This window comes from Colletotrichum acutatum, assembly GCF_030867785.1.
Source record: "Colletotrichum acutatum strain CBS 112980 chromosome Unknown BDZ83scaffold_71, whole genome shotgun sequence".
NCBI classification, from domain to species: domain Eukaryota; kingdom Fungi; phylum Ascomycota; class Sordariomycetes; order Glomerellales; family Glomerellaceae; genus Colletotrichum; species Colletotrichum acutatum.
In genome coordinates, this window is record NW_026849065.1 from 105,099 (window position 1) to 172,396 (window position 67,298).

The 67,298-nt window shown below is 53.9% G+C and overlaps 15 protein-coding genes and 1 non-coding gene across 16 annotated transcripts; 11 read left to right on the top strand and 5 right to left on the bottom strand.

Moving 5' to 3' along the window:
* Positions 1 to 1,331: 1,331 nt before the first annotated feature.
* Positions 1,332 to 2,326, top strand: BDZ83DRAFT_721001 (ras family protein; the record flags this gene model as incomplete). Its single annotated transcript, XM_060512335.1, has 4 exons — positions 1,332 to 1,343; positions 1,478 to 1,592; positions 1,686 to 1,961; positions 2,085 to 2,326. 4 exons carry the CDS (start codon positions 1,332 to 1,334, stop codon positions 2,324 to 2,326), a joined length of 645 nt encoding a protein of 214 aa, XP_060363063.1.
* Positions 2,327 to 3,505: 1,179 nt separating this feature from the next.
* Positions 3,506 to 5,499, bottom strand: BDZ83DRAFT_627477 (uncharacterized protein). Its single transcript, XM_060508635.1, has one exon. It carries the CDS (start codon positions 5,393 to 5,395, stop codon positions 3,917 to 3,919), a length of 1,479 nt encoding a protein of 492 aa, XP_060363064.1. The 5' UTR covers positions 5,396 to 5,499; the 3' UTR covers positions 3,506 to 3,916.
* Positions 5,500 to 8,148: 2,649 nt separating this feature from the next.
* BDZ83DRAFT_653448 (uncharacterized protein) lies at positions 8,149 to 8,682 on the top strand (the record flags this gene model as incomplete). The annotated part of the gene is made up of 1 exon (XM_060510617.1): positions 8,149 to 8,682. The coding sequence occupies one exon, from the start codon at positions 8,149 to 8,151 to the stop codon at positions 8,680 to 8,682; it is 534 nt and encodes a 177-aa protein (XP_060363065.1).
* Positions 8,683 to 11,266: 2,584 nt separating this feature from the next.
* Positions 11,267 to 11,355, top strand: BDZ83DRAFT_t186. The gene has a single exon. It is a non-coding gene; the product is annotated as a tRNA-Asp (tRNA).
* An 843-nt stretch (positions 11,356 to 12,198) lies between these two features.
* BDZ83DRAFT_627480 (uncharacterized protein) lies at positions 12,199 to 15,464 on the bottom strand. Its single transcript, XM_060508636.1, has 6 exons — positions 15,086 to 15,464; positions 14,844 to 14,991; positions 14,698 to 14,793; positions 13,979 to 14,649; positions 12,913 to 13,924; positions 12,199 to 12,863 (listed from the first exon to the last, which is right to left on the bottom strand). Exons 2-6 carry the CDS (start codon positions 14,965 to 14,967, stop codon positions 12,277 to 12,279), a joined length of 2,490 nt encoding a protein of 829 aa, XP_060363066.1. The 5' UTR covers positions 14,968 to 14,991; positions 15,086 to 15,464; the 3' UTR covers positions 12,199 to 12,276.
* Positions 15,465 to 22,030: 6,566 nt separating this feature from the next.
* Positions 22,031 to 23,953, top strand: BDZ83DRAFT_581760 (uncharacterized protein; the record flags this gene model as incomplete). Its single annotated transcript, XM_060505486.1, has 1 exon — positions 22,031 to 23,953. A coding segment is annotated over one exon (1,923 nt), but the record flags the coding sequence as incomplete, so codon positions are not given.
* Positions 23,954 to 24,487: 534 nt separating this feature from the next.
* On the top strand, positions 24,488 to 26,776 carry BDZ83DRAFT_627489 (uncharacterized protein). Its single transcript, XM_060508637.1, has 3 exons — positions 24,488 to 25,758; positions 25,821 to 25,918; positions 26,013 to 26,776. The coding sequence occupies exons 1-3, from the start codon at positions 24,816 to 24,818 to the stop codon at positions 26,367 to 26,369; spliced, it is 1,398 nt and encodes a 465-aa protein (XP_060363068.1). The 5' UTR covers positions 24,488 to 24,815; the 3' UTR covers positions 26,370 to 26,776.
* Positions 26,777 to 29,018: 2,242 nt separating this feature from the next.
* On the bottom strand, positions 29,019 to 30,389 carry BDZ83DRAFT_581794 (Spo7-like protein-domain-containing protein; the record flags this gene model as incomplete). Its single annotated transcript, XM_060505489.1, has 1 exon — positions 29,019 to 30,389. The coding sequence occupies one exon, from the start codon at positions 30,387 to 30,389 to the stop codon at positions 29,019 to 29,021; it is 1,371 nt and encodes a 456-aa protein (XP_060363069.1).
* Positions 30,390 to 32,270: 1,881 nt separating this feature from the next.
* BDZ83DRAFT_721005 (Alpha/Beta hydrolase protein) lies at positions 32,271 to 33,861 on the top strand (the record flags this gene model as incomplete). The annotated part of the gene is made up of 2 exons (XM_060512336.1): positions 32,271 to 32,525; positions 32,587 to 33,861. 2 exons carry the CDS (start codon positions 32,271 to 32,273, stop codon positions 33,859 to 33,861), a joined length of 1,530 nt encoding a protein of 509 aa, XP_060363070.1.
* Positions 33,862 to 35,538: 1,677 nt separating this feature from the next.
* Positions 35,539 to 36,433, top strand: BDZ83DRAFT_627501 (uncharacterized protein). The gene has a single exon (XM_060508638.1). The coding sequence runs from the start codon at positions 35,890 to 35,892 to the stop codon at positions 36,211 to 36,213; it is 324 nt and encodes a 107-aa protein (XP_060363071.1). The 5' UTR covers positions 35,539 to 35,889; the 3' UTR covers positions 36,214 to 36,433.
* A 708-nt stretch (positions 36,434 to 37,141) lies between these two features.
* Positions 37,142 to 37,920, bottom strand: BDZ83DRAFT_653456 (uncharacterized protein; the record flags this gene model as incomplete). The annotated part of the gene is made up of 2 exons (XM_060510618.1): positions 37,142 to 37,292; positions 37,361 to 37,920. 2 exons carry the CDS (start codon positions 37,918 to 37,920, stop codon positions 37,142 to 37,144), a joined length of 711 nt encoding a protein of 236 aa, XP_060363072.1.
* Positions 37,921 to 40,186: 2,266 nt separating this feature from the next.
* BDZ83DRAFT_581756 (uncharacterized protein) lies at positions 40,187 to 45,883 on the bottom strand (the record flags this gene model as incomplete). The annotated part of the gene is made up of 3 exons (XM_060505485.1): positions 40,187 to 40,297; positions 40,355 to 45,285; positions 45,355 to 45,883. The coding sequence occupies 3 exons, from the start codon at positions 45,881 to 45,883 to the stop codon at positions 40,187 to 40,189; spliced, it is 5,571 nt and encodes a 1,856-aa protein (XP_060363073.1).
* A 5,977-nt stretch (positions 45,884 to 51,860) lies between these two features.
* BDZ83DRAFT_627514 (acyl transferase) lies at positions 51,861 to 58,641 on the top strand. Its single transcript, XM_060508639.1, has one exon. The coding sequence runs from the start codon at positions 52,063 to 52,065 to the stop codon at positions 58,372 to 58,374; it is 6,312 nt and encodes a 2,103-aa protein (XP_060363074.1). The 5' UTR covers positions 51,861 to 52,062; the 3' UTR covers positions 58,375 to 58,641.
* Positions 58,642 to 60,138: 1,497 nt separating this feature from the next.
* BDZ83DRAFT_753911 (guanine deaminase) lies at positions 60,139 to 61,731 on the top strand (the record flags this gene model as incomplete). Its single annotated transcript, XM_060514412.1, has 2 exons — positions 60,139 to 60,460; positions 60,578 to 61,731. The coding sequence occupies 2 exons, from the start codon at positions 60,139 to 60,141 to the stop codon at positions 61,729 to 61,731; spliced, it is 1,476 nt and encodes a 491-aa protein (XP_060363075.1).
* A 284-nt stretch (positions 61,732 to 62,015) lies between these two features.
* On the top strand, positions 62,016 to 63,395 carry BDZ83DRAFT_627517 (uncharacterized protein). The gene has a single exon (XM_060508640.1). The coding sequence runs from the start codon at positions 62,290 to 62,292 to the stop codon at positions 63,355 to 63,357; it is 1,068 nt and encodes a 355-aa protein (XP_060363076.1). The 5' UTR covers positions 62,016 to 62,289; the 3' UTR covers positions 63,358 to 63,395.
* A 168-nt stretch (positions 63,396 to 63,563) lies between these two features.
* BDZ83DRAFT_563710 (uncharacterized protein) lies at positions 63,564 to 64,256 on the top strand (the record flags this gene model as incomplete). Its single annotated transcript, XM_060503586.1, has 1 exon — positions 63,564 to 64,256. A coding segment is annotated over one exon (693 nt), but the record flags the coding sequence as incomplete, so codon positions are not given.
* Between the last annotated feature and the right edge of the window lie 3,042 nt (positions 64,257 to 67,298).

The following is a 67,298-nucleotide window of genomic DNA, read 5'->3' on the forward strand; positions in this document are numbered from 1 at the left end:
TAGACCTGGTGGCACGCCCGTGTCGACTTGGCCGGGCACGGCAGACGAGACAAGGCCGGCGGAGGGCAAGATGAGCAAGCAGTCCTGGTGTCCCGTACCTTGCTGTGAGCCTTGAGGTGACCAAAGCAGACGGAACCAGACGTGCTCACTGCTTAGGACTGAGATGGATGGAATGAAATCTTTACAAGCACACCCTGTCCAACCCAAGCCAGGCTTCACCTCGTTCTCTCACTCACCTCTCACCTCTCCCGTCACCTCTAATTCCGTCCTAATGTGTGAAAGAGACTGAGAGATGAGAGAGTGTGTGGCATGCCCCCTCCCCCAGTGTGATGAAAGAACACTTTACTGTCTGCCCTAAAGTTACGTACCGTTTCTGGACGAAGGTGGATGAACGGATACAGCACCTTCCCTGCCCTGCTCGTCTGGCAATGGGAGAATGGAGGTGCGTGTGGAAGGAGTCCAGTAGGGAAGGAAAAAAAAAAAGCAAGGCGCGGGAAAGAGCGAAGGGGAGCTGGGAGGGAGTGGACACCGGAAGGCAGGGACGGCAGGAAAGGCCGATGTAAGGAAAGATACAACGTGTGGAGTGAGTGGGTGTACTGCGATTTCCGCTGTGCAGCAGCTGCAAGAGCAGGTACCCCAGTATGCTTAATCGGTACCTCAGCTTCGTACCTTCCCTTCCTCCTGTCTACCTCAGCACCTACCCTTAGCAGGAGAACAGAGCAGAGAGCAGAGAGCAGAGAGCAGAGAGCAGAGCAGGAGCAGAGAAGGAGCACACACGCATCCGCACCCGCACCTGCCCCAGCACACACAGCACCCAGCAGCAGCGCCAGGAGGCAGGAGCAGAGGTAAAGTGCAGGCAGGTCCTTCCTTCCCTTCTACTGGACCGACCCGTTCCCCCATCTCCACATTTTGCCAAAAAGCCCCCCCTTAGCAACAACGAAACACCACCCCATTCGTGCCCATTCTCTCATTCTCCTTCTCGAAAGACTGTCTGCTGTCAGTCCCGGATTTCTGCCATCGACCTCGTCGTTTCACCTTTAAACTTCGCAATCCGGCCTGTGCCGTACCAGATCCAGATTCCCACCCGTCGTTTCGCTCGCTGCCAAACCACTCCTTTCAACTCAACCTTCACGCTCACGCACCTCGCCAAATCCAACCTCGCTGAGCCCTTTCCGAATCCGTCGAGACGCCAATCGCCCGGCTGCTCCTGACTGTTTCCCGGATCTCGCCCGTGTCTTCACCTCAACAGCAGTTGCTTCAAGCCATCAACATCGCGCGCGAACAAGACCCGTCGAGATTTCAACCATCAATCAACACATCATCACAGCACAATGGCGTCCAAGGTTCGTCGTCTCCCTCGCCTTCGCTCTTGTCCTCGTCCTCGTTCTCGCGTCGTCGCGCGACCTCCCACTCTTCAACCCTTGCCTCGTCCTCTTCGCCTCCATCGACCCGTTACTAATCCGTCATCCTTTCGCAGTTCTTGAGAGAGTACAAGCTGGTCGTCGTCGGTGGCGGTGGTGTCGGTAAATCTTGCTTGACCATTCAATTGATCCAGAGCCACTTCGTCGACGAGTATGACCCAACGATTGAAGGTACGTTGCCTCGATAATAATCAAACTTCCTACTGCCGGTTGATGCGACCGCGAATCAATCGTTCAAACTAACCTGGTTCTCCTCAACTACAGATTCCTACCGCAAGCAGTGCGTTATTGACGAGGAAGTTGCCCTGCTCGATGTTCTCGACACCGCCGGTCAGGAAGAGTACTCCGCCATGCGCGAGCAGTACATGAGAACGGGAGAGGGATTCCTGCTCGTCTACTCCATCACCTCGCGCCAGAGCTTCGAGGAAATCACCACATTCCAGCAGCAGATTCTGAGAGTCAAGGACAAGGACTACTTCCCTATGGTCGTCGTCGGCAACAAGTGCGATTTGGAGGGCGAGAGAGAAGTCACACGACAAGGTACTTTTTTTTCTCTCTCAATTGCTGCGCCGCATCACTGCATGATCGTGCCTCCGACAGATAGGCCTCTTATCTGATGATTGATTTAATCGATTGAGTTGATGACTGATACATGTCTTACAGAGGGAGAGGCTCTTGCCAAGTCATTTGGATGCAAGTTCATTGAGACATCAGCCAAGTCTCGCATCAACGTCGACAAGGCTTTCTATGATATTGTCCGCGAAATCCGTCGATACAACCGAGAGATGCAGGGCTACTCTACCGGCAGCGGTGGCGCCTCTGGCATTAACGGACCCCCGAAGCCCATGGACGTTGAGGGTGGCGAGCAAGAGGCAGGCTGCTGCTCCAAGTGCGTAATAATGTGAGCAGTCCTTTTTCGACTTCGACTTGGAGAGAAAGAGAGAGAACGAGAGTGCGCGCGCAATCGACAGAGAGCGAGAGAGCAAGAGGGAGGGGGGATGGTGGTGAACCAAGCGGCTAGAGAGTCGTGAGATACCTTGAGCCTTGACTGGGCTGGTGGATGCCGCTGGTTGATGCTGAACGCACGGTTTCTTCCCCGTCTGGACTTTTGAACAGGTCCAAGCAGGCCCAGCAGATGTCGTTTGGAGAAAGACATGTTGACGTGGGGAACCAATGATCAAAATCTTGTTTGTGCTGCATCGGACGGGGAGTCGGGTTCTGACTTGCTGCACTTTTTGGAACTTGTTCTTTTCAGGGCAACTTCATGGACATGGTCATCGCACACGATTGTATGTGGCAGGGGACAAGAGAAGAGAGTCCTTTTCACAAGGCTGTCTGGCAGTATCCTCATCGTGTGGTGCGGCAGCAGAGAAGATTGGGCTGCAGACTGGCTGGTCTGCCAGCCAGAGACTGTTGGCCGCAAGACCTTGTGGAGGGTGGATTCGAGATTCTTTACTACACACACTGGGAGGGCTATTTGAGACCAAACATCGGCTTGTCTCTGTCTCTTCTTTATATCGGTACTCCTTTTTTCTTTTCATACTGTAATTTCTTCTTTCTTCTGAGACACCGCAAGGTCTTTCTGAGGTCAGAGTCAGTCGCCAAGTCATACAGATTCCCTTTACGTCAGTTCATCTGAGATGTGATACCTATCCTGCCCTCAATGTGATTTTCAATGGTTGAGCTGTAGCTTTGTGAGGATTTGTCCACTCAGCGTTCGCGTTTTCTCGCACACATGGTTGTCGTTCAAGATGCCACTGCAACGTCTCACGACATGTGATACCTCAGTATGTCGTGGCTGACGATGAAACGAGGTTATCTAGAAACAGGCTAGTCTGCCCACTCCAGAAACCGAGCGACAGTACATAGGTGAGCTAGCATTTGATTATCTGGATTGATGGATCACAAAGAGGAGACAAATCTCTGTCGGTAAGTGTTCCACATTCCGGATTTCCGATGCCAATGGAATAAGAAACTCCCAATATTCTATTTCATTGCTAAAATGTCACAACACTAGGGCACAAGAAACACAACCCGGAGCATATGCAGCTTGCTTATGACGACTCTCAACAAGTCCCCCCCCCCCCCAAAGACTGCAGCCCACCACGGAATACATAGCCTGAGGCTCTGAACCGCCCTGTTGCCCCAAGGGCCATGGCTCCCATCACTTTACCTCACCTTAGACATGCAGATGCGAGTCGCGCAGAAACCTCGCAACCATCCCTCAAGTCTCAACGGTGTGCCTCTACCTTCACTCGGCTATGATTTCACGGCCCGGAGCGAAAACGTCAGAATCCAAACGTTTTCTTTTTCTTCAAATCAAACGAAACACCTGCAACGCACCATGTGTGCTCCACCGTTACCGTAGTATCAACCCAACTGCGTTTCTATCCGAATCCAAAGCCGAACCAGAGAAAGATACCGCCAACCAGAACTCCTCCTCTTTCACTTTACCTAGCTTCTTCCATGAGACATCCGGGGCCATATTCGCCTAATCAGGCGTCCCATTCTATATCCTGCATAGGCGCCTGCAGCCACGGCTCCGAGTAGAGGGAAAACGGATGACACCCACCAATCCACTCTTCGACACCCGGAACGAGCTGCTTCGGGCCGTTCACGCCGACGATGCCCTCACAATTGAGGCACACGTACAACACATCGTCCATGATCCCGTTATTCGACTCCGCGACGCTCCTGGCGAGATGGCCGCCCTGCTTACAAAACAGACACATGTCCGGTCCAAAGTTGGTAATCGCCCACTCGAGCACCATGGACACCTGGATCATGAGCCGCTGCGCGAGCTGGTACCGGTGATGCGAGCACAGCCGCCGGCCGAGCAGCTTCCTGGCGCAGAGGCAGCCCGTCACGGGGTGCAGCGGGTTCGCGAGCTGGCCGTTGGGCATCCTGCCGCCGAACCGCACGTCGGCCTGGCGCGTGTGGGCGCAGCCGCCGCAGGCGTAGTTGCGCATATTGAGGAATTCCATACGTGTGAGGGGTTGCGGGCCCTCGAAGAGGTGTTTCTTGGAGGTCAGGTCGCATCCTTCGCAGACGACGTGCGGTTTCGGCTGCGCGGCGGCGTGTTCCAGGTTTTCGCAGTGCGCGCCGTCGGGGACGAGGGTGTTGCAGACGTTTCCTGGTGCTGCGGGCTTGATTTCCTCGCAGGGCTGGTTGTCTGGTTGGGCGCCGTTTAGGAGGGAGGCGTCGGGGATGTCGTGGAAGACGTCGTTGGCCGGGCGTTTCCATCGGGCGAGGGCGACTCGGAGTTGAGGGTCGTAGGGGGCCGGGTTCCATGTTGGCGGTCCCGGCGGCTCGCGGGGCGTTTCGGCCGCGTCTTGGTCTGTGAGCTCGAGGATGGCGACGGCGGGGGGACCGATGCGGGCGGCGGGAGGGGTTTCGGCTACTTCGGGGGGGTTGAAGTTGCGGAGCTCGATGGGTACGAAGCGGCTGTCTCGGGCTAGTTGGGCCATGAAGTCGCAGATGCCGCGGGTGAGTTCAGATTGTTCGCGTTCCGGGTCGACTTCTAGCTGCGGGTGAATGAGGACCGGCTGTGCCTCTGCCATTTGGACTAGGTTCTCGGGGTTTATATCGTACCCGTTGCCCATCATGTACTGGATATCGCCCTGGTTTTGAGCCTGGCCCTCGAACAGAGGCGGTTGAGCGTTTCGGCTTGGACCAGCTTGGTTATTACTCGCGTTATAACCGCTCATCCAGTCGGAGAAGCCCCCGCCTGTCTGATTCGCCACGGCGGCCGCGTTGTTGTCGCCGTACATCATATCGTTGTGCTGGTTGCGGATGTGGTCCTGGTTGCCGTTGGGGTAGGCCGGGTCGTGGTACGCCACTGGGCCGGGCGGTGCGGCGAAACCTTGCTGTCCGTCTGCCGCCATGGGCCGTGGCTGTGGGGCCATGCCGCCGCCGCCGCCGGGCCCGTTACCGACGACATCTCCGAACTGACGTGGGTCCTGCTGCGCCGCCATGGGAGGATTTCCACCTATGATGGGAGACGCCGGAGAATCAGCCGGGCCGGCACCAACACCAGCAGCGGCGGCGGCAGCGGCAACGGCAGCTACAGCAGCAGCAGGATCCGTCATGACCGCGTACCTTGGTCTATTTGGCCCGAGGAGATTGTTCTCCAAACATAACGTCCGATCATCGTGAATACCCTTGGGACCGTACCCAAGTGCCATGTAATACTCTGGCTGCTCCGCGCCATCCGTCCCGTTGCGTCTAACCAACTCCTTGTTCATCACCCACGAATCGCAGTCCGCCTCCGCCCTGTCGTTGACGCACCTATCGCACGGCCGCTTCCGATCACATTTATACCCGTTCTCCCGACACCGCCGGCACCCGTTGAACTTCATCCCCTTGCCGTTGGCCGTGCATTTTGTCCACCCAGACCACCCGATCCTCTTCCGATCGATCCAAGGCAGCTGCCGCGACGGGTGCCGGCTCCCATTCCCGGGCGTCTCGCACACTAGGCCCCACGAAGTACACCGCACGCACGCAAAGTCTTCCTCGTCGGTGAGGGACCGGCACATGGCCTGGTTCGTCGCGCAATTGGTGCACCGGTGCCTACCATCTCGGATCTTGGTCCCTTTGTCGTAGACAATCTTGTCCCCATCCCCGGGGGCCCACGTGTACGGGGTATCGTACGTGGCTGTCGTCCAGGGGTCCACGCAGGGTATGTTCTTCTCGACACACGACGTGCACTTGTACTCCCTCAGCCGGAAGTCCCGGATCCAGGAACACGGCTTCGTCTTGCCAGGCTGACAGCCCTGACACATCTGCCGCCACCACGGCCGCCGGCCCGCCGGCACGGTGCCGTCCCCTGGCATCGGCCGGTTCCACATCACCTCCGCCGGCTGATCCACGTCCGGCTTCTCGCCGCTCACCTTCTGCTCGTCGTACACCCGACACAGCGCCTGATCATTCTTACACGGCGTACACCCAATCTTGACCCGGTCGTCAATATCGCACAGCCCGATCCGCCCGCTACCCTGGTGCGTCTTGCACCGCATGCAGACGCTCGAGCTCGTCTCGGTGATCGGATACGACGGCCGGGAATTGGCGAAGCGCTTCTGCCAGTGTTCCCTGCCGAGGACTTTGCAGATGTGGCTCGGGTCGACGAGGGCGCGATGGCGGGTGCAGCGGTGGCACTCGATCTGGTTGGCGAGGTCGACGTCGCAGCCCTGGTTCTCGTGAGGGCGGGCGCGGCAGTGGTCGCACGTGTTGTCGATGGGGTTGTGCTGGCCGACCTGGGGGGAGTGCGTGATGCGCATGAGGGGCGGTTGCCAGTGGTTCTGCTGAAGTCTGGGCCTTTTTGATGCTCTTTGTCCTTCGTCTTGATCTTCCTCGTCGAGGTTGCGGGGTCGTCCGCGCTTTGCTGGCTGGGATTGGCCCGCGGGACGGGGCTGAGCCTGGTCTTGGGGCTGGTATGGATTCGCCCAGCGGAGCGGTTGGTTGTTGTTTTGCTGGCTGTTGTTCTGGTGGTTGTTAGGGTCCATGGACTGCGCCGGCGGCGGGTTGAAGTTCTGGTTCGGCATCATGTTCGACACCGGTAACTGGGCTTGCTGTTGGCCCATCTGAGGAGGCACCGCATTCGATGGTCCCGCCTGGGCAGGCACGTTGAAGCCGTTGTTTGGCAAAGCCGGGATCCGTGGGACGGTATAGTCCCATCCGGGCCCGAAATCACGGTCATGTGGCTGCTGTTGTTGCTGCTCCGGTGGCTGTCGGCTTGAAGAGCCATTGTTTGACCTTGGTGGCATTCTCTTTGGTGAAGAAAGTTTCTCAAGAAGTCTCGAGAAACTTTGGTCCAAGGCGGCTTCACTTGATGCAAGTCAGCTCGTGATGTTTTGAAGAGGTGTTGTCTGAACTTGAAATGAGGTGCGTCTTCCAGAGACCTGTTTCCAAACGAATTGCGAGAGCTTACACCAAAGTTTGTGCAATTTCTTTTCATTCATGAGGGTGTGTCTTTGCATTTATTTCTTGTCTTCTGTCTTCCGCGGTTTGGCATTATCTGCTATCCCCTCTCTAGTTGAGTACAAAGAAGAGACCCATCCGCAAGTCTCCCTTGCCAGTGATTTTCTTGCAGTCCCTTGTTGTTGCCGAGGTAGCTTAAGAATCATTGAGAAGCGCTTTGTGCTAATCTAGGTTCAAACCATTCTTTATCCCCAAATTTCAGTTGTTTCTCTCCATAATTGCTCAAATGGTTGAGACAAATGATGCATTCGGACCGAGAGACTTCTTTGACTCTGCGTCGAGGAACATTCCCTCCCAAAGTCAATTCCCTCCACATCTTCTCTTATGTCGATAGCCCGGCCGTGGATAGTGCATAGATCGGTGGCATCCGTTCTCGTAGGTATTCGAGTGTTCGAGCTCATATAGCCAGTGCTTGGGGTAAACACCAACGTAACATGTGAAGGAAGAAAAGACATGGCCCCAAAGTCGTTCGCAATTCGTAAGGCAACCCGTGAGGCGACGATTGCCTAAGACCAATGCAAGCTGCGGTCATATCAAGCCACCCATATCACATGGAAAGGAGCGAGTGCTATCCAATCGGGATGATCAACACTGCAGCGCAGGAGATGTGCTGCAGTTGCCACATGTAAGGTGCGTGGCAGTGGTGACCATCTTGCTGACTGCAGCCATGGCCCATCGCTCATAACCCCGCCGTCCCTCGGTTCAAGACCTATGGATGCCTGAGTTTCGACAAAGCACCAACTTTTGCAACATGGAGGCAGTTTCCGCAGCCGCCAGCGTCGCGGGCCTGCTGTCTGTCGCTGGCCATGTCCTCAATGGGCTTGTCAAGCTCAATGCCTTTATCCATGACTTGAAGGAAGCGGATGCGCGTGCGCAACGACTGACGGCAGAAGCCCATCTACTCTCCCAGACACTAATTGACTTCAAGTATCTGCTCAACACGTTGGACGAAAAGGCACTTGATGAAAGCCGACTTCTTTGGGTTCAGCAATTTGCCACTTTCTCTTCCCGTCTCGAGGATTGCGTTCGGGATTTAGATACCTGGACCGAATCGTACCGACCCGGAGATGGGCCATCCTCAAAGCGCCAAAAGATAATTGAGGGGATATCGAACAAGAGAAGCCGGGAGATTTCGGAAATGGAGTCTAAGTTGGCGCGTCATCGGTCGCAGATTGTTCTTGACATGAACACCATCTTCTCCACTTCTAGAGTTAGTAAGGAACAATTTGCATTGGAACACCACGAAACTCGGAGTCAACTCTCTAGACTGAGCGACAGTGTATAAAGCATGGCCGAATCCCTTCAACGGCTCGTCACTCCGCCTTTATCGCAAGTCCCCTGGCGTGAATCGAACAATCACTCGCGAAGGCCGTCCTCGTTTTTGAATTCCGAGGTCACTAGGAAACGGCGACATTCAGGCCTTGAAACGGTTTCTAGCAATCTGAACTTGGAGCCCAGCTTTGTTGGCAGTCCGATGGGGTGGACATGTGCCCAAGCAATAGGCATTGACGATTATTTCATCGAAACCCTGAAGGATCAGCATTTGGGTCAGATTAGATGTGCCTTTTGTGACCAAATCTTTGCAAATACTGAGTCGCTCGACGGATCGAAACATGTCGTGGATTCCCATAATCTCGCAGGGTGCGATCAAGTAAGCTATAGGTTCGGCAGAAGCTTCGGTTCTCACTTAGACAAGGATCATGCAGCCAACGGAGAGGTGTTCTCTAACAACATTGCGCATTTTAAGCAAATATTCTTCCAGTCAACATCGACGGTCCAGGATGAGAGGATAATGTCCCTTTACGGCGAACCACAACAACTAGAGACGTCCACGGCACCCCTCATTCTCGAAACCCAGCTGCGATATTTGATATCCAGCTTTGTCGGGGTTGAAAGGCCAACCTCGCATGGACTTAATACTTTCCATGAGATGCGGCAAAGTCTGGAGACGCTATCAAATGCTGCTTACTCTCCAGGGTCTTCCCTCCAACTTGCTACAAGTTTGTATCAGGCAGCCAACCTAGCGGAGGAAATGTCTGTTAGCTTTGACAGGATATTCCGGAGTAGATGGCTACCGAAACCGAAATTCTTCTTCCAAAAGGTTCATGCATCCCAGGAAAAAGATGGTGGACAACGCCCAGTGTACCATGGTAATTGGTTTCTTTCGTTTGACTCTAGGGAAAGGTCTTCAATCGACTCATACAAGTCTTGCAGAGAGTGCCAAAGCGGGGCGAGGTATTCTCATCTGAAGAGCGCATTTCAACACCGCGACCGATGTCACCGAGGAAAGCACTGCATCGTTGAATTCGAACAGGCGTGCCCAGACACGTCTACCGAGTGGCCTATGATTGACCCTGTATCAAAAACTTTCCGTGTGTTGACGAAGCTTGGAGCCGGAACGTCGGGTAGAGACAGGGTCGATCTTTGGATGTTGAACACCCTTCACAAGTCGGAACATCTCCTGGTAGTGTTGAGACATAGCGCCGTCTTCGGTGAATCATCGATACGCTCGAAAATAACTGATGACATGGCACAAGTGGACCGGTGTTCTCCATCATGGGGTGACATATGGAGTCGTGATTTGCTTGGAGCTTTCGAAAGACAGGAGGAATCCCCCGACGACCATGTCAGTTCAACACAGTCTGACGGGGAAGTATACAGCCGTGATTATGAGGTCTCATCGGAGGGTAACGAACAGAATGGCGTTGATGTAGAGACTAGGAACCTACCTCTGCGCTTTCTCGATGCAAATTCGCCAGTGCTTTCTATAGATGATGAAAGTGAGCTCTGAATGCATCTTCATTCGAATTGTACTCAGCTCGTAATCTGAGGACTAATTCCGGATGATCCCAGTGGTGTTGTTGCCATGTACCTAGTTAACGAAGGGGAAAAATAAAGAGTTGAGATTGAACGATACACAGTTGTACCTACTACCAGTAAACCACAGGATCTTGTTTCTGACTGTAAGCATGCAAGACACGCCACAAATCGCCATGCACCAGGATGCTTGCTCTAGGTGTCTACGGCCGAGATATAGAAGAGCGGGTGACAAGATATCTTACTTCCCAACACTTCCCAAGTTCCTATTCTACCTCTACCGCTACCTCTACCAGTGCCACTGCTACTGCCTCTTCTATTAGCTCTACTAATGCTCTTGTTATCGCTTTCACTTTTTCTATTGTTACTCCTTTTGGGTCGTTCGCAGAGTATATTCTCTAGTGAATAGATATTAAGTAGCAATGATGATAGCAATGATAGTAGTAATGATAGTAGTAATGATAGTTATAATAGAAAGTAAAAGCTTGAAATGTATATACTATTAGTAGACGTTTCAATTGACTAGGTAATAGATCTCAGAGATAAGTAATAAAAACTTTTGGCCGTCTTGAAAAGTGGCATTAAGTTATTCTAGGCAAGGTGAACTTATTAAGGTATACCTAATAGTTCCTACGTTAGAACATATAGCCTTTCCACTTTTCTGGCAAGACTCTTCAGAGGGCTCTTTTGGTTCTGCTCTCATTTGGCAGAAGTATGAGCTCGCTTGCTGTAAAGCTTACCCCTATCAAATGACCTAGCTAATTATCAGAGACAAGCAGAGGCGCACCCTGCAAAAGTCTAGTGCCCGTTCAAAAGTCAAGTGCCCGTTCAAAAGTCCAAACGTCCGAGACTCACATCAACTGCTTTTCATTGCCAACTATACATCGTCAGTCTTTGGACATTAGACTATATGCTCAGAATAAGTTGACCATGGTAACTACAACGGCGCTCCTTGTGGAGTCTAAGTATGGGTCCAACCCCGACCTATATGGGGCAAGTTGTGTCCGTTGTTGCCAACCCAGCAACTGTCACTGGATGATCACATCCACCCATCCCCGATAGTCTAGTGGTGAGGATATCTGCTTGTCATAGAAAATTCAACGATTCGCAGGGGACCGGGGTTCAATTCCCCGTCGAGGAGTTCTTTTTGCTTCTTGAGCGATGTATTAACCTTCAGCTCTTGTCTCGATGTGGTGCCGAGCCTTTTCGGCTCGTGGTTTCAGACAAAATGTCGTGATGAGCTTCTGGGAAGAAGACACCCACCCTGGGAACGACTACGTTAGAGGGAACTGAAAATATTCGATTGTCTATAGTATCGCGCGAAAGCTTGTCTTTGAAGCGCTCTTTCTGGAAAGATGTTGGTGTTCAAGCTTCATCCTGAGACTCGAAAGTGGTCAAGATGGGCCGTCGCATATCCGCCTTACTAAGTAAGCTACGGCGACGCTCGATCATTAAATCTTTGTCATCGTCAAAGACGAAAGACCTCGTCGGCGGATCGGGTTGCCGCTGACACCTTCTCCATCGCGAGGCCAATGTCCGCGGAGTGGTTCTTTGGCCGGGCATTTGCGGAGCCATTCGTCTCTTTTCTAGTATAGCAGAGGTAATGAGAGGTAATACGTCCCACGCTCACTTGGAGAAAGTTTTGGAATGTGAAGTGACTAAGATTCAGCGTGGCCTTTCGATTGCAGGTGTTCTGGGTACTCGTGACAACCTTCTGAGGCCTGACCCACCTCGCGAGAGTCCTCTGGCTCGATTCTGCTCTTTGACCTGATCTGCATCATGTGGGAAATATCCAGCACTGCAAAATCATCTGATAAAGTAGTTATAATGATTTTTCTGGGATGAAAGTTTAGGCGTTTCCGTTCTGGTCTCTATCATACTTACGGCGAAGTATGGATTGTACAGTCTTGTCTATGTTGTGGGTCGTGTACCTTAGTTGCCTGTCAGTGCTCATACAGAATCAGTTCCGTCGTCTCAACAGAGTATGGGGATTCGTTGTGTTCATTCAATATTAAAAGATAAATAACCCAACCGAAACCAGTGCCTTGTCCACAGTGATAGTTTACTTTTTGGACCCAAGATCATCCTCACTCTCGTGAAACATACTCCTCCTCATAGTAGCAGTACCAGCCGGACTAACCGGCAACATCCTCGCACTAATATAATCATCCCCATCCGATGCCCCAGTCGGGGGGCTCAGCGGACTCGGGTGTCCGGGAGTCGGAGTCTCCGGCACCGTCTCCGGAATACTACGTGGCTGCTCCCGAGCAGCCGGGCCATCTTGCTCGCCGCCCGATGAGGCAGAGCTGACAGTCGCTTCGCTGATATGCCGCAGGTGCCGTGCCTCCTGATCACTGAGACCGGAGACGTCGGAGCCGACCCGTCCGGTAGAGGTAGCGGGCGCAGCGTTACTGATGGGCGGCGACGGCGGACCTGGGTCGGGCGATTGGGCGCGGGTCTGGTACCCGAGGACGCCCGAAGAGCGGGAGAGCGATGAGGCGTTCTCGTTGGAGGAGACGGAGGCGTAGTAGGATGATTGGTGTGTTGTTGCGGGGTTGGATGTGCCACCGGTTCCAAAGTGCGTGTGCTTGTTGATGATCTCGATGGGGGTGAGACCTGTGCCGTGCAGTTCTGGCGGTCGTGAAGTGTCTATTCTTGATAAGTACTTGTTTAAGTCGAGATATGAGGAATGTCTTACCTGGCAGCTCTGCAATCTGGTTGTCGGCCATCTCGTGATGCACCTGTTGAGGTGCAGGCGATGCCGCAGGGGCAGGTGGCGGCGTGCGGACCTCGGCCATATCTTGGGAAGAGGCTTCCTCAGTAGTGACGGTAGGCGCTTTGGCGGGTTCGCTGGGCTGGCCTCTGATCCACGAGATGATTCTAGATCCATTGTCGTCGGTGTGGGTTGCCGTTCCGTTGCCTCGTCTGAGTATTCTGCGACGACGCCACAGGCAGAAGCCGACGAGGATGGCAGTGATGAAAACAAGGCCGAGGACGACTCCGAGGACAGGGGCGACCCATTTCGGGGTTCCTCCACCGCCGCCGCCGTTGTTGTCCCCGCCACCTGTGACAGTTGGTCGTCCGGGATCTTTGGCTTCTGTGTACGGGTACCATGTATTAATCTTCGAGGTGACGTAGGGAGTCGCAAAGATGGATGCCAGTCCTTGATCGGACCAGCCGGACGGCTCTGGAGTCGTCTTCGTTGCGGAGCCTCTCTCATCGCCTCCAATCTTGCTTTGCACGGCGGTGGGGATGGTATAGTTTGACCATTTCGTTGGGCTGTATCCATCAAGCCACTCTGCACTGGAGAGATTGAAGACCTGCATGATGCCTCCTTCAAGACATGGTGGAGCTCCGCTACCAGCCATCGCCGCATAGCCGCCGACGACCATCATCTGATCAGGGTACGGGATTACGCATTGATGACCGGCGCGGGCGTGGAGAGCTGTCCCTTCATAAACCTTTGTCCATTGGAAAGAAGGAATCGAGAGAACCCAGACGTCGTCGCTGAAGTCCTCCTTGGGATGGATTCCATCGTAGCCGCCGTAATAGTAGATGTTGAAGCTGGAGTAATCCTGAGCTGGCGCAAGTACAGCGCAGCCTCGAGTAAGGGCAGGTGGTTTTGTCCCGTCGACCTTCTGTTGGTACCACTTATCGCCGGCTACGTCGTAAATGTCGATGGTCTCCATGAAAGCAGGGCTTTCACTAGCCTATGAACGGTGTTAGATGGATTCAGTGGACCCGCCAACGGCCACTGGACTCACGCTCTTGACAGCATCATCGGATTTATGACTGGAATTGACGTATTCGGGATAGGTCACTCCGCCAAGGACGACGAGGATACCCTCAGCACCAACTGGAACCCAGACGACCTCAGGGTTTGCCCTGGCCTTAATACTGCTTGGTAGTAAAGTCTTGTTGGAGAATTCCTCGAACATTTGGGTGGACATGTCGAGGGTGATGAGGGTATTGGAGGCGTTGACAGCGTTCAGAGAACGGTTCGTAGTGCTCTGATACATGTCGCCCCATAGAGGCGACCGCATCCCGCCAACATACCAGGCCTTATTCTCCGAGGGGGCACTGGCAGCTCCTCCATGGGCAACATACCGTGTCACGCCGTTGTCCAAGGTTCTCTGATCACTTCCATTGTTGAAGGCGGCCTTTTTTGCGCCGTACTCGTAGAGGCGCCACACTAGTGCCTTGTCGCCGGGTGGAGGGTCATAAGCGTCCGTTGGTTTGGCAAATACACCTCCGTACAAGAAGAATTCGGCATCATTGTGAAGCAGGGCACCATCGATGGTATTTGGGGCGAAGCTGTTAGCATTACCACTACCTGAAGGGGCCTTTGGGTGAGTTTCGATGAGCTTAGTGATGTTTGTTGTCTTATCGAAAGGTTTGCTGAAGTTGAGTGAGTACATGAGACCCAGAGGGTTATCTGAAGATGTTAGAAATCGATCGCAAGTGGGTTCCAAAGTGAACTCACCTAGTGTCGTTGGATATCCGGTAGACCCATCCCCGTATGTTGGAGTCCAATACAGACTTCCACCATCGAGCCATAGCGTATCTCGAATGACGGCAGCTTCAGTCTTGTCAGATGTTGCTAACTCGGGACGATTCGGTATTGCAAACCTCTTGGTGCGTACCAATAACACATGGACGAGCTCACTTGGCCCTTCTCAAGATCCCACCCATCATATTGGGCAGTCACGAGGCCCGCGACGGCCACCAGCAAGGCGGTATTCACACAAACCATTCTCTTGACGGCTCTGTGATTTGGCTGATTCGGAAACGCGTTAGGAAGAAATTCAGGCCGCCCGCTGCTGTCTCAGCGCATTGCGGCTGGAGGTGGTGCTTATTTGGGGGAACCGCACTGCGTTACCAGGAGCGGTGGCAATCTTTCTCAAGAGCAGTGGAGGGAAAGTGCCAGAGTATGGGAAACATAAGCCCGGCTGGTTTGGGGCGGGAATGACTGGCGAAGAGAAGGGCACCCAATCCGGAGGCAGGGGTGTTGAGGCTGACAGTGTCGACTGTGCCTATGGCTAAGGGAGAACACCACTAGAATAGCGAAGTTGACCTCTTTGTTCGAGAAAAGTGTGTCGAACGTTTGAGGCGGATGTTGAGAGAGCACACACACCTCAATCGACCCCGCAGTGTCGCTAACTCCGTGTGCTCAAAAAGATGGACCGGTACAGTGGCAATGAGAACTGGACGGGATGGGACGGAAAGGACCAACAACTCGGCAGGAGGACTGATAAGATGGTTGCCACTGGAGGATCTCGCCCGAGTGCTCACTAGAACTATGTAACGCCGGGTCGCTGGACTACGATGGCTGAAGGCATGCTTGAGATGGAGGGTACCTAAAAGAAGAGAAGATGGCTGTATGGCTGTATGCAATTCATCGGACACGATTCTAGACCGGGCTCGGCGGTTCTTTGGAAGAACACTTGCACAGATGGGAAGCTCGTACCGATTCATGAGAGGATGGGAGATACGTGACGAAATGATTGGTGGACAGAGAGGGGTCTTGGATGTCTTCGTCTACGGTAAAGAATTGTGCATCTGACTGAAAAGTGCTCAGCCTCGTCACCCATTCGGAGTGCCGTTACGATTTCTAGCTATGTTCAGCCCAGAATGTACGCCAACGAACCACAGCAGAAAACAAGGTCATCAGAGTAGACACTTGTCTCACCGACGCAACCTCTGATTGTCAAATATGTTGCTCCGGAAGTCCAAACTTCGTATCGAAATTCGGGGCGAAGACAAACTGCACAACCACAGAAACTAAAGGTATGTTACAAGCAGGCTGCGACTTGGAACACAGCAGCAATGGAACCACCATGTAGGCAAGCAATACGGTGTTCTTGGCATACGGTGCACACGCCGTCCAGCACCACACGCCTTCGAGAACCAGACTCGGACAACAAAGACAAGCCAAACAATGTGTTGTGAGTTGGGCGAGATAACGAAGACCCGAATCGCCCCTGTGATGCTTGCGCAAAGTTGTTGCGAAGCTTGCTGAACTTTATTGTCAGCAAAAGCCCGTGTCTTTACTCGTAGTGGTAAGTAAGCCGAGGCGGCAAGGCAACTCGTTGATATTCCGGATAAACTTGCGGTTCCAGCGGGACACCACATTGACGGAGGTGACATGATTCGAGAAGGCAAGCTACGAGTAGGTGCCGTGGGTGCGTAAGCGGGAGAAAAATTCTAAAAGCATGTTGGACGCAGCAAAGTGCTGTCTGTGCCTCTGATCACCACGTTGGATACAGCGGTCCTGGCATCAGCTTGCATAGGAAATGGTGTGGTGGCAGTGGTTATTGCAGGGGTTGAGCATCTGCAAGTCAGTCAATAGACGGGTTGCCAAGTTGAACCTGCGAGGTCTGGATGGGACCAGCACAGTTGGATGCGGGAGCGGGCCAGGATCGGGGACATGGGCGTTCGGATGAGCTGCTTTGTTCGAGTCTCCAGCCTCCCAGACCAGGCACGGATGAAGGGGACGGCTCATTGAGTGGAGAGGAAAGATGACGGTGTCAGCCCTGTGGGATTGACCAAGTCAGACTGATCCTTGAAATATCGACTGTCGGTGAGAAGGATGATATCTGAGCCTCTGAAGGCAAACAACAACCCATTATCGGATGGCCCGAAACCTAACGAGGTTTCTGATGGTAAAATGCAAGACGGCGACAGTAGGTAGAGCATGAGAAAGCTCCTGGCCATGCTTTTCACTAAGGGAGCTTATCAGAGATGGACTTGTAGCCCAGACACATAGACGATGCCGACTTGGCCGTTGGATGGAAACATTGTTGGTGTACGGACGGGGAGGTGAAGAAAGAAAGGTGGAAACGAAATAAAGTGCCAAACGGCGTCGAAGGAAGGTGGAGTGACAGCTAAGTCTATTTGGTTTAGCGTTGATGAGGTAACGTAGATACAGACCAATCGTAGCTTCCAATCTGGGAAGGCTGGAGGTGTGGATAAGCACGGACAGAAAAGACCCACTATTGCCCATTTTACCCCTCTTTCCCTCTCTAGGATTAGGTCATTGAGCTATACCTAAAATGGGATGGCTTCCATGAGCAGTCCCTCCCATAGGGCGGGAGCACGTTTCCCCTGTTCCTGAGCTAACCTCCTTCCGCCTTAGCTCATCTCTATTGTCACTCACTCAATCACTCATTCACTCGCTCATCTCCCTTGTTCCTGGTCATCTCATCCTGCTGTGCTGACACCTCCGGACCTCCTCTCATGGTCACTCACGCTTTCTCATCAGGCTTCAGTATTTCTCGGTCTAGCCACTCAAATGACTTACGACTACACAAGGATTGCACAATCTGGGCGGTGGCGAGCAGAGACATCTCCTCTTCAGCACCAGCAATCAGATGTGCCGCGATGAAAGACCGGCCAAGGATCAGGTCCCTGCCGGGTCGAAGTTCCAATCCTTCAATGACACTGAGATATCTCGCCACGAGAGGCTGCTCGTGCTGACTGTTTTTAAGTCGTGACTTGCTGCTCGTCAGCAATACGACTGTAGAGTTGGAAACAGGTCTACGAGGATGAGAAGTATCTCATGCTCATGGCTTCTTGATTCGGGCGCACCTCCAAGATGGTCTCGTGGAACCAGCCATCGAATCAATAATCAGACGGCTCTACCTAGACACACAAAAGTCTAGACAAGATCGTCATCCATTGGCACTCTTGAATCGTGCTGCAAGGTTCACCAGTGGCACCTGCTGTGCTACCCGGGCTTCTTGTCGGTCTCACCCGCTGCAATCGACCGGGCAATCACTATCCCAGAAACAAAAAGGCAAGATCGTTGCTCTGGAATTGGCGGCCGAGTATCCGCAAGGGGCAGGCGGAAGTTGCTTCCCAGCTTTTCACCAGTCGCACATTGATCGGGTTTCCGGTTCATGTTTATATCTTTTGCCACAAGCTGGCAATCGACCAACTGGATTTTTGTCGTACCTGGCGTGCTGGTCATCCGAAAGCAATATCGTCTGCATATCTGGGTCGATGATCTTCAATCTTCTTCCCCCATGCCGGACCTCGACAGTTGCAGGCGCTTCGCATCCCGCATGTCTGCCACCCTCCCGCTTCCCGGCCATGCTTACTTAGTAGGCTAGGCTTTAAACTTACGAAAATTTGCCCGTTACGTTACCTCTCGTCCCCACCACTTGGTGATGCTCAAGACCTAGGCCAGGCAATATTGCACAAAGCACTAAGTCTTCGATCCTGGCGTGCAGCTCGACGGTCAAATTTTGCGCAAGAGGGCCAAAGGCCAACCGCTCAGGGCCTCCATCTAAGCAAAAGTCCCTTGTATGTGCATCGGTCTTGGCCCTTGCTAATGCCACCCGCCCCTCTCCCAACCCAAGGACGGCAGAAACGGCCGGCCGATGCCGCCCCATGGCCGGCCGACCTCACCCCATGTGGCTCAGGCGCAGATGGGGACGAAGTCCGGCAAAACGTGCGCACCTTCCTCTGAGATCAATCTGTCTTACTCTACCTCACTCTTCGAGCCAGAGTCTCGGCATTTATGTCTTTTCTTAGGCCTTTCCCTCACCTGCGGTCACGCCTGTCTTCCCCGCCATGCTAACGTAGATTGAGCTTACACGGTCAGGTCATATCTTCCGAAAGTGGCATCCAGTGATGCTGCTGCAAGATTCTCGCAATGATTTGGCGTCGCGTATCTTGTACTCGGTATATGTACACGAAAGCTCTTTCATTCAGCTGCATGGTCAATTCCTCTCGGGACGCGTACCCAAGCAGCCAAGTTACGAGCATCACATCTCGCTCCCGCTTGGTGCCAGTCTTCTTGGAGCCGGAACTGTTTGCCGTTGTTGTAGCGACCTCTTTGACCGTTCATATGGCCTCTGCCTGCCTTTCGAGGAAACAGCTTGCCAACCACGGCCAATACCCCTGCCGTCATCTCTGCAGGCAGGACTAGGGTCCTGGTGGGCCGTCACACCCCTCCTCTAGTGTCCACATCCATCGGCTCTCTCGCCTCTTGTGCTCTATTGCCTTCGTCCCGATCTTGTATTTGCCAATGGCCATCAAGCGAAGCCTCATGGCAGAGAATATCGTCCCCATTCACTCCGACTGCCGTCCGAGGCACGCCCCTCCAGTATGTGGCACATCGACACACGAGAGGCGACGGGGCCTAGAGCTTAGCTCCCCATGTCGCTGGGTTCCTTCGTCATCCTGTTTCCCTGCCTCTCCATTGTGCTGTTTACTTGACCAACACCCTCCTTCCTTGCCTCATGGGTTGAGCTGGCGAGATGCCCAGCCTATAGATCGCCCACCTTTGTCAACACCATCTCGGACGGAGGTCCCGCGGAACGGACACTGCGTTACGTAGCTTACGAGGTACGGACTGCTTTCTCTGGCTAGAGCTTGCGGGGAACCTCATCCTGCTGTTGACGGGAGCCCTCCTCATCTTGATCCTGAGCTCAGGTAAGGCTGCCTTGCCAACTCAGCTCTTCAGCCTCCCGTCTCCCCATTGTACATACTTATGAGCCCCCAGGTACCATCCTCAGCTTCTTTGAGTCTGTTCTGCCCCCAATCTCCAACTGGCACTCGTTCATGTGTGTTCAGCTTTGACCTGCGGCTCTCCCACACTCGTTAGTCCATTGTCGCAACGCGGCCAGCTTGCATGCTGCATTGATACTGGGCACTCGGGATACCATAGTCTCTCGTTCGTCAGAAGCTCACGGCAATGCGTTGGACATCACTTCTGGCCTTCGGGGCCTTGGCCGCCAGTGTCACAGCACAAGACGGCGGAGCAGTATTTGCGAGACAGAATGATTCTTATGCTGAGCCGTCTGGCGCATACTCGGTTGCCCCTCTGCCAGAAGCCTCATCTTCGGCTTCACCTCAGCCTTCACCCTCGCCATCTCCCTCACCTGAACCTCAGCCGTCATCGGAACCGGCAGCGACGCCCTCGGCCTCGGCTACCAAGGAGCCCGTCGCAGAACCGGCTTCTTCAGTTGAGGCCCAGCCCGCTCCCACAACCACCAGCGCCGACAAGAAGTCGCCAGACTATGGCACCGATACCGATGACTGTAGCCACTGGGCCTCTAAGTGCCCCTGGGGACAGACTGTGACCGTCACCGAGAAGCAGGTCTCGACTGTCACGGAAAAGCAGATCTCGACCTTGACCGTTGAGAAGCCGGTTGTTTCCACGTAAGCTGCCTTCCCCCAAGGAATCCAGGAAACGATATCCCAGATCCTGACTGACCTCAATTAGCCTCACGATCGTCTCCAAAGAGACTGTGTTCACCACGCAAGCCTTCACTACAACAGACTACGAGACCAAGACAATTGTGAAGGTTTCCTCCTACCCTGTGACTACCACAGTGGCTCTGTAAGTATAGGAACCTTCCCGCGAACATCCCGAGCATTTTCAACGCGACCAAGCCATATCCGGCTTCTTGTTCTCTTCTATCTCATCTTCAACGACCCCAAAGTCGTCAACGCTTGCTCTATACGGCAAAGACGCTTAGTTGAAGAGAGACGAAGAGAGGGTGACGGGACGAAATATAGACGACAAGGATCGCGGGTCTGTGGCTTGCGACTCTGCATTTCCCAACCCTCCCTCGACTTCTTTCCCCGTCTGTCACATGATGTGGTGGAGCCTGGGAGAACATTAGCTAACTTGCCTCAGTTGCGATCCTATAGATGCCCCTGTTCCAACCACCTCTGCCGTGCCAACGTATGGAGGTGGCTATGGCAGGAAGCGAACTCTTCAGCAAGTTTGCCGGACGACCACGACCACGATTTGGAAGACGAGCACGACAAAGGTTACGGAACTTGTCCCAGTTCCAACCACGATCGTACAAACGCAGAAGCAGACAATCCAGCTCCCTCCGTCCATCGAGACGCAACAGGTCACGCAGACGCGAGAGGTCACTGCCACTCGGATTCATACCTCCGTCTCGACCTTGATCTCCACTGTAGTTTCGACCGAGGTCATTCCAACGACCGTGATATCAAGCAAGACTCAATACGTGACCACCACTTACACGACGTTGAAGACCTACTATATCACGGACACCATCACAGAGACTCAGAAAAAGCCAACAACGATCATTGAGACCAAAGAGCGAACCGCAACAATCACTCAGCCTGTGACTCGGACGGCTACTCAGATTTCAACGACCACAATCATCTCGACCCTCGTGTATACGACAAGCATTCCGTACACTATTACCTCTGATCACACAATCACCAAGACTTCCTACTCTGTGTCAACTTTCACTAGTCTCGTGACCTACACTTCACCAGTGACCATTACTGCGTCTTACACGGAATTCCAAACAGCAACGGCAACGGCCACAAGAACCGCAACTGTCACGAATAAAGAGACAGAATACTTGACTTCTCTGACAACGGTCTTCGTCTCAACGACCCTCTTCGAAACTCTCACTCTTTCGACAAGTTATCCAGTGACTATTCCCATAACAGTCACCAACGACAGGACTATTCGAGAGACTTTTTACTCGACTGTCGTGGAGACTTCTGTGAGAACGATAGTTTCTTCCTATCCAATCACTCGAACGGTCACGCAAACCTCACCTCCGCAGACCGTCACTCAGCCTGGTTCAACTGTGACTCTTCCGCCAGTCACAACTACGACGACGATTTCTGGAGAGGCCGTCACGATTACCTTGCCTGCTTCTACCATCACAATTCCCGTAACCGCCACTATTACAGGACCCGGGGAGACGTTTACCTTGCCACCCGAAACGGTTGTCACTACGATTGCCGGTGAAATCACGACTCTCACCCTGCCAGCATCTACAATTACTCTGCCGGGAGTCACAGATGTCATCACCGTCACACCTCCTCCTGCAACCATCACGCTTCCCGGATCGACTGTGGTTTCGACAATTGCAGGCGAGCTAACGACAATCACCTTACCCGAAACCACATTGACTCTGGTCACTACTCAAGTGAACACGGTCACTCTGCCTCCCTCTGTGACGACTTTGCCTGGTTCAACGATTGTGACTACGGTCGTCGAGACTGCGCCTGCATCGACATTGACCATCACTCGCGACGGTTCGACAATAACCAGCATCGCGCCAGGGCCAACATCTTTCGTCGTTTCGACCTTAACGTTGCCTCCGGTCACCGTTACCTTGCCACCTTCAACGGTCACAGAGATCACGGCTTGCCCGGCCCCAACGAACACTCCCGGATCGAACTCGGCGGCCGAATACAACCCGAGGTCCAATCTGACATGGGGCTGTCAGCCCGGATATGTCTGCAACCCTCCCAAACCGGCCGGTTGTAGCCTGTGGGCAGATCCGCCAGCAGACGATTATGTCTGCGCTCCGCAGAACTGTATTCCAGCACCACCTGTCACTCTAGCAAATTGGAAGGAGAACGAGACAAGCTACTACCCAGTGAACGACGGATACTTCAACTTGAACCCCAATGCCTTTGGCCTTCCCTTTGACATCTTTGAGTACGAGGTAATCGTTTCTAAGGTGAAGGGTAAGAAGGGACACAAGAAGACGACCATTACGACTGGCAACTGGGCTTCAGCCACGGAGTTGACTCATTTCCCCCCGCCTGCTCAACCCACAATTACCCCTTCCCCTGTCCCTACATCCTCTGCTGAGATTGGCAAACATGCCTACAAGCATAAGCAGGAGGGCAAGACCTACGAGCGCCGTGCTTTCTTCGGCAAGCGAGATGTCACGATCGCTCCTGCCATCTGCTTCGACAATTGCAACAATGTATATATCGAGGTTCAGACCGTGGGCAAAAACCCTCAAATTTGCTTAGCGGGTTCCGCCTTCCAGATGAACCTCGAGACTTGCAGGCAATGCGTGATAGACAACGCCGATGACGGGAAGGAGACTCTGCGTCTTTACATAGAACCACAATTCCAGCAGTGGCTAGTATACTGCACCGGCGAGGCACCGCAGACTTCGTCTTCCGCAACTATCCTGCCACCCCAGAGCCAAGCAAGCGGTACAGCGACACTCACGACAGCAAGCCAAGGGGCCGGCTCTAGTGATACGTCGGCCGTCCCTATTCCGGGGTCAACCACAACCACTACTGCTGAGGTGTCTATCACGATTACATCTACTCCCACTCCCACGCCGTCTCCTAGCACGAGCGCGGCAGCGTCTTCTACACCCTCAACCGCCAGCACAGCAGAAAGCTCTCAGTCGCCATCCAGCTCTGGCCCTTCGGTGTCTCCCACGCCATCTGACACGACCTCCGCGGCGACGATTAGCCCCGGAACCACTGCCGTGACTTCCAGCCTTTCAACAGTGACATCTGCTGCTATTTCCACAGGTTCTACTTCTGCTGGAACTCCCTCTTCGACTGGAAGCGTCTCCTCGGGTTCTCCAAGCGCTTCGAGTGCCTCAGGTACTTCAAGTGCTTCGAGTTCCGCGAGCGGGTCGAGTGCTCCAGCAAGCGCCTCATCACCCTCCACGGCAACTTCATCTTCGGCATCATCAGCGCCATCCGGAACAGCGACAAGCGGTGCCGGCTCGAGTCCGTCGGCTTCAAGCTCCTCAGACTCCGCGTCTGCCGGTCCAACCACCTCAGCCGGATCAGCATCCACAGCAACTGGCGGCGCTGGAGGCTCTACATCCGAAACCTCGGCGCCATCCTCGACTGTGTCTTCTCCAAGCACCACTTCGACAGGCCCCGTCACAGCTGCAGCAGTCAAGCCTGCCACCTCCACCATCCTCGCCATACTGGCGCCATTCATGATTCTTCTACTCCTCTAATTCGTACTCGATCCTTCTGAACATTATATAAGATTCTTCTTCGTGGGTTTATACAATTGGCGGTAAAAGTTCATCATCCTATTCTGCACATTCCTTCCCAAGGTCCTGGACCAACATCATATTTGGCGTCTTATGAGAAAGGGACTTATGATTTGGCTTCTTGCCAACGAATTCACGACACTCCTTAAGATTAATGAGTAATTGGCATCATTTGGCGGGCATTACTTTTTGGGCAATCTTGCATAAATACTTGATGGAGGATATTTTTCTTTTGGTTATGATACCCTTACGCTCCTTTACGACGCGGCTTTGAGGGCTTTGAACCTTCACACAGGTACGATGAAAAGCTCGGCGCGGCTCGATGCGACTTGGAGGATAATGAATTTGGTGATTTGCAACTGTTAGAATTATGATTTAGGAGGGAACGTAATGAGTCGGGGCACTGAATGAGGCAAGGCGGCCTCCTCAATACCCGGATTGTGTTTGAGATATCCAATGCAATAATTTGTGCTTTCCTACTCGACGCATTTTGAAGCTCCTTGTAACGAGTCCTTTTATTTGTGAATCACGTGTGAAAGAGCCATGTGCTCCAACATTGGGAACCGTTGGTCGTGCCCATGTCTTGCTGGGCATGGACAATGTGGTGCCTTACGATGCGACCAACGATACTCGTTGTCTAACGTCCATGCATCTGCTGTCGCCTTCGACCTCATCCATATCTTTTCAAACACCGTGCCCTCGTACTCCAAAGTTTGACTTCGTGTTTAGGCAGAACTCATCCTATCTATATTTACATACATAAATCTAAACATATAAGCACTCGCTGACGCAGACTTTGAGCAACCCGGCCATCGACGGGCGAATGCTTCCCACAAACTCCAGACGACTCCGAAGCGCTCAACATAACATCATGAAAGTACTGTCCATAGCTTCCCTCCTCTTCGTCCTCATGTTCCTCTTCCCAAGTCTTGCGTCAGCCTGGGAGCTCACGTCTGTCCAGGTCCCACTCATCATCTCCTCATGGCTAGGCAGCAGCAATGCGACCCCGCGCGTTCCTCAATTCCTTCTCGACACGGGTCATCCGTGGCTCACCACCCACGCCCGGGAGATCTCCAGTCTTCAGGACGCGATATCATTTATTTGCAAACTCTCTACCGCCGAAGCTCAATCTAAAGATGGCGGCGGCGTTGCGGTTGGCGACAAGAGCGGGGAGCTGCGCGAACGCCTCGAGGTACCGGCAGACCTCTTCCACCGGCTCGAAATCAGAAACACCCGCGTCGGCGTGAGCCGCTACGGCTGGAAGAATGCCCGCGAAAGGCTCAATGAGATGAAGGCGTGCCCAAGAGCACTCGCCGAAGTTCACGAGTTGACGGTTAACGTATGGATCCATACGGGAATGGGGTGGCAGACCTTGGGCGATACCTGGGACACCCTCACCGCGGAATCGACGCTTCCCCCAAAGACCCTGCCGGCTCTATTTTGCGAGGTCATGGGGAAGATGAAGAATTTGAGTATGATCGAATGGATGGTTCGAGGCGTCGACGAGAATGCGGCCATCGGAAAGGCCTTCATCGAGGACCGGACGCGCTTGCCTGGTGTGAAACATCTCGTGTCGACCATGAATGCGCCTTGGCTTGTTGACGCTTGCCCTTCGCTGACCTCTCTCGAAGTGAAACGCGATGATTTCGTCTGGGGAGAAGCTGCGCACACGAGGGATGTGGCCTGGTTCGCTGCCGCGGGCAGACTCAAAGACCTGAGAAAGCTTGATATGGGAGACGTCGAGTGGACGGGCACGATGACCGATCGTAAGTATTTTGGGGCGGGAGCTTCCATATCAATTTCGATTCGCTAATCTGTAGCGTGATAGGCGTACTTCAAGATACCCCTCACATTGGAGAGCTCCATGTAGGTGCTCCAGCCTGGGACCTCAAATATAGATCCATGAACCGGGGAGACTTGCTGCGGGTAGGTGAACCTCCTTCGTCTTCCGTCCATCCTTCATCCCTCGAGGATTGATTCTCCCACGTCGTGCTGATCAAATGACATATTGCGTACCAAGGATCTTGTGAAATCCCTCTCTCTTCTTCCCGACCTCACGCAGCTTCACCTCCCGCAGTCCTTTCAACTGAATCTCGGCTACGACGGGGGATCGATGTGCGGAAACGCATACATGGGCGAAAACGGTGCCGATTATCGGCGCAGCGACATGGCTCAAGGCCTTAAGGCAACGGAATCGGCTGGGAAGATAGTCCGGCAGGAGTTTCCGGGGTTGAATGGGGTCCACGTCGGTGCGTTCTACGGGGACTTCATGACAGATGTTGAGGGAGAGCAGGTAATTGTCTGGGATTGGACTGGAAGGGTGGACGAGTGGTTGGACGAGAAGCAGATGGCTATCAATTTCGACGATGAGCCTTGATCCAGGTCATGCAGGGGCGATCACAACCCAACCGACGGAGCTTGTGACTCACGGTACATACAGCCGTGTCTTCTCTATTGAAATTGTAAACGGCATGTCGAAACTCAACACATCATCACTACACGACTAATCGTCAACTTCCCCTGCGCTTGTCATCTCGTTCAGATCGTCCAGCTTTTGTAAAGCTTACTATTCCATCCCGCGGAAAAGCACGATTCGCCACCAGTAGGGCCTTTCTTGTCCTATACACTGAAGAGCAAAGTATGTCTTTACGAAGAAGGGAAACGGCGACACATGATCAGAAGTGAACAGTCTCCAATCTGGCGGCTTCTTGCTGCTCACACTAAGATTTCTTAACTATGAAATGGGCACTCTCCAGAACGATTTGGTGGGATTTTGAAACCTCAAATCCTCATTTCATTGCTTTGTAAACTATATAATAATGCTAAAACTTGGGGGTACCTGCGAGATCCCTTGTTCTCTCCCAGTCCATATCGTGGCGCGGGGACTCGTCCAAATCATGTGCGGATGGTTTCGATCCCATGCCAAAGGGGGATGACTTCGAATAAGATGACGGCTTTTGTCCGTAGTTGACAGCCTGGTGTGATAAATGTGAGCAATTATGATGACAAAAGAGATGAGATGCCGGGATTGAGTGGGTGATGCTTACCATGCGAATAGTCTACCGGTAGGACAATCGTAGATCACTCATCATTCTGCTGCGGAAAAGCTATCTTGGTCCGGTTCATGAACAGGATCATCCAAGATCACGATGGGGTTGGATCTGGATCCATCGTCACCAGGATCGTCTTCGAGCTCAATGGGCTTGGAAATTGAACCATCATATTCAGGATCGGCTTCGATGACGATTGGGCTGTCTTTGCAACCATCTGGACCAGACACGTCATCCAAAATGATCGGACGAGACCAAGAACCGAGCAGAGGCCCTTTTCGAAGTAGTCGCTTGACAGGTGGTTTGGCAGGCCGAACCGCAATCCTGTGTTTGATGCTTCTCGGAGCAATATCCTCTGATGTGGAGTCAGTGACGGATAGGAGACCACCAGAAGTTGGGAGACTTGCGTTTGATAGGAGCCATCTTTGTCAGGAGAAGCCCTGGGAATCCGTGGAGAGATTTGGGGGACCGAGAAGGAGACCTTCGTCCAGAGAGGAGGTTGAAAGAGAAACGAAAGATGATCTTCGTCCGGAGACGAGGTGAGAAATGAAGCGAAAAAGTGATCTTCATCCAGAGAAGAATTGGGATGAGAAGCAAAGGAGGATTTCCGTCCGGGGGAAGATGTGAGAGAAGAAGCGAGAGAATTCCACAGAAGACGTGGAATGAGGTGGCGAGCGGGGAGAAGGTCATCTGCTTGCCCTTTGGCAACTGCTTGAAGTCAGAATGGGAAAGAAGAAGGCAATTTCCGTGGTTGGATCCTTACCGAATGGATGGTGTTATCTGGGACGTACTCATGTACTCTGCCAAAACAGCAGGCACAGGCAGGGAACCCATGGTACGTAGACATCTGGACAGCAGACTTGGGAAAGAGCAAGAAACTCAGGATCCAGCTGAGTTACCAAGGGAAGAATTCTTAGGGAAGGTAGGTACTGTGGTAAATGATGATGAGTACGCTTGTTATCGACGAGAAAGATTCAGTTGTACTCACATTAGGTAGGTAGTTTCATAGGTAAGAGGTCTCATTCGTGCCAGGTTGCCTAGCCCCTCTGTCTACGGCGGAAGAGCGCGTCGCGTGGCATAGGTCCTATCAGGTAGTTCAGATGGGTGGGAAGGGGAAAAGTTCGAGTATGCTCGATTGGGGGGTGCCCAGGATTGACGGTCCTACTCGACAGGCGGAATGATCAATGTTGCTCTGCTGGAAATAGACTGCGTTGAGAAGCTTCGAGGGACATTTGAAGACGTGTCAATGACTCCGATGTATCGAAAGGGAATATTCCATAGTCAATCGTGAATTGAAATTTGAAATTTTGGAATTTAATGCCTTGAGAGGCTAGGCCTCCTGGCGACGAAGTGAGATGATGAATGGGGGGGAAAAAAAAGGAAGGATGAGAGAATCCAGAGGTCGGCTCAAGGAAAGAGATATCAAGCCGGAGAGGCCTGGAAAAGAGTGGGACCGAGCTCCTACCTTGGAGGCAGGTACGAGGGCGCGTTCTTCCGATCTGCCTGAGAATTGATCCGAAAGGCGTAAGGTCCAGTATCTACGGGAAGGAGGGAGCACGGAGGTGGGATCTGAAGTGAGGAAGTGAGGAAGGCGCGAGCATCTCAGGGAGGAACGAAGGAAGGAGGCAGTCACCGGGTTCGAACCTCGGGCTGTTCAAGCAGGCCCTTACAGCATCCCAGAAGATTATTTGGACGACCTCGACGGTGAGATTCAGACTGTTGGCGATTTGATGAGGTCAGACAAGATGGACCAGATAGTCAGGCCTCATACTCATCCATGAATCCAAGTGGCCTTCACAAGGTAGGCTAAGGTTGCCACCACCACCACCAACCAACCAACCAGCCAACCAACCAGCCAACCACCACCGAGAAACAGAAAATGGGATAGAAATCCATTGGAGAAGTGCATGTATACCATGTTCATTGATCATCTGTTCGCTTCTTCACTTCGTAAAGTACATTATTATCCCATGCAATCACGACTCGCTAGCCTTCCGCTGCTTCTCCCGAACCGAATTGATGGACGAGCTGATGCTAGCCTTGGACGAAGAGTGCCTCAACGACCTCTCCGCCACAGACTCGGCACCAGAGCCGCTATCCCCACGGCTGATACTTCCCTCCCTCGCCAACGGCGACGAGATATCAGGCGTGACAGACCTCGACTCAATGTTGGGACGCTTCGCCTTGGTCAACGTCTTCTTCCTCCGCTTCTCCGATGCATTGGACCCGGTGCTGGCCTTCCTACTAACAGTACCATCTCCATCGTCGCTCGTCGCGGCCACGGACGGCGCAAGGCTTCGGCTCGAGCTCGTCGAGCTGCGGCGGTGCGCGCTGGTAGTGCTACTACGGCGTCTATGCTCGCGCTCGATGGCGGCGGCGCGGGGGTGCATCGTCGTCTTCTCGGGCGACTGCTGGCGCGCGGGCGGCGGGCCGGCCTTGTCGATGCGGTGCCACGGCAGCCACCAGAACATGCCCCACCGCTGCTTGGCCACCTGGCGGTCGCGTGCTGCGAGCTTCTTCTGGATGAGGGCGCGGCGCTCGTTCTCCTTCTCCCAGTATTCGGTGCGATAGATTTCCCAATTTTCTCTAAATGTAGGCGTGAACGGCTTCGCGAGCAGGAGTAGCTTGACGTAGTCTCCGCCTGGGGCGAGATCCTCCTCGTGGCCTCCTTTTTCTTCGTCTTCGAGCAGGACTGGCAGCGTTGGGTGGCTGTCCGCGGTGAGGCTCAGCTCCTTTTCGACTTCGCGCAGGATGGATGGTTCGACGTAGCGGTAGGACGAGCTGGCGGTGTGGGAGAAGAGTCCGTAGGTCAGGAAGAAGCCAATGGTGGAGAGAAACTCGGCCCACCAAGGTCTTCGGATAATGACCAGCTTAGAATTGAAACCTCGAAGGCCTCTGTTGGAGATGGCGAACCAACGGCGTGGCCACCTGATTCCTCGCTCCCATATTCCTGTAGCCCATACCAGTATCGCGGTCATGACACCTCCCATGAAGCAAATCTTCTCGAATGTTTCGACACCCCAGTACACAGAGCCACCAACTCCACGTCCATCCTCGCGCGGGGCGAAGAAGAGAGCATAACCGAAACCGCTGATCCATGCGGTCAGCAACGTGAAGAAGAATGTGTGATGACGGCGGCGGGCGCGAAGCTCGAGATACTGCGCGCGGAGGGAGGCTTCGAGGATGAGAAGGTTCAGGTAGATCATGGACGGGGAGCTCGGGGTATGGATCAACGGGTCGCCTTGCTTGCCAGAGTCGGGGACGACGCCGGTGGTGCCGACGGCGGCCTTGGGCTCTTTGCCCGGCGGCGGGGCGCCCTTGACCAGCGAGTCAAGCTCGTCGGCCATGGTCGCGGTAGGGAAACCTGTCGTCGCTCGGAGGGGATTTCAAGCTTTTCGGTGGTGGTGCTGCGGCGGTCAGGTCGCTTTGGGACGGAGAATCAAGAATTGGAGGGGCCTCGGCAGCCGCAGTCAGCAGCGGTCTGCAGACATGCGCGGTGGTCGGGGGGCGGGGGACGATGATGCGAAGCTGCAGGTGGACGGAGCGCAGGTGTGCAGAAAGGGGTGAGCAACAAGCAAAATAAAGCTGCTTTAGCTGCACTGCTCTTTGGAGGTGAGAGCTTCCTGCGTGTGTGCGTTCTGCTGGTGTTCGAGAAGCAAGGGCGGAACTGGAATCTGTCGGTGGTCAGATGTCAATCCAGGCCGGCCGGGTATGATTCAGCTGGCGGGTTGGGGGTGGAAATTCCGCTCCGCCTGGCGGCAGGTGTGGACAGTGGGACGTCATAGGAAAAAGAGGCGGGGTGGCCCGAGCGTGGGGTGTCGGAACCAGCGCGATAAACGATTGCGATTACGATAAGGCTTGTTGGGGACGGAGCTGAGTGCCTTACCTTACCTTACCTTGGTGAGAGCTTGACACGTGCAAATCGGTTGAAGATTTGACGATGGACAGGGCTTGATTTAATATGCGCAAGCGACTTGAAAAGCCAAGGCTAGTGAGCTGCTCAGGGATATGCAGGGCCCCTATTGAGTACAACGGGCAATGGAGTACAAGGTTGCTCAGCTCTGGCTTGTCAGCAAAATGCTCATTTCCACCGCTTTCCCACACAATTTGTAGAGACCCTGAGTGCATATTGATGCCCCATTGTGTGGGAGACACTGCACTGAGAAAAGATGTTTCCACGTCCATGCTTTTATTTTGAGCCTTAGAGTTGAAACATTTTCGACGAGCTAGAGAAGGAAGTTTCGTCTCTTCTTCAACTGAACTGAATTACGTTCTTCATGCAGGTCTCATGCAAATATTGATAGCATACACCGGACAGATGCTGGGTACGGAGTACAGGTGTATGGTCATGATCCGCCCACGATTCCCCAGCCACGATGCTGTCTCAATTGACAGCCCCATTCAGATTGTTGCCTACATCGAGTAAGCGTCTCTATGATTGCGTAAGGTCCTGGAGGGAAATTGCACCGTCAGCTCCAGGCTTCAGCCCTGAATGCATCATCTGACTAGGCCATCTACGAATTTCTCCAATGTACTTGTTAGTAGTCAGCAACCAAGCCACATGTCTACCGGGAAATCGGAGGCTTGTTTTGTCTCTTACCGCCGACACGGCTCAATGCAACAGCTGCCCCCACTCTTCTACCCGCCAAACTCCGAGTGCTAAGTCCATGAACCGATCCGCATCCCGCTTCTGGGGGGGCACGTTGATTTCCCCTTGGTGCTAAGTTCTTTCTCATGTTCCTCACACAATGACCCCTGCCTGCTTACGCCCCTGTCGCTCAACTGCTCAACAAGCTTGTCGGTTTTTTACGGAGCCGTTGACATTCCGGCCGGGGCACCTGGCTTGTCTCTCATCGAACCCTCCCACCTTTTTGCCCACCGTCATCTTTTGTCCACCCCTCTGCCACATCTCCGCGTCACCACTGCCCTGCACAACGGTGTCTCCGTCCTTCTTTTGTTACTGCACCTGCCTAGAACTTGGGAGGATTGCTAACCCGGCGTTAACTGCATCTATCTATCCCGCTCCGTATAGACTGCAGCCCCCCCCCGTCCGCATTCTTTGCTGACTGATGAGTCGTCGCAAGTTTCAGAACATCCGCGCTCCGGACACACACCTCCGCCGCCCGCGGCCACACTGAACTGACGCCTTACGCTACCCGTACTTTATTTTGCGACTTTTGTATATAGACGGTTGGCCCCCGTCGCCACCACCCACAGCAACACCCGGCATGATACACCAACAAACTGCTTCTTCTTTAGTGAACGGGTCGCGACTCAAACTTGCTTCCTCACTAATTACGTCGTCCTCTGCAACTGTCAAATCTCCCGCACCCAGCATACGGGCCTCTACTGAAGACTCCGTCCCTCGCCGATCCCACCAAACCATGGCTGCCGCCGCTGCACCCCCCGCCGCTCCTAATGCGACGACTCGTCCCCCGGGAACCTACTTTCCTTTGGGATACAAAGATGCCGTCTATCAATGGGTAAGCAATTCGAGAAAGTCCTCTAGATCGCGGGGTAACGTTGCTAACAAGAAGTCCGCAGTGGACAAGTGTAACTCCGCAAATGGCCGAACGCAACGTCCTGTCACACATTCCTTACCTCAAAGAAGCCCGCGAAAACGCCTCCCTCGACTCGACCAAGCCCGACCCCTTTGGCCAGCGCGTATGGAAGTCCCAAATGGTCGAGCTCTCTGGCAAGAACCGCGCCCTCAACGAATACTCCATCGAGCGCGTCGGCGAGGAGGTCGACAACAACCTCGTCATCGTCCACGGCTACGGCGCCGGCCTCGGCTTCTTCTACAAGAACTTTGAGCCCCTCTCCCGCCCGAAAGGATGGAAGCTCTACGCCCTCGACATGCTCGGCATGGGCAACTCCACGAGGCCACCGTTCAAGGTCACCGCCAAGGATCAGGAGGGCAAGACCCGCGAGGCCGAGGCCTGGTTCATCGACGCCCTCGAGGAGTGGCGCAAGAAGCGCAACATTGACAAGTTCACCCTCGTCGGTCACTCCCTCGGCGGATACCTCTCCATCGCCTACGCGCTCAAGTACCCGGGCCACCTCAAGAAGCTCATCCTCGCCTCGCCCGTGGGAATCCCCGAGGACCCTTACGCAGTCAACGCAGCCATGCCCGAGCCCGAAGAATCGACTCTTCAAAACGAATTTACACAAGACCAAAACGAGGTCACCAGCAACGGCTCCAACACAACCCCGTCACGAAACGCCAAACCTAACGCACCCAAGCGCCCACTCCCAGGCTGGCTCGTCTGGCTCTGGGACGCAAACGTCTCCCCCTTCAGCATCGTCCGCTTCACCGGCCCGCTCGGTCCCCGCTTCGTCTCCGGCTGGACCTCCCGCCGCTTTAACCACCTGCCCCAAGAAGAGTCCCAGGCGCTGCACGACTACGCCTTCTCCATCTTCCGCCAGCGCGGCAGCGGCGAGTACGCCCTGCCTTACATTCTCGCCCCCGGCGCCTTCGCCCGCAGCCCCATGGTCAACAGGATAGACGGCGTCGGCCGCCAGGTCATTGAGAAGAGCACGGGCGAGAAGCTCAGGGAGACGGGCGTCCCCATCGTCATGATGTACGGCGAGAACGACTGGATGGACAAGAAGGGTGGCGTCGCGGCGGCCGAGAAGCTGAAGCAGGCTAGGTTGCAGGCGCTGCTCAACGGCACGGAGGAAGAGAAGAGGAGGGAGAACGGCTCGGCAAAGGTTATTGAGGTTTCCAAGGCGGGTCACCACCTTTACCTCGACAACGCTGAAGAGTTTAATGACTACATCCTCAAAGAGATGGAGGATGTCCAGAAGAGCAAGCTATAGAAATTGGCTCGCGGACATTTCGAGAGGGGAGTGATTGGTGAAAATATGGGCAAGCTTCACAGCCTTGCCAGCCAGAGAAGCATGTTTTTTGAGGCGTTTTTCGGGGGTTGCATTGCATGACAACAGATCGAGCCTGTATACGGCCGACGGGAATATCCAGTGGGAGCGTTTGGCTTGGCATAATAGAGTCTGTTCAACCGGCTTATCTAGATGAAGAATACAATTACAGGACAATTCATTCAAACACAGCTTCTAATCTCCATTGTGAATCACATACGCCTTTGAGACTCGCGGGATCCGAGTGACATTTCTTTGTCTGGACGCATCCCAAAGAGAGACCGGGACCGGCTCCCGCACTTGATCAGCCCCACGTACACCGGTCGATGTCAACTACCTATAGAGGGAAGAATATGACGAACAAGCTCACTTATTTTGTAGGAAACATGGATCAATCCTGAGGGCGAGCATCGCAACCTATTTCCAACTGTTGCTCATGTTCATACTAGCATGTCTTTGACATGCTCAAGGCTCACAACTTCTAACACATGATATAAGTCTCGATTTCCTCGAGCAACCTACTCCTATCCTCGAAGTTGTCATGCTATCTTTTATGGAATGAAACATATAGCGGCATCTTCGACAACCTCTCCCAAGTTACACGTGATCCAACACTGCCGAACTGTCGTAATGAGTCTCAAAACCTCCCCCTGTTTCTCACGATCGTCGTGCCGACCTCGTGATCCGCCCCGTCGTCTCAACTTCTCAACTCACGTGTTGACCTAGGCGAGCGAGGCCGAGAATCACTTTTCGAATTATTCGATAGCTGCGTGACCGTTCATCTAATATTGTTTGCTCGCTTAAGGGCGTCAAATGAGCGGCCTCTGAATAGGCGGTCGAACGACCGAACAACCGCCCTCCCCCCTTTTCCATATAAAATTCCCCCATTCACCCACCCGTCAAGATACTCTCACTCTTGTTTTCCTGGCCATCATTTTCTTCACTCAAAACACTCTTACCAATTTCATCAAAGGTTCGTTCTCGTTATCCACTCACGCCAGTCAAGCCAGTATCTGGGATACTCCTTGACTAGCAAACACCCTTCACTTCTCCCTTCGCGGCATCGTGACTCTACGTCGTCCAGAGCAAACATCACAACCAGTCATCAGCCTCTCAGCCTTGCTTCTCACAACTTCGCCAAAAATCGAAGCCTTCATAGCTCCCACGATCCGTCGCAGAACACTACTCAACAACTTCATCATGTCCGGCCCCTACAGCCAGTTCCTGGATCTCGACAACACCCGGGATCCATACGCCTTCGAGGATCCAGACATCTTTCAGGACCCAATCCTCAACGACATGTCTCTGTTCGGCCCGGACGAGTTCCAGCAGCCATATAACTCTCCTCAGTCGCAGTACCAGTCGCCATACAACCCCCCTCAGTCACAGTATCAGTCGCCATACACCAACAACTTCCAGCCGTCGAACTACCAGTCTCCATACAACAACAACCCTTTCCAGCAACCCATGAGCAACAACGCCTACATCCAACCTCCCCCTCTTCCTCCTCCTCAACAGACGCTCACCGAGACCGCAGAACCCCCCTCCAAACGTCTCCGATCTCGTCATCCAAAGCCCATCCAAATCTCCCCTCGCTCAACAACACCCGACGGTGAACCCCCCTACCACCTTATCCTCTTCTCCCCCCACAACCTCCCAGGCACAGTCTCCTCCCTCCTGACAGCCCACCTTCAAGTACCCCTCTACACAACCCTCGAAGAGCGAACCCGCCGCGAGAACGAAATCAAGCACCTCTTCTCCGTCGACACAAACACAACCCTCCCCCCTCCCTCGCCGCGCGTGAAGAACCACTCAGACCTCACCGACAACTCATCCTCCAAAATCTACAAAATCCGCGCCGCCCCCTCCGCACCAGAAATTACCTCCCTGCCCCCTCAACTCGACCTCGGCAAATTCATCAAAATCGACGACTCCCTCGGTCCCAAAGACGATCCCAGGCGCATACAGGCAATGGACTACAACAACCACCTGGCAGCCTTACGCCTCCGCAACCTCAAGAACCGCAACAACGTCGCCGCGATGCGCAGCCGGAACCGGCGTGACAGGGCAGCGGTGCTCCGCGCCGAGGAGGCGAGTCTCGCGAAGGCAGAGTGTCGGTACTGGAAGGCGAGAGCGATTGCCGCAGGCGCGGATCCCAGGGGTTGGGAGTATTTGCCGGACGTGGCTAAGGAGGCTGTCGCTGCGGATTATCGGATTGATGCGCTGGATTTCTTTCAGGATGTGGGCGAGGTGGCGCCTGCGACGCCCAAGAAGGTCCTGAAGAGGAAGCGTTGAAGAGGGAGAGTCGGAGACGAGAGAGTCGGAGAAGAGAGAACCGAAGAAGAGAGAGTTGTCCTGAGAGAGAGGATTGGGATGTCGCTTCGGCCGGTGCTGTTGGATTATGAATGGACGAGGAGCGGGGTTGCGTGGTTTGGCTTTTCTTGAGAGGACTCTTTGTCGTTGCTTTGCTCTCTTTTTGCGAGTTTTGCATAAGCAAGGAGACTATCCTTCCCGGGGCCTTTTGACAGAGTATTGTATCTGCAGATACCGCAGGAGTTTGATACCCAGTTCTAGGCGTTCACCTGTTTGTTCCTTACTTAGCTCTCCACTCAATACTATAACCCCAAATGAATGAGCTCCACCTTGCAGTGAAACCTAGAATATTCTTAACTTGAACAAATCCGTCTCACTTGTTTACCTTCTTTGGCAGGGGTGGTCGATTACACGGCTGGCTGCATTGAATGAGCGTCACGTAAGGGACCAGAGCACCGTGAGGTTTTGTTGCTTTAGGCTCTGTGGCAGCGTAAGAGTTAGCTTTCAATGTTTGATAGGCATATATGAAAAACCTTCCTGTGTCTCGTGATGGAGTCGAGGACAAGATGGGAAGGAGCCCAGGCATAGGTATCAAAGGTAGGAGACACGTGTGGAAGAAGAATCCCAGGTGTAGACTCGCAATTGTAGGAGTTCACTCAAAATAAAATTAGCTACTAATTATAGCTTGTGGTATCTCTCATCAAACCGTTCAAAACCCAGATCATGACTCTCACTCCAAAACCCGTCTGAGAAGAACTCGGCCGCGTCGTTATTTCCATCTACATCAAAGAACTCCGTTCATTACCAAGTCCGGGTTCAGCTCAAAGATTATCAATGAATTCTCCCCTTTTCAAAACTGTTCAAACCGAAAACTGTTATCCTATCACGTAACACTGGCAGTCCGCCAATATCACGCCTCGTTGACAGACGGCTGAGACCGCGACTTGCTCTCGGCCTTGATACTCCCCATCTCCGACCCATGGCCCGTCGAGACACCATAGCAATCCGGGTCAGAAAGACATCCCTTGATGTAGTAAAACAGCACAATCGTCATCAGGACCCTGACGCACATCTCGTTAGCAACCGCATCACAATCCGCAACCGAGAACAAGGAATGAAAGAAACATACCAGTTCACTGCACCGACGGCAGCAGCACCAGCCATACTACCCCCATACCGCTTCTCCTCCGTAGTCGGCCCAAAACACGTCCCCTGCACACACGTATCACGCAGGAACAACGCCGCGATGCTCGCAGACCACGCCCAGCCCGACAGCCAGAACAGGCAGTTCGTGCCATAGCCGACGAGGACGGCGATGCGGAAGTAGAGGTGCGCCGCGAAGCGCTCGAGGATCATGGCGCCGCCTAGTACGAGGAGAGTGAAGAGAGACTGATCACGACGATTGCGGTTAGTAAAGTGATCTACCTGGCTGATAATTGGGATCGAAGGTTGTTGATTCAGGGTGCGGGAGAGGGGATCGAGAAGTATAAGACATACGACAAAGAGCATGAAGCCCGGCGGCCCGGTATAGCTGCTCGAGTAGGCGCCCAGTAGCGACAGGCAGTACGCGCAGGCAGCGAGGACGGCGAGCGAGAGGACGAGGACGGCGACGCGGACGATGGAGAAGAGGGATGGTGTTGGCGGGGCGCCTTTGCCCATGAGGCCTCTGATGTTGTTTGCGCCCGTCATTTTTTGGTTTCGATTTCTTGGTGCCGTCTTCCTGATTTTCCAATTTCCTTCTTGCTAGACAAGTGACCCGGTGCGTTGGTTGCGTGATTATTCAAATGTTTCGTGAAAGCTTCACTTTTGCGGCGCTTTAGTAGGTATAGGTGTGGGTAGGTATTAAACAGTCAGAACGTCGAAGCCAGCAAAAATAGACACAAGCGAATGTGAATGGACGTAAACAGAATACGCACCACACAGTCAATGAAAAGCCAAATCAACTATCTGCGCGCACGATGGGGGGACGTCCGTTTCCTTATACCTCCTCTCTCCAGCAAGCCCACGTAATAAAGGAGGTGTTCACACTGCCTCCTTCAAACACGCCCAGTCCGTGGTCTTGCATGACAACGGTCCCAACCATATGAGATTTGATCCAAGATCCAGCCAAAACTGCAAGGCCTGCGCCACAAAAATAAAGAGACCACAGAGAGACACCCAGCGCAATAACAACTCCTGGAGAAATCTGACCTAAGAGCAGGGAAAGTCTGATCACAGTCGGCTGAACGACGCTCGGTCGCGGTCTTCGACCACCACCACACTGGCACACCTGTGGGTAGAGGACCAGAATGACGGATGATCGACAGATAGAAAACGCACTTAAAAAAGGGATGCATCGATGCATAAACCACCTTCATTCCCAACATGCAGGGGCCTTTTCTATCTCTACAGCATGTAATTGGCTGACACGGCTGGTTCCTGATTTATGCTCCTTTCGTCACCCCAGTCATCGCGGCAGTGCAAAAGCCCAGACACCACCAAAAAGCACACGCTCGTCGATCACTGAGCTGGGATGAGAGCCGGGTGCCGGCAGGAGCGATCCAGTGGGGAAGGGGGAACCGGCTGGGATGGAATCCCATTGTCCTCCCCCTCCTACATGTAGGTACTACCCTCTTCAGAGGCGGCGAGAACGATTGGAGGTGAAGAGGTTTACCAGGCCTACACGAGTTTCAGGTACTTACTATCCAGGGTTCCTCGTCGCGGTCTTCAATGCAAAAAGACCCAGTAACCCCTATTCTGAGCAACTCCTCATAACCCAGCAAGAGATCCAACAGAAAGAGAACATGGTCTTTATTCGGCCCATGTGTGAAATGTTTCTCCTGTCAACTTACTGTCAGTCCCCAAAGAAAGCGAAGGAAAACAGAAAACATCTTCACATCAGACGAACCTCCCCCCTCTAAAAGAACCATACGGTCAGGTCTCGGGTGGGACAGAGACGGAAACAAGAAACGCAGAGGAACGCGGGTAAAACGCTGAAACGAAAACCAGGACGCGCAAGCTGAGGATGCACCGCTGTCTTTGCTGAACAGCATTTCGTCGCATTCTTTCATTCCTTTCTTTGATTCTACACGTATCGTTCAAAGATAAGCAACCACCAACGCGTCAAACAACAGACGCTGCACGTCTAAGCCCGCCTCCTGCCTTACCGCCGTGCCGCCCAACATCATCTGAAAACCTGCGACGGCTCAGCCCTTGGTCAGAGACCTCCTCAAATGTCCCAGCGCCAACCACATTCCCCAGTCACAGTCGCGACGAGCCGTACTCAAGTAAAACCTAAAATCCCACTCTCAGAAAATCATGACCAAATTCATAACCATCATCTTTGTTACCACTATTGTCCTTGGCAAACGGGAGTTCCATCTCTCCTTTCTAGGTACTCCCTCGTGCATGCCTGTCCAATCGCTCGTTCTCCGTGATGTGACTGCTGCACCCCCACCTCACCAGTTCGTCCCACTTCATCAGACTGGCCATGTAGTGAAACCAGGATCATGTTGCATTCCGGGCATCCTGATCGCCGCTTTTCGCCCGAACAGGTGGGAAAAGAGTGTTTAGTGAGATAAAGACAACCTGATAAGCATGTACAAGGCGGGGCAGACCTTTTGGCTGCTCCTCCCAAAAAGTCAGGCTGGCCGAGGGGGATTTCATGTCAAATGCTGCAACTGGCATCAAGTCACATTTGACATCAAGTGACACACGAGATTCAAATGGTCGATACAGATTCTATTGTGGCATCGAGGAAATAGCTTCTATCGTTGTTGCGCCGTTCCCAACTCGTGCATTAACTCGTCAATTCATCCGACGATGATGATCATGCGACTACACTCCTCCCAAAGTGTACCCGCAGTCTATACTCCCAGGCTTGTATGATGTCAAAATCGACCAAAGTGAACAAGCAAGATCCCATGCCTGCCTATATCCCATGAACTAGAAATGCATTGTACAGTCTACCCGCTTTTTAAAAGTTTGCGACAGCCACCGCAATCGCTTGCGTCTCAGAGTGTGAGATGGAGACGCTGATGTCTGAAAGGCCAACCTTCTTGGCAGCGGCAGCAGCTTCGCCGTGGAGCTATCATCAAATTAGTAAACAGTTTCAAGAGGCTACTGTGTGGTGAGTGAAGCTTACCTTGACAGTGGGGGCGCCAGACTCGTCCTTGGCAATCTCAATATCCTTCAGCGGCGCACCCGCACCCTTGCTAGACACGCCAAGAGACTTGAAGACGGCCTCCTTTGCGCTCCACCGGCCAGCGAACGAGCTCTGGGGGCTGGGCGCGGACTGGCAGTACTTGATCTCACCGGCAGTGAAGTTGCGCTCAATGAACGTCTCGTTCTCAATGTTGATGGCGGAGATGTCCTCAACGTCAACACCAACGTTGCTGTTCTTGTTGGCGACCTTCTTGGCCAGACCCTCCATCATGTCCTGGGTGGCCTTGGCTGCCGTGGAGGTGACAGTCTTCTCAGACGCCTTCATGAAGTTGGAGGGGTAAGAGATGGTGGAGGTCTTCTTGTCCTCGGTAACGCGAGCGTCGGGGTTCAGGAGAACCTTGCTGAGCTGCTCGTCGGTGTAAGGAGCGTTGGACTTAGGCACGAAGAGCGTGTTGTTGACCAGGCCCTTGTGGAAGAAGCTGTAAGCCTTCTTTTGGCGAGCGTTGACCTTGGCAGAGTACTCCTCGTACGTCTTCTCGTCAAGGGTAGCGAAGAGGTACTTGGGGTGGACACCGATAGCCTGGGCACCCTTCTGACCGAAACCGAAAGAGGTGACGGAGAAGGCCTTGATACCATCGGTCTGGATGGTGCGGCTGGGGTAGACAATCATGTCGAACTGCTCCATGATGGGGTCGACGTTGTCGGCGTTGCGGTTGCCGGGGACCAAACCGGTGTTGAGCACTTGCAAGCAGCCATTCATCATCCAGGCACCAGCGGCACCCTTGGGGTGACCAGTAAGGTACTTCTGGAAGATACCCATGACGGCGTTACCCTTCTTGCGGCCAAGGTGGCGGAGCTGCTGGCAGATAACGGAAGACTCGTTCTTGTCGTTGGCCTTGGTGGAGGTTCCGTGGAAAGAGGCAACCTCGAGGTCGTCGATAGTGAGACCCCAGGTAGCGAGGGCACCACGGAGAGGAGCAATCTCCGGGTTGTTCTTCCAGAAGTTGTTGCCGAGGCTGCGGAGAACATCCTTCTCCTGGCGCTCGGCCTCCCTCTTGATGTGCTCGGCACGGTCGTGAGCGTACTCCTTCTCGTTGACCTCCTGGCCCTGAGCCTTGATGGCCTCGACCTCATCGTAGAGGTACTCGAGCTCAGACTCCTGCCACTGCTTGATCTGCTTCTTGCGAAGCTCGATCTGGCGGCGACGGTAGTTGATGTCGAGCAGGGGCGAGGGGAATTTGCCGGCATGCTCGCGGGCAGTGGTCAAGACACCCTGGCCAGGAGCGGGAACGGATCGGCCAATCTTGTCGGTAGCAGTGGTAGTCAAGGCCAGAATACCGTGGATGGGCATGCCCATGTCAAGGGCAAGCTTGGCGGTCATGATAAGCTGGACACCGCAACCCTGGGACTCCATGAATCCGTTACGGGTGGTGGTGGTGGGACGCGACATCTCGGCGGGGGTACGGCCGTGGGCAAGCTCATCGACGGCGTTGCTGGTGGCCTTCATGTTGGCGAACTCGTACGAGCCCTCCTCACCGAAGTCATCGAAACCACCGACGAAGACGATGCGAGCCTTGCCCTCCATGATGGTCTCGTAACCAATGTCGACGGACTCGACAGCGGTGGCGCAAGCACCGACAGGGGTCTTGATGGGACCGGAGGAAGAGATCAACAACATGTTAACCCAGGCGGCCATGGTGTTGATGAAGGACTCCTGGAGAATGTCGTTCTGGACAGGCTTGTCGAGGTAGCGGTCTCTGTGCATGCCACGGAGGGCGCCAGCACCTCCCATACCGGATCCGATACAGTTGCCCACCTCGGAGACGTGGACGTACTTGTAGAACTCGTAGGGGTCGGTGATACCGGCCGACAGCAAAGTCTCGGCAACGGAAACAAGGACGAAGAGGGTGACGGGGTCGACCTGGGAGACAATGTCCTCCGGGACACCGTATCTCTTTGCGTCCCAGCCAGTGGGGATCTGGCCAGCGACGAGTCTGTCGAAACGGAGAGCCTTGGGGATCAAAAGAGCAGCTCCCTTCTTCATGCGCACAATGTACTCGCCAGACTCGGGGATCTCAAAGATCTCGACCTTGTCGCCGTGCTCACGCTTGAACTCTTCAGCAGTCTCCTTGGAGGCCTCGAAGGGCTCGAGGTCCTCCTCGATGACAACCTCGTGAAGAAGCTGCTTCTGCTCGGGGTCGTAGCCGCCGAAGAGCTCAGGCTCAATGAGACGGATACCCGAGTGCTCGAGGATGTACTTCTCGTACTTCTGCTTGATATCCTTGTCATCGACGGGCTCGCCAGTCTTGGCATCAACCCAGCCGGAGTAAGGAGCAGGCTTGCCCTTGATGGGGCCGTTGTGGTTCTTGATCAGACCCATGATCCAGGCCATCTCAACGCAACCCTCGAGAGAGAACTCGCCGTGAGCCTCCATCTCCCAACGGGTACGGGAGTTACCCCAAGGACCGACCTCGGCGAAACCGGTGACGACGACGACCTTCTCCAGGTCGACCATGCCCTTGAGGCGGTCGTTGAGGGGAGCGATCTCCTCCTCCCAGTCGGGAAGAGTGGGGAAGTCGAACTTGAGGTTGGCACGGGGCTCAACGAGGGTCTTCTTGTAGAGAGCCTCCGAGTTGGGACCGTTGACAACCTTGTTCTCAATGGCAGTCTCCTTGGTGACAGCGCGACGGACCTCGCTAGTCTCCATGATGTCCTTGCGAAGCTTAGTCATGGTCTGGTTGAGGTCGGGGATGAACTGAAGACCTCCGTTCAGGTCGGCGAAGACGGGCTCGCTCTGGCAGAGATCGACAACAGCAGGAGACATGAGACCCAAGAGGTTGAAGGCCATCTCCTGCTGGGAGAAGGTGCGAACGCCGAAAGCCTCGACGCCCTCTGCGACAACGTTGTTGCCGCTCATGAGACCAGTACCACGGGTCCAGCCAATGACGGCACCGCAGATGGTGAGGTACTGACCCCAGTCCTCAGAGTGCCATCTGTTGAACAGAGTCTCCAGGGCAAGCTTGGACTCGGAGTAAAGACCATCGTTACCGAAGGTACCGTGGTTGGGGGACAGAGGCAGGACGACCTGGGCGGGGCGGGTCTCGAAACCACGCTCGGCCTTCTGGGTCTTGACGCTTCCGAGAATGCGGAGCAAGTTGGTCAACATGATGCGGTGAGCCAACTCGGAGCGGGAGTCGATCTGGTCAATCTGGCGGCCGTTCTCGGGAATGGCAGCGAAGGGCACGATGAAGTCCAGATCCCAGCCGAGGCCGTTCTTGGGGTCGTAGATGTAGTCAATGAGAGCCTCGCAGTCCTGCTTGCTACCCTGGTTGAAGGGCACAACGACAAGCTGGGAGCCACGAGCACCGAAACGGGTGTACATGGACTGGTAGTACTCAGTGACCTCGCGAGAGAATCTGCTGGTAGTGACGACAACCTTAGCACCACCGCTGATGAGACCCTGGAGAACCTCAGCACCGATGGAACCGGCACCGGCACCAGTCATGAGGGCGTGCTTGCCAGCGAAGGTGACACCGTCCTTGGCCGCCTCCTCAAGAGACTGCAGGTAGTAGCCGGTGAGCTTCTTGCTGTAGTCCCAGCCGTGAAGGCTCTTGCGCTTGAGGTGCAAGAAGGGGATCGTCTCGACCTTGCCGGGCTTGGCCTTCTTGGAGGGGCTGTCCTCGTTGGGGATGATCTGGTTCTCGTTCATCGCGAGAGAACGCAAGACGTCACCGTAGAGGTTCTTGATCTCGAGCTGCGAGGTCTTGGACATCTTGTGCTGCTCCTTGATGAGCTTGTAGATGCGGCGCAGATCATTCTGGACCTTGGTGCGGTTGCCGTACTCAGAGATCTTGCCACCCTCAGCCATCTGCTGGACGTAGTGCTCCAACTTGCGGCAGCTGGCGCGGGGGACCTCCTCGTAGTTGAGGTTGCCGCGAGCGTCGACAGTGGTCTGGGGACCAGTGGGGACGGCAACGTCCTTGTAGACGGGGTTGGCATTGAGGACCTCCTTGCAGTTCTCGATGAGCTGCTCACCAAGCTCCTTGGCGAGCTTGTAGGTCTCTCCGCGCTCCGCAGGGCAGTTATCGATGTGGTATTGCATGAACTCGACGAGAGTGGGGTTGGAGCGGTTCATGATGCGGATGCACTGGCTGACAATCTCACGGTCGACAGCCTTGAGGCGGCCGAAAATGATGTCGTAATACATGTGAAGGGCATCCTGGCGCGCCCAGTTCCAGGATGAATCGTAGGAGCGAGCCTTGAGGGAGCTGAAGACGGGTTGGATGCCGGCGGCGTAGAAGTCACCGTGCTCGGCAGTCCAGAGGTCGAGCTGGGACTGGAGGACCTTCTCGGACTCCTGGGAGTTGAGGTAGGCCTTGTCACCGGCACGAAGATCCAGCTTGAGGTATCTCGCGAGGAGCTCAAGCTGCTGCTTGAAGAGGGCGCGCTGGTCCTTGGTGAGGGCATCGATGGCCGCGGGGTCCATCATCATGCCACCACCGGAGCCGCCGGCCGCGGCACCAGCCTGAGGGGTGCTCAAGCTGATACCAGCAGTGACGGCGTACTTCTGGGTGACGTCGTCCAGGAAAGCCTTGGCATCAGCCTCGGATCCCAGACGAGCGGGGGGCTCCATGGTGAGAGCGAGCAGGAGAGTGCCATCCTGCCTTCCGGAAGCCAGGCCCCATCTTGTCTCAAGGTATTTTCTCGCGGCCGTGATGTTGAAGCCACCAGGCATCTTGGAGGAGATCAGGCGGGCAATAAGTGCCTGAGATTGCTTGCCAAGCTGGCCGTCGAAGGTGGCCTGCATGGAGGAACCGAGCTCGTCGAGAGGAACATCTTCGGGCTTCTCTGGTGTTGAACCGAATTCCTTGCCGAGGTCACCAAGGATTTCGTTCTGAAGGGTGGATTTGCCTGTAAAAATAGGGGATCAGCAGGTCGCTACAATTGGTAGTGGGGAGTTTTGAAAATTTCGCTACTCACCGCCAACAAGGTCCTTGATGGCCTTGCTCAAGGGAACCTCAGCCAAGGGCTTCTTGAGCTTCTGAGCAATAAGAGCTCGCAGAATGTCGATTGCCTGGACGGGGGCATCGGCAACCTGAGCGGCAGGGCCTGCGCTGGGCGGAGGAGGAGCCGCAGCAGCGGGAGCGGCAGCAGCCGCAGGGGCAGAGGAAGAAGCAGCGGCCGGCGCGCTCGATGAAGCGGCAGCTGGCTCTGGCTCCTCCTCGATGGGGTCGGCCTCGTAGTAGATTTCCTTTGCGTCCTTGTTGTAGCAGAGGATTTGACGCTGAACGGACTTGGCGGCATCGTAGGCTTCGTACTTTGAGGCGAGAGTGCGCTTGGCCATCACACCGAGGGTATCAGCGGGACCGATTTCGACCACCCTCTCGGCGGTCTTCTCGGCTAGGAAAACATCTTGGGTCTCAATCCACCGCACGGGCGAGGCGAATTGGTAGGCAAGCAGCTCCACAAGGAGAGTGTGGGCAAGCTCTTGCTCGACTTCGGGACGCATTATGAACAGCTGGGAGGAGCTGGAAAGCTCAATGACACGGAGCTGGGAGGAGAACCGAGAAATTGAGGGTATCTAGAAGTCGTCGTCGAAGTTTTGACGATTTGGAGGGGCATATACTGTCCGTGGGAGTCCGTGGGAGATTCGGAATCCTTGAACAGTGTGTAATGGCGTTGGTGTCTGCGGTGAGGGTATATGTGAAGCAGACAAAGCTCGCAAGACTTTTTTTTCTGGACAGTGGGTGGTGGCTGTTCAAGGGAGAATCAAGTCCGCGCCAGAGAGAGGGAGGGACAAACTGGCGAAGGCGAGCGAGGGAGATGAAGAAGTGGTTTGGAAGTTGGGGGGACCACGGATGAAGGGAAGATGGTTGGATTTGATTGAAAAAAAAAGGAAGAGACTGGCTCAATGTTGATGGCTCTGGCCCCTCGATATCGGGTCACTGGCACTTGATTGACTTTCTTGGGGGGCGTCTACTTTGTGAGGAGAGGACACCAACTGGAAAGGGGGGGATGGGATTGGGAACAACAGGTCCCGTCAGGAAAAAAGATGAATGTTGAACCAGGCAAGGGCCCCCACCGGCTCAAGGAAGATGAGCAGAGTGCGTGAGAGTACGCAGTAGAGAGGGAGGGAGTGTGTACTGCGTATGGAGGGTTTTCCCAATGTCGAGGTACCTCAGGTGAGGTCAGGTACAAGGTACATGCAAGTAGGTGGTGGTGTACATTCACCGGGGACAACACTCATGGAAGTGAGGATGGATGGATCCACGAGGTGAGGTGGACGGCGAGGGGGGTAATGTCTCGAGACATTCGACTGGCCATCTTTCTCTCTGTTTTTTTTTTCTCTTTTCTCTTAGCCTTCGTCCTCCAGTTCTGCCTCCCGACTCGGGGGTAGGTACGTGGGAGCAAAGACGGCAGGGCCCTGGGAAAGGAACACACAAGTGGGTCTATCTTAGCCTGCCTTGCCTCGCGATGGGAGAGCCGTGAACTTCCCGGCACCTCACGCGTTGTCCCCTTCAAGTTCCCATGTTCCCCCCATGCAGGTGGGAAGAAAGCTGCTGGCGTGTAAATTGCCTGGGAGGCGTGTGGTCACTTTTGATTTGGCGTGTGTGTGTGGCTGCCGCTGCTGGGTGCTGGCTTCCATTCTTCTCTTGGGTGGTTTGGCTGCAACGCCTGGTCGATACGTACCTTGCTGCTTCGAAAGCTCCTCAACCATATTCAGACGCTTTCCCCAATCGAGCTTGGGACGATCAGGGAGCCTTCCCCACAAAACCATTTCATTGGGGGAGTGCAGGGTGGGAACCGTGGGACGGGTGGAGCACATCTTTTTGGGAGGGACGGCAGGGAGGGCAATCCGCAATCCGTCATTGATGCCAAGTTGACGTTGGAGTTGAGGCGTGAGGCGTCACCTCCGCAAAAAAAAGTTTCGGGTACGGATAGGCAACATCCATCCATCTATCCATGATCCAGCAAAAACCAGCTCATCAAGAAGACGTGATGAGGGTGTCACCGGTTTCAAGATTTCTAACCTCACCCATACCGATACTATCTAGACATCATACCAATCCGTACTCATTATGTGTAAGCTACCTCAACCTCACCTCTAGGGGTGTTATTTGTGTTTGATCCCAAGGGCTTCTTTCTCAATTTAGGTCATTACATCCAACAACTTACAAGCCACGTAAAGCATGAACTCTTTGGGACCAAGCTTTTCTCACCATCGCATACTGATACGTAAGATATCTTGTCACCTGGCTAGACCGAAGCCAGTCAGTGCTCCTCGTCTTCCGTGCGAGAGAACGAGCAAAGTGGCAGCTGCCGCATCATCGTTCTGCATGCATTATCCACCAGTCTCAAGTGACTCCTTCCGTGCGCCTCCTCGCTATCTTATCGCTCCCCTCTTTCAAACGAGGCTTTACGCCTTGTCTCTTGTCTGCCACCTCTTCAAGCCAGCCTGTCGTGTAATGCGAAGTGCGGGTACGTGCCATGTTGCGAGGCGGGATGAGACAAGACCAAGCAAAGTAGCTGTACCTGATTTACAGCTTCACATCCCAAGGCCTGCCAACTCTCGGGCTCCTTCCCTTCGACTAGGCTGGCACGGCTGGGCGCTGTCGTTAGCCTCGTGTGGCGTGCGTTCAATGTCTCGACTTCTTCTCGCCGTCTCTCTGCCCGACGTCCACTTCCTCGCCGTGTTCGCTGCCCTATCCCGAGCTGCCGGAATGTTGGATTCGGGCTAGTAGCCGCCGTACCTGCCCCTCGAGTCCTCGACTCTACTTAGCGCCTGCAGCAAACGTTTAGCCCCTCGCGAGGCTCTGGGTGTTGATGATCTAAGTCTGAGACCTCCCAAGCTTCACCTCACATATGGCCTTGAGATGTACTCGTTCCGATGACCCTTAACTCTGATCGTGCCTCTATCAGCTCATCCTTATCGCTGCATTCCTGTTGGCTACAGTCTCTTGCGACGTTCAACGACTACCCACACACTTTCCTTTGGAGGGGGAGAGAGCTGGAAGCTTGTTGGAGCTTTGATGCTTGGCGGGATGTTGATGCCGATACCGATAATAGATACGGATAGAGAGAGCTACGGCTCTTCCCAACGGGCAACGACACACAGCTCTGATGTGAAAAGTTTCATCAACAGCATGGCTTTTGTATACGTGTACGAATTCGGCACGACTGCGGCAAGCTGTGGGAAAGTGGTGCCATGATAAGATATCTTCTGCTCCGTCATCCAACGGGGATCCGGAAAGTAACAGCCGCAACTCCTCAGCAACAAGCCAAAAAAGAAAAAAAGAAAAAAAAAGGCCTCCATGTTGCAAGCAGAAGGCCATGGAAGAGTGGAAGGGGAAATGGGAAATGGAGGGCGAGGAGGGGCAAAAGTGGTCGCTGCTCCAGGAACCCGCCAAAGTTCGATGGGGGTGCAATGTAGCGATACCTCCTTGGCGACTGGAGTGGTACTCCGTATACAGTAGGCAACGGATTGACCCAAGCTTTTCCTGTCGAGGCTCGAATCTGCTGTTTGAGGAGCAGAAGGGGTTTGGTTTGCCTCAGCTCCAGCCCTGGCCAGGCCCAGGAGGAACTACTCAGTTCAAAGTTGACTAAGCTCCTGCTGACCTTTCGGTTGCGTGCGACGGGTTGCTCCAGTTCTTCAGTAGATGAGCCACGAAAGGTGGGTGAAGATGCCCGGTTGATGGAAGCCTCAGTCAACAAGCCATTGTGATGCGCAACAAACCACAAAATGCGGCCTGTCTCTGAGCGCCCATCAACAATAGGAACATTCTTGAAATCCTCAACTCAACTCGTCCGAGCCAACCGAGAGACGTCTATGAATAATCGGAGACCGAGTGAAAGAGCTCGGTGCAACACTTGTCGATATTCGAGAATTCCAGCCCTATTCCTCATCAGTTCATGCTTAAAAGCGTGGGCTAGGCTGGGCAGCGGGCAAGCGGTATGTCTTACTGAGATGGCGCCTAGGTACGATTCTCATCGCTATTCGTTACCCCTCCACGCATGGCAAGGGAAGATACACAGGGCATTGTGGTACGCAGATGCTAGAGCTTGCATTCCTGGACGACCGACCGCCCGCGTGGGCGGCGTGGCATGGCAAAGAGATAGCTCCCGCCTCAGCAAGCCAGAGCTGCGAGTGCGGTGTGGCGGCTGGTATCGGTACATCAAACATGTACATGTCGTTCTCCCTGCCGGATCCCCTTCCTCAGGGTCCCGCGCATTTCCCATCCTCCCCAGCATCAAGCCCCAGGCGTGGGGTGAAAGCGGTGGGGAGAAGGAGGCGGCAGAATATTGTATACGACGCTAGAGATGTTGACCGCCTTTCAACCGGCCAGGGAGTTGCGGGAACGTAACGGGGGGCCCGGGAGTACAATGTACTTGGTGGGATCCCGCATATCAGGATCTTTTAGGGTCCAAGTCCAAGTGGGCGACACCTCTTTCGCAACTCCCGGTCAGCGAGGCGACTCGATACAAGGAAGGGGCGAGGTTGGAAAACCTCTTTTCCTTTCCTTGCGAGAGTTGCTCTGAGAGGCAACTCGGCATCGAGCGATGTCGCGCAGCAGAACCCGAGATGGCCCGCGACGGCGCGATAGTTTTGGACTCGTTATCGTCCGTTCGTTGCATCCGGGGTAGCAACTCGGCATCTTATCGGCGTGCGCGACAAGTGCGATTTGCCTAGCATCAGCAGTGATGCTGAAAGGTGTGGTGCAAGTCCAGGCCCAGGAGCCGAAATGATGCCATTTGGCCGAGGATTCGTGCGTCCATTGATCCAGCACCTCGAAAAAAGAGACGAGACCGGTCCGATGAGCTAAGAGTTGGCGGCAAAGATCCGGAGGCAAGATAGTGTAGACACGATCCGTTGTGGTTGCGGCGTCCCGCCATCATCAAGTGTGGCTTGGGAGGGAAACTTGGGCAGAGGTTTGGATGTCTGGATGAGTGGAAGAGAAGGTGAGCAAGGAGTGAGGTTGAAGGAGGTTGCGAGGGCATGTACCGGTACATTGGCGCCCGTTCTCCAACAGCGGAACCCTTGCGGATCACTCGGGCTGCATGAAGTCAAGGGTGGAGCTGGAGGGGTGGATTGGGGTGTACGACCATCCCCAACAGAACTAAAAAATTTGGCGAGACATTGAGATTTGAGACTTTTGGAGAGATGCAAAGGCAGAAAAAAAGACGGGAGAGACGATACTCCATACGAATACCTACAGCACACACACACAGACAATTGGATTGATTGGCATTGACACACGTACCCGTAGCAATTGGTCACTTGGCCGCGCAACCAGGCAGGCAACGCTTGACGCCAGCAAACGGACAACTGCCACGTTCCCTGTTCTTTCCGCTCCTGAATCCTATGAGCCGTGGTGCCTCTTGCCTTGAGCCGGGAAAAGGTACGGAGTCGCGGGAGTACAGGTAAGAGGTACTTTCCACCCGTCGACCCGTACCTGCCTTGCAAGCGCAATGGAAGTGAGGCAGATGGGGCCAAGCGTGGCAGGTACGGAGTACGTACTCGAACATGCGGTCCAACGTGCCTTTCCTCCGTCAGCCCGAACCAACTGGATTCATTCCAATCCAATGTTCCAAAATGACCCCGGCCTAATTTTTCTAATCGTTGAGTTCCATCTCGTCTTCTCTGCGTATCGGGGCCATGTACCTGTCCCTGTCCTGGGTACATCCCCTTTCTACCCCTCGTAGACACACCAAAGTGACCCAAACTGGACCAGATACCTCCAATTACGTTGGCGGGATTGACCTCACTCTCACGAAAAGAAAAACAGAAAAAAAAAGGTCGAGAAGCAGGAGGTACTTCGTACGGATACTTGGCCCAAAGGTTGGATCCATCAAATTCATCCACTTGAACATCCACACACCGCACACCACAATCAATGTACACACCACACACGCCATGCTTCTCTGAGTCTCCCTCCTCAATGATGGCGTGAAAGTACCAAGTCCCAGTCCTCAATCCCACAATCCCAATCAATCCATGTCCACTTATTGAGACAGACCCGGGAAGACAGACACACACACGCACACACACAGACGCTCCTCACTCACTCACTCAACTCAACTCCCACTCCCCCAAGAAAGTCAGCAGGGACCCAGACCAGACCCGGGCCGCAGTAGAAAAAAAGTCCAAAGGGATACACTTCAATTGCCTCGCCTTCCCATCATAACCTCCTCCAAGAACCCTCCCAACCTTCCCTTGCTCACCATCCCACTCTTCTTTAAGCTGCCATCTGCCACTCTCTTGCTCTTCCCTCCCACAACTCCACGTCAAGGACAGAACTTGCAGGCAGTCTTCTCGTTTCTTTTTCTTGTCCTTTATAGACCACCAATTGCTCTCGGATAATAGGAGAGAAAGCTCTAGACGACCACCCACGCTCAATACCTAAAGCCACGACATTACTGCCGCGCACTTTCTCCCCCTTCCCCCGCCACACCGGAGCATCTTGAACTAGCTGCCTCCTGCTCTTCGCTGAGTTTACGGAGTCACACACAGGTAAGCCAACTTGCTGTTTTCCCCATCTGCTGGACAAACACCTCTGGATCGGCAGGGGAAAGAGGCGGTAAAAACAACAACAAGCACTCCTCGGCTAACAAACGTGGCGAGCAAAGCTCCATTCGTAGCACGAAAAAACTTCACACCCATTCTTGATACCCCCCAAAACCGTCATCACCATGTACGGCACTGGAACAGGCCCTCAAACGGGCGTTTCTACCCCTCGATCCAACGCTTCTCTGCGACCTCTCACTCTCCGCCACGGTTCTCTTGAGACCTCCCTCCTCGTACCGACCGCCCTGCACTTCCACGCCTCCCAATTGAAGGACCGCTTCAATGCCACTCTTCCCACCGCCACAGATGAGCTTGCTCAAGATGACGAGCCTTCGTCCGTTGCAGAGCTGGTCGCAAGATACATGGGCTTCGTCGCCGACGAGGTCGAGAAAGGCGAGGATGACGAGTCAGGCTCGTACGAGGAGGTCCTGAAGCTCGTCCTTAACGAGTTCGAGCGTGGCTACCTCCAAGGCAACGAGGTTCATGCTCTCGCTGCCACGCTGCCCGGAATTGACGCCAAGAAGTTGGTTGTTATCCGCAGCTACTACCAAGCCAGACAGACCACTGGTCGCTCCATCAAGGCCTACGGCTCAGCGCTCTTCCGCGCATCCGATGATGGCTCCGCCGACATCTACACCATTTTTGGCGGTCAGGGCAACATCGAGGAGTACTTCGAGGAGTTGCGCGAGATCTACAAGACCTACAACCCCTTCGTCGGCGAGCTTATTTTGAACGCTGCCGAGCTCCTTCAGAACCTTTCCAAGCACCCCGAGGCTGAGAAGCTTTACCCCAAGGGCTTGGATATCATGAGATGGCTTGAGAGCGAGGACGCGACCCCCGACGTTGACTACCTCATCTCAGCGCCCGTCAGCTTCCCCTTGATTGGTCTCGTCCAACTTGCGCACTACGAGGTCACTTGCAAGGTTTTGGGTGTTCACCCCGGTCTGCTCCGCGATCAGATCAGTGGTACGACTGGTCACTCTCAGGGCATTGTGCTCGCTGCTATAACTGCCGCCGCCGAGTCTTGGGAGTCATGGAAGGAGCTCGCCCCGTCGGCGCTCACCATTCTCTTCTGGATCGGTGCTCGCAGCCAGCAGGTGTTTCCCCGCACCTCATTGACGCCCACCATGTTGAGAGAGTCGGCCGACAACGGCGAGGGTACTCCCACGCCCATGCTTAGCATCAGAGACCTCTCTCAGGCTGAGGTCCAGAAGCATATCGATGCGACCAACAAGTACCTCCCTGCCGACCGTCACATTTCCATATCCCTGATCAACAGCCCGCGCAACCTGGTTGTCACGGGTCCTCCCATCTCCTTGTACGGTCTCAACGCGCAGCTCCGCAAGGTCAAGGCTCCTACGGGCCTGGACCAGAACCGTATCCCCCACACCCAGCGAAAGCTCCGCTTTGTCCACCGCTTCCTGCCCATCACTGCGCCCTTCCACAGCAAGTACCTTGCTGAGGCGACGGAGCTCATTGATGAGGACTTGAAGAACATCAAGATCCCCTCCAAGTCTTTGGGCACTGCGGTCTTTGACACCAACACGGGCAAGGATCTCCGTGAGGCCGGCGACAGCAACATTGTCCCTACCCTCATCCGTCTCATTACCAGAGACCCCGTCAACTGGGAGAAGGCCACTGTCTTCCCCCAGGCCACTCACGTCCTTGACTTTGGCCCTGGCGGTATTTCTGGTCTCGGTGTTCTCACCAGCCGAAACAAGGAGGGTACTGGTGTTCGCGTTATCCTCGCTGGCTCCGTTGACGGCTCAATCACGGAGGTCGGCTACAAGCCCGAGCTCTTCGACCGTGACGAGGAGCACGCGGTCAGATACGCAGTTGACTGGGTTAAGGAGTTCGGTCCTCGCTTGGTCACCACATCCAACGGCGATACCTACGTCGACACCAAGATGAGCAGACTTTTGGGTCTTCCTCCCATCGTCGTCGCTGGTATGACACCTTGCACGGTCCCCTGGGACTTCGTCGCTGCCACCATGAACGCTGGCTACCACATTGAGTTGGCCGGTGGTGGCTACTTCGACCCCAACATGATGACCGCTGCATTGAGAAAGATCGAGGGTGCCATCCCGGCTGGACGTGGTATTGGTGTTAACTTGATCTACGTCAACCCTCGTGCCATGCAATGGCAAATCCCCATGCTCGGAAGACTCAGAGCTGAGGGTGTTCCCATTGAGGGCCTGACCATCGGCGCTGGTGTTCCTTCCGTCGAAGTTGCCCAGGAGTACATCGACACCTTGGGTCTCAAGCACATCAGCTTCAAGCCCGGCTCCGTCGACGCTATCCAAGCTGTCATCAACATCGCCAAGGCCAACCCGACCTTCCCTGTCCTCTTGCAGTGGACTGGTGGTCGTGGAGGTGGTCACCACTCTTACGAGGATTTCCACCAGCCTATTCTCACCATGTACCCTCGCATTCGTCGCCAGGAGAACATCATCCTGGTTGCTGGCAGTGGTTTCGGTGGTGCCGAGGATACCTACCCGTACCTCACTGGTGAATGGTCCAAGAGCTACGGCTACCCTCCCATGCCCTTCGACGGTACTCTGTTCGGTAGTCGCATGATGGTCGCCAAGGAAGCCAAGACCAGCCCTGCTGCCAAGCAGGCCATCATCGACGCCCCTGGTGTTGAAGACAGCGACTGGGAGAAGTCCTACACTGGACCTACCGGTGGTGTCGTTACTGTTCTGTCTGAGATGGGCGAGCCTATTCACAAGCTTGCTACTCGTGGTGTCCTCTTCTGGGCTGAGATGGACAAGAAGATCTTCTCCCTCCCCAAGGAGAAGCGCGTCGCTGAGCTGAAGAAGAACCGCGACTACATTGTCAAGAAGCTCAACGACGACTTCCAGAAGGTATGGTTCGGTCGCAACCGAGCTGGCCAGGCCGTTGACTTGGAAGACATGACCTACGGCGAGGTTGTTCGCCGCATGGTCGACTTGCTTTACATCCGTCACGAGCAGCGCTGGATCGACCCCACTTTCATCAGACTCACTGGTGACTTCATCCGCCGTGTTGAGGAGCGCTTCACCTCCAAACCTGGCCAGGTCGCTCAGCTTCAGGACTTCAAGGACCTCCAGACTCCTTACGAGACTGTTGAGAAGATTCTCTCGCACTACCCTGACGCCGAGACTCAGCTCATCAACGCCCAGGATGTCCAGCACTTCTTGATGCTCTGCCTCCGTCCCATCCAGAAGCCCGTCACTTTCATCCCTACCCTGGATGAGAATTTTGACTTCTACTTCAAGAAGGACTCCCTGTGGCAGTCTGAGGACCTCGGCGCCGTCATTGGCCAGGATGTTGGACGTACCTGCATTCTCCAGGGACCTACTGCTGTCAAGTTCTCCAAGGTCATTGACGAGCCCATCAAGGACATCCTTGACGGTATTCACAAGACGCACGTTGAGTACTTGACCAGAGACCTTTACAAGGGCGAGAAGAAGGCCATTCCTACCATTGAGTACTTTGGTGGCAAGCTCATCGAGACTGAGATCCCTGTCGAGGATGTTGATGGCCTCACCGTCTCCTACGATGATGCCCACAAGAACACCTACCGCCTCTCCACCTCGCCTTCCGCGACCCTTCCCAGCCTCGATGCTTGGCTGGCCCTGCTTGCCGGTCCCGATCGCAGCTGGCGCCACGCTCTTTTGACCTCTGAGGTTGTTGTTCAGGGCCAAAAGTTCCAGACCAACCCTCTCAAGCGTATCTTCGCACCCACCCGCGGTCTCTTCGTTGAGATCCACAACCCCAAGGATGCGAAGAACACCAAGATCATTGTCAAGGAGCAGCCTCGCCACAACCAGTACGTCGATGTCATCGAGGTCAAGCTGGAGGGCAAGAACGAGATCGTTGTCAACATGATTAAGGACACCACTGCTCTTGGCAAGCCCGTTGCCCTGCCTCTCAAGTTCACCTACCACCCTGAGGCCGGTTACGCCCCGATCCACGAAGTCATGGAGGGTCGCAACGACCGCATCAAGGAGTTCTACTGGCGTGCGTGGTTCGGTGACGAGACCTTCAACCTCGATGCCGATGTCAGCAGCAAGTTCGACGGTGGCAAGGCCACCATCACCGGTGAGAGCATCAACGACTTCATCCACGCCGTTGGCAACACTGGCGAGGCCTTCGTTGAGCGTCCCGGCAAGACTGTCTACGCTCCCATGGATTTCGCCATTGTCGTCGGCTGGAAGGCCATCACTAAGCCCATCTTCCCTCGCACCATTGACGGTGACCTACTCAAGCTTGTTCACTTGTCCAACGAGTTCCGCATGAAGCCTGGTGCTGAGCCTCTTAAGAAGGGCGATGAGGTCTCCACCACCGCTCAGATCAACGCCGTTATCAACCAGGAGTCTGGTAAGATGGTCGAGGTCTGCGGCACCATCTATCGCGATGGTGAGGCTGTCATGGACGTCACCTCTCAGTTCCTGTACCGCGGTGCTTACACCGACTACGAGAACACCTTCCAGCGCAAGATGGAAACGCCCATCCAGCTTCACTTGGCCACCAGCAAGGACGTTGCTGTTCTTAAGTCGAAGCAGTGGTTCAACACTGATGACCTGCCCCGCGACCTCGACCTTCTCGGACAGACGCTTACCTTCCGTCTCCAGAGCTTCTACCGCTACAAGACCAAGACGATGTACAGCAGCGTCTCCACCCAGGGCCAAGTTCTTCTTGAGCTCCCCACCAAGGAGATCATCCAGGTCGCCAGCGTTGATTACGAGGCCGGCCAGTCCAACGGCAACCCCGTTGTCGACTACCTCGAGCGCACTGGTGCCCCTCTCGACCAGCCCCTCCACTTTGAGAACCCCATCCCTCTCAGCGGTCGCACCCCCCTGCAGCTTCGCGCCCCTGCCACCAACGAGAACTACGCTCGTGTCTCTGGTGACTACAACCCCATTCACGTTTCTCGCGTGTTTGCCAACTACGCTGCCCTCCCCGGCACCATTACTCACGGCATGTACTCCAGTGCAGCCGTCCGTAGCTTGGTTGAGACCTGGGCTGCTGAGAACAACATTGGTCGTGTTCGCAGCTTCCATGCTTCTCTGGTTGGCATGGTCCTCCCCAACGACGACCTTCAGGTCAAGCTTCAGCACGTTGGTATGGTTTCTGGCCGCAAGATCATCAAGGTCGAGGCCAGCAACAAGGAGACTGAGGAGAAGGTTCTTCTCGGTGAGGCCGAGGTTGAGCAGCCCGTGACTGCCTACGTCTTCACCGGTCAAGGTTCTCAGGAGCAGGGCATGGGTATGGAGCTGTACGCCAGCAGTGACGTCGCCAAAGACGTCTGGGACCGTGCCGACAAGTACCTCTTGGACAACTACGGCTTCTCCATCACCAACATTGTCAAGAACAACCCGAAGGAGCTCACCGTTTACTTCGGTGGTCCTCGCGGCAAGGCCATCCGCCAGAACTACATGGCCATGACCTTTGAGACTGTTGCCGCCGATGGAAGCATCAAGTCCGAGCGCATCTTCAAGGAGATTGACGAGAAGACCACCTCTTACACCTACCGCTCGCCCACTGGCCTGCTGTCCGCCACTCAGTTCACCCAGCCTGCCCTTACCCTCATGGAGAAGGCCAGCTTTGAGGACATGAAGTCCAAGGGTCTTGTTCCCCGCGACTGCACTTTCGCTGGTCACTCCCTGGGTGAGTACTCTGCCCTCGCCGCCTTGGCCGAGGTCATGCCCATTGAAAGTTTGGTGTCGGTCGTCTTCTACCGTGGCTTGACTATGCAAGTCGCTGTCGAGCGTGACGCCGCTGGCCGATCCAACTACTCCATGTGCGCCATCAACCCGAGCAGAATTTCCAAGACTTTCAACGAGGAGGCTCTGCAGTTCGTTGTCGACTGCATCTCTGAGGAGACTGGCTGGCTCCTTGAGATTGTCAACTACAACATTGCCAACATGCAGTACGTCGCTGCTGGTGACCTGCGCGCGCTTGACACTCTCACTGGTGTCACCAACTTCCTCAAGCAACAGAAGATCGACATTGAGGAGATGCGTGGCAACATTGACGAGGCCAAGGGTGCTCTCAAGGAGATCATCAAGGGCAGCGCCGAGGCTACGCTCAAGAAGCCCACGCCCCTGGAGCTCCAGCGTGGCTTCGCAACGATTCCTCTCCGCGGTATCGATGTGCCTTTCCACTCGACCTTCCTGCGGTCTGGCGTCAAGCCTTTCAGATCGTTCCTTCTCAAGAAGATCAACAAGACGACGATCGACCCCGCCAAGCTTGTTGGCAAATACATCCCCAACGTGACGGCGAAGCCTTTCGCCATCACCAAGGAGTACTTTGAGGATGTGTACAAGCTGACCAACTCGCCCAAGATTGCTCAAATCTTGGCGAACTGGGATCAGTACACCCAGGACGGCCCTGGCCCCAACGGGGTCAGCGGCCTCGCTGGTGAGCACGAGGGCCCTGGCGCCGCGGCATAAGCTGTGTGTGCGCAATTGACAGAAGGGGAATCGGGCTTACGGTATAACGAATGACAAAAAGGCGGAGGAGGACATTGAATGACTCTAGACGGCGTAAGGGTTGTACAAATTAGGGATGTGGTTTCTTGATGACTGTTTTATCTTGCTGCGTTTTAGAAAGCTTTGTGTTTGGTCATTACATGAAATGCTTGGGGCGTTTATTATTCTAAAGTTTTAATTGTGGCACAAGAAGAGAATAGAGCAACCAAAGTTCAACAAGCTGTGTAAAGTTTCCGAGAGGCGTGTGATAAAATGTCCGATGGCACTGCTTTGTCCGACGGGGCAAACAAGGAAGAGGGTGATACAATGACTGATGACTGGAAAACTAGTGGCAGCCGGCAAGCACAGCAGCTATTTTGACAGCGGGGGATCTACGAAGAGTGACTGCAAGGACCCGGAACACAGATGCTTCTCCCGAATGGCGCAGCATGCGGAGGGACGGAAGGGCGGGACGGGTTCGACTACCCGCCTCGAGGGGAAGACGAGAACATGATGACTTTGGGAAGAGTCGGGATGGCGGTGGAGGACCATGTGGTAGCTATCTACGAGTGTCCCAAGAGTAAGACACGGCCATGCTGTGCCGCCCTGACGAACAAAGGAGCCTCCAGTGGAGCTTATCAGACTTATCAGGCGGTGGCTTGAATAGAGCGAGGGGTACGGGATGTGGCTTGGAGGAAGAGCTGTGGGGGGAATTCTGGAGAGCTATCCGGATGGAGTCAAGCCGAGGGCGCGAAAGCTGAGGTCGGCCAGCGGCGAGCGCCGTGCGACGGGCGGCCGGTGCGCTGCGAAGTGGGGGGCGGGGCGCGCATTGGTGGTGTTTGGCAGCAGTTTGGGGTCGCAGTTCCGTACCTCGAGAAGACTGGTATGCAATTGTAACCCAACAAATCCAATTCTAGAACTTTTGACTAGTTTGTTTCTGTTGTTGGTTTGGGTAGTCATGGAAGAAACTACACTGGGAATGGAAAGCTTCTTTGCTTTGACTCTTAGTCCCGTCGAGCTGGGCCCCTCCCCTGTCAATCAGTCCGTCTCCGTATTCCGCGTCTTATCTCTTGGAGGGGTAAATTGGGGGGTATACTGGGCAGACCCGAACGTGGAAGGAGACGGCCGCCGGGCGGACTACCTCTTCTTACCTTAACCTTGACCAAAGGACGCGAAGCACATGCTTTCTTTGGCTTCGCGTCATCTGTTGCACTGCATATATCTACCGTGTTCCCCTTCCCTTCCTTTTCTTTCCCCTTCGCTTTTTTCTTGCTTTTGAAGAGAGGGGTTTTGGGAAACTTGAACCGAAGAGAAGATACCCATCTTTTACTTACCTTACCTTATCCTGTTCTGCCTTGCCTTACTTACCTCATCCTTCCGTACTACCTTTTGCAACGTACATCCCGTGACTGCTATTCTTTGAGGGCATTGACGCAGCAATTGCTATTCTGGTTATCCTTCTTGTGATAGTCTCGTGAGAGGAAATTGTCAGCAGCAGCGATCACCTGCGTCTTTTGAAGCGCATCGGGAATTGGAAATAAAGAAGACAGAGAGAACATCGCGCGGTGGGGGTTTACGTTTCAACCGCCGACTCTGCCGACGACAGCCAAAGACCGAAGACAGATTATCCCGACGTCACAACTACCTGCGAGCTATTCTACCACTCAACCCTCGAATTCTACCCTATTTTCTAGAGAAGCTCAATACCGACACTGGTCAAAAGGATAGCCGGTTAGCAGTACAATAATGGGCGACATGATCCGGGACCTACCGCCCGCCGCTGCCGGCGCAACAGCGACCGAAACTCATACTCCCACGCAAGCGCAGTCGCAGCCGCGCAATAAGCTCTTCCTCGGCTCATTCATTCACTCAAAGACAAAGGAGCAGCTCGAGTACCTCCACGGCGCGGCCGTCTGCGTTGATGCCGCTGGAACGATTGTAGCTGTCGAAGCGGAGTGCGATTTGAAGAGAGCCGAGGCGGAGGTTCTGCCGCGCTTGGGGTGGGCAGTTGGCGATGTCGAGGTTTGTGTTGGCAAGGAGGGGCAATTTTTCTTTCCTGGGTTTATCGGTATGTTCAGACTCGTTCTTTCTTTTCGTGTGCCCGGGACAGAGATCGTCTGTCTCGGGGTGCTCTCCCACCCCATAGTGAGACATCGTACCCAGAGCTAACCACCCCCACCACCAGATACCCACGTCCACGCATCTCAATACCCAAACGTCGGCATCTTTGGCAAGTCGACCCTCCTCGACTGGCTAAACACCTACACCTTCCCCCTCGAATCCTCTCTCGCCGACCAGAAAAAGGCAAAACGGGTCTACACGGCCTGCGTGAAACGCACCCTCGCCCACGGCACCACCACCTCGGCATACTACGCCACAATCGACGTCGCCGCCACAAACCTCCTCGCCGACATCTGCCTCGCCCTCGGGCAGCGCGCGTTCGTGGGGAGGGTATGCATGGACCGCGAGGGTCTGTGCCCGGAGTACTACAAGGACGAGTCCGCGGCCGACTCGCTGCGCAAGACGAGGGCGAGCGTGGAGCATATCCGGCAGATCGACCCGGCGTTTGAGCTCGTTGCGCCGGTGCTGACGCCGCGGTTTGCGCCGGCTTGTTCTGGGGAGGCGATGAGGGGACTGGCGGGGTTGCAGCGGGAGTTGGATGTGCTCGCGCAGACGCATATTTCGGAGAATGAGGGGGAGATTGAGCTTGTGAAGGAGTTGTTCCCGGAGGCGGAGAGTTATACGGATGTGTATGACAGCCATGGGCTGTTGGGGGAGAAAATGGTGCTCGCGCACGCGATTCATTTGTCGGAGAAGGAGGCGGATACAATTGCGGAGCGGGGCGCGAAGGTGTCGCATTGTCCATGTAGTAACAGCTCTATTACCAGTGGTGCGGCGAGAGTGAGGTGGTTGTGGGATAAGGGTATTGATGTTGGGTTGGGGACGGATATGAGCGGTGGGTATAGCCCTAGTATACTCGAGGCGGCGAGGCAGGCTGCGTTGGTGTCGAGGCATGTTGCGATGGGGCTGAAGGGGGAGGAGAAGGAGAGGGCTAAGCTGACGGTTGAGGAAGTGTTGTATCTCGGTACGAGGGGCGGTGCCAAGGTTGTTGGGCTGGGTGGGAAGATTGGCGGGTTTGAGGTTGGTTTGCAGTGGGATGCGCAGCTTATTGGGTTGCCTGTTGTCGACGAGGATGGGGAGCAGGAGGAGGATGGGAATGTTGATGTGTTTGGGTGGGAGAGCTGGGAGAATCGGGTTGCCAAGTGGGTGTTTAATGGGGATGATCGGAATACCAAGACGGTTTGGGTCAAGGGACGGATGGTGCATTCGAGGAAGTAGATGACCAGAGCGTTGTTACGGTAGAAAGGACGCATGAGATATATGACGTTTGGTTGCCTGCTTATTTGCTGGCCGGTTTGATATCAGTTGGAGTATTGGACTAGATATATACTGAAGCTCAGAGCTGTTCACGGTAATCTCCAATCACGAGTCTCTCGTGAAAATTGCACTGCACCTCAACTGGTCCAATCTTGCAATGCATGAGCAACTAGAACTTGATTGGGTGTCTCTGAACGCCTGTCAGATCACGAGGGAGGCGCGGTTCCTCCAATGAGGTCGAACTTGCCATTTCATGATCAGGCTGCGTCTTGCCAAGCAACGGCCCCAACCGACGTCCCTTCCAACTCTCCCTCCACATTCATCTTCCCTCCTTCATCTCTTCCGTCGGCCTGTCTCTGGGTGTCTAATTACTGTCTGTTCCCCCTTTGCTCAAATCCCTCGGCGTGGACCACGCGGACCGATACCTCACGCGATAATAGCTACCGACAAGCATTTGATCCTGCTTTACTCGAACTATCCTACCGTAATTACTGGCCTAGTCACCCCAGACGGCCCGCCATGTCCGGCCTCGAAGGCATCGCGGGCCTGAGCCTCGCCTGCAACGTCATGCAGCTCATCAGATTCGGCCACGAGGCCATCTCGATGTGTAGACGTGTCTACGAGAGCGGTTCGCCGGAACCTAGTCTCTCAGAACACGCCGAGAGTCTCAAAGCCGTCTGCGATAGTTTGGAGAAGTCTTTGGATAAACGACCGATCCTTGCTGCCGCTGCCGCTGCCGCTCCGACTGCCGCCACCATCAGAGCACCGACAATGGAGAAGCGAATTCTCGAACTTACCGCGAAATGTATCAAGAATGCCCGAGACTTGGAGGAGGAGATGAAGTTTCTGTCTCCTAATCCGTCAGGCAAACTTGGAGCATTAGTCGCGGCGCCCAAGATATTGTGGAGGAAGAGGAGACTTGAGCGACTCAAAGGGGATCTGGATGACGCGCAGAGACTCATTGATACGTCGATTCTCGAGCGTCTGTTGGCCAGAGCAGAGGCTCTCTACAAAATGAACGAGAAGGGTTTCCTGGATCTGAGTCAAGAGCTCAAACAATTCATTACAGATTATGCGAAATCTGGTAGCATCCTTCGAACTGTCGTTGAGACACACACGAAGCAGATCCAAGACCATGTCACCGCGGAATCCTCGAAGACGCAGGATGCAATCAAGTCACACGTGTCCCTCAAACTCTCTAGTCATGAGATTTCTATCAAGAATCATGTTTCATCGTCTGCCCAGGATGTTCAGCACGCCCTTTCACAGAGGATGACGTCCAGAGAGGACTCAAAGGCCAACGAATCTTCTGATGTTCACACGACGAGCATTCAGTCAGGAGAGTCAGTTGAGCCGTTGGGCAACTCAAGAACCTCAACTCGTTCTCTTCGACCAACTGAACCTCGGCCTTGGGACAGTTTGGTCGACTGGTTGAAAGATGACACTCGTAAAGTTTACTGGATCAGGGGCAAACCTGGCTCGGGGAAAAGTATACTAATGAATACGTCGAAACAAATGACAACACTGTTGGATTGGCAAGGCAGAAAAAGGGGTCTAGGTAGACGGTTGGGTAGGGGAGGTAGGTAGGCAGTCTGGGCCCGTGCAGACGGACCCTTCGACCTACTTACACCCACCGAGGGATCGCGGGCTCTGCCCACGATCTTCCGCTTCCACATACGCGCAATAGACCTACCTCGACTATTGACCTCGTCGCGACCGAAAGGTCTGACCTGCCCACGTGTATACCAACAAATACCATCAAACACTGCAAATCGGCAATTCGTTGTATATCACATTATTTGTGGAGACCTGGCACGTTTATGCAGCAGAGCATCAAAGGACTGCTCTGCTCTCTGCTCCATCAAGTTCTGTCCGAAGACAAGAGAATCGCAATGGAAATTTTAGAGAGGCAGCCTTTTATATCGAGGAAAGATGCAGATACCGACTGGACTACACTAGAGCTTGAGACAACTCTTTCGGATTTGATACAAAACTCGGCTTTCCTACACTTGGTGCTTTTGGATGGCTTGAATGAAATCGCCGATGCACCGGACAAAGGAGCTGGCCGACTTTTAGGCCTCATTGACGACCTTTTCACTGCAAACCAAATCAAAGTCTGTGTCTCTAGCCGCCCTGAGCCAGCCTTGAAGCGCGTACTCGAAAAGAACCCTATGCTTAGAATTCAGGATCTGACTAATGGAGACATTTGCTTGCTTACGCGAGAGCGACTTGCGGCCATGGATACTGACCTCGACGACGACGCAACCAACAATTTATTCAAACATATCTGTGAAAAGGCTGAAGGAGTTTTCATCTGGGTCATCCTTGTTCTAGGTAGTCTCCGACGAGGTCTCGCCAACTACGATGATATGGACACTCTTTACAGTCGCGTGGAGTCCCTGCCCAAAGACCTTACGAAGCTGTATAAGGAAATGTGGTGCCGAATGAAAGAAGACAGCGACCTCTATCGAAGAAAAACAGTGTTGATTTTTTATATGGCAATGGAACTCAAGAGTTCCTATGACGGCAGTTACGCCTGGGGGCATATAGACAACCTTCTCGGTCTTGTCATTTCTACAGATGATGGGATACTGGAGTCCTTCACATCCCAACACGAGACGCCCGACATGGTAGTGCTCTGGAAAAAGTGGCACCGCTTAGGGAAGTCACTATCAGCGATGTGTGCCGGACTACTGGACATAATCGAACCTGAAGAAGCTTTCTCCTCGTCCAATCTTCACAAGAGCAGACTTCAGCCTTGGGGGGAAACAGGCATCCGTTTCACACACCGGACAGCTGTCGATTTCATCTGCAACAGCGAGGAGGGCAAAGAACTTTTTGGCGCTTATATCCCGAAGATAGACGACCGCTTCTCGCGTGTAGTCAAGACAGACCTAATCTTACAGCGTATCATTAGTCGAACCTATATTCCAGCCACTATGTCCACCCACAACTCCATGTCGGTACCAGAACACACCCTAATCCAACGTTCGTATCCGACCTATTTTCCGTATCATCATCTGGCCAAAATTACATCAAGCCGAAACACACAAAATCTGCTTTCCTTCATATATCGGTGTTTTGAGACGATATGCTCAGACTTCGAAAACTGTGGCAGAGATCTAAAGCCAGAAAAGTTGCATCATATTTTCCTAGCAGCAGCGTTTTTCGACTTTGGTTCCGCCGTCTTTGCCACCTGGGCCGAAGAGACGCTACAGTCAGAGACGATAGTTGTTGAAGACCTTACCCGGGTGGAGTCGCTGGCTCTGCGAGGCGGGTGCGATGGTATCCGGTGGGGGGTACAGGAAAGCCATGCTTGTCAGCTCTCAATGATTCAAAGAGTACTGAGAAAGTACTCTACCTCCCGGCAAGGGTTCAATGATGGTACAATTCGACCACTCCAGCTAGCCTGCTCCAGGGAAATTTCAAATGCATGGCGTTGTCTTTTGACTCACTCGCTAGAACAACTCATGCAGTGGAAACGCAACTGCCAGATTACGGAGGACAAACATAAATTGGCATGGTCCCCAAATATAGTGAAGGCCATTCATTCCTTCTTGTCGGCAAAGGTACTGGAAGATTTCAGGGGTCAAAAATACATTATTTCCATTTCACAGACGGCAAACCGGGTCACAATCATTCGGCAAAAGAGTATTCCATACGTGGTGATACAAGGGGACATCCTTTTCGAAGTCAACAACACTGCTATCCTGGCATTAATCATCGAGGCTGCTCAAAAAGTCTTGGGGTCATCTTCCGTAATGAAATTTCTGGCTCAGCCGGCCGATTGTCCAATAGCAGTACCAAAACTTCTCTATCAAGAAAAGGCAGACCCATCGCGAACTGGGATCGAATGTTGGGAAATTCTACAAGATAAAAGTATGGATGGACAGCGACTCCTCCGGCTGATACTAAATGGAAACTCGCAGAATTTATGTAGATTGACGCCCACATACATTGGGCCCTGCATTCTACAGGTACGAGAAACTGGTCATCACCCCAATCATTTCTCGGCACTTCAGTCCATGGGTTATGAAATGGGCACCGTGAATAAGGATTTTACCTGTTTCCGCAGTGAAATACATAAGCGTCATAGACGATATTAATAAATCCCGAATATCCCCCCACCCCCCCTTCCCCTCTGAAGACTAGTCAACAGTTAATCACTGTTTTACCTTGAGAATTCTTCAAGTTTTGAAAGCCGGGAGTGAAGTTTCAGTCACCTTATTAATAAGAGATTATCTTGACACGCGAAAGACATTTGGTGGGATCCTTAGATTGTCATCGTCGCTTGGTTTCTTTGCATGTCTCGCTTGATGACCATTCTATATGTTTTGATTAGCGTTATATATATTATATGTTTTGTAGCAATAAGTTCTTGTGAAGCCGCTTGTATCCGCCTTCCCGAGACATTGGCGAAGATCCCCTTCCGTCCAAGCTTTACAGCTACAAGAGCTCTTAAGCCCAAACTCACGTGCATCGTTAATCAATTCTGAATCAAAATTGGATGTCTTCTTAATCTCAACGTGGATCGCATCGTTTGAACTTCATGACCGATCTCTTGGTCTGATCAAGTATATCCTGTTCGGGCCGCATGGGGGTGTTGTTCAAACTCAACACGAAATATGCCCGCATCGTGCTCATTTTGATGCTCAAGTTAAACACATGGACGATCTGACGGAAATACTTAATGATGAGACGAAGCGAGGAGGACTCTTGCTGTCGGCGAATGTGTCCTTCGCAATGGACTACAGGCTACAGTAGCTTTATCTAACCTTGACGACGATGTTAACATGTTGTGTCTATTCGATCAAACTCGTTGGAAAAGAAACTCTGGGTTACAGAACACGACTGTATCTCCTTCGTCCTCAGTACACACATTAGGTTCAGCTTCATGCCAATAGCATGCAGTAAGCTGACGGCAGCAAGTCGAGTGACACAAAAGTGCCGGACTCTATACCATGTTTTTGTGGCATCTACGAACAATGAATCACATGAATCTCAAAAATCCTTGCTCAATTAATCAGCTAAAATTTGAGCTCCGAGCATCGAGCAGACTACTTAATCTCCCTCACTCATAGTTCCCTCCATTTCCCGACAACCCGCCTGTTCCAGTCAACACACCTCCATTAACCAAGCAAACCCTGAGCACCACTGTCTCATAAGCTACTCATTTAGCGCCTGGAGATAGGTATGCTCTTACGGTGAACCCCCACGAATAAGCCCCCTAAAGCAGCTCATACAGCATGGCTGAGACCAGGCCACTATGATCAAGCATGTACGTAGCCCCAACTGAATCTAGACGCTTCTATTCGTCTTTGCTTACATCTCGTACGTGTGCCAAAGGAGTCACATGGGACTGATGACTAGGATCCGTTTAGCCACATAACGAACGCGAGGTCTTACTCTTGGCTTCCGCGTGCAACTTTCGCGTGTTCGACAGCTTTGGGGCGCAGCTTGGCGAAAATGTGGACGAAGGTCTAGATACGGCCGGTGTTGGGGTGATTGTGAAGTAGTTGACGGTGAAC

Bases quoted from the DNA above. Each gene is read 5' to 3' on its own strand.
- BDZ83DRAFT_627480 (XM_060508636.1), bottom strand. From the start codon at position 14,967: ATGGTTTGTGTGAATACCGCCTTGCTGGTGGCCGTCGCGGGCCTCGTG. The intron at 14,650-14,697 runs GTGAGTTCACTT...TAACATCTTCAG, and splicing joins CGGATATCCAACGACACTAG to ATAACCCTCTGGGTCTCATG. The intron at 13,925-13,978 runs GTGAGTCCAGTG...CACCGTTCATAG, and splicing joins CCGATGATGCTGTCAAGAGC to GCTAGTGAAAGCCCTGCTTT.
- BDZ83DRAFT_627489 (XM_060508637.1), top strand. From the start codon at position 24,816: ATGCTTCCCACAAACTCCAGACGACTCCGAAGCGCTCAACATAACATC. The intron at 25,759-25,820 runs GTAAGTATTTTG...GTAGCGTGATAG, and splicing joins GACGGGCACGATGACCGATC to GCGTACTTCAAGATACCCCT. The intron at 25,919-26,012 runs GTAGGTGAACCT...TTGCGTACCAAG, and splicing joins ACCGGGGAGACTTGCTGCGG to GATCTTGTGAAATCCCTCTC.
- BDZ83DRAFT_627517 (XM_060508640.1), top strand. From the start codon at position 62,290: ATGTCCGGCCTCGAAGGCATCGCGGGCCTGAGCCTCGCCTGCAACGTC.
- BDZ83DRAFT_627477 (XM_060508635.1), bottom strand. From the start codon at position 5,395: ATGGCGGCGCAGCAGGACCCACGTCAGTTCGGAGATGTCGTCGGTAAC.
- BDZ83DRAFT_627501 (XM_060508638.1), top strand. From the start codon at position 35,890: ATGGACTACAACAACCACCTGGCAGCCTTACGCCTCCGCAACCTCAAG.
- BDZ83DRAFT_627514 (XM_060508639.1), top strand. From the start codon at position 52,063: ATGTACGGCACTGGAACAGGCCCTCAAACGGGCGTTTCTACCCCTCGA.